This window comes from Hakea prostrata, chromosome 9, assembly GCF_041222555.1.
Source record: "Hakea prostrata isolate BN-2017 chromosome 9, UWA_Hpros_2, whole genome shotgun sequence".
Classification (NCBI taxonomy): domain Eukaryota; kingdom Viridiplantae; phylum Streptophyta; class Magnoliopsida; order Proteales; family Proteaceae; genus Hakea; species Hakea prostrata.
The window spans coordinates 37,915,182-37,969,904 of NC_142608.1; the positions used below are offsets into that span (position 1 = coordinate 37,915,182).

General features: G+C 40.2%; 1 protein-coding gene across 1 annotated transcript; it reads right to left on the bottom strand.

Annotated features, from left to right (window-relative positions):
- Window positions 1-10,218: 10,218 nt before the first annotated feature.
- Window positions 10,219-32,826, bottom strand: LOC149005198 (26S proteasome non-ATPase regulatory subunit 14 homolog). Its single transcript, XM_089168780.1, has 6 exons — window positions 32,652-32,826; window positions 32,189-32,366; window positions 30,219-30,300; window positions 11,353-11,529; window positions 11,086-11,253; window positions 10,219-10,826 (listed from the first exon to the last, which is right to left on the bottom strand). The coding sequence occupies exons 1-6, from the start codon at window positions 32,785-32,787 to the stop codon at window positions 10,635-10,637; spliced, it is 933 nt and encodes a 310-aa protein (XP_089024906.1). The 5' UTR covers window positions 32,788-32,826; the 3' UTR covers window positions 10,219-10,634.
- Between the last annotated feature and the right edge of the window lie 21,897 nt (window positions 32,827-54,723).

Below are 54,723 nucleotides of genomic sequence, written 5' to 3' on the forward strand. Positions count from 1 at the left end.
ACAAAGAGAATAGAAGGTGCAAGACTAAAATAAACTAAAGAGAAAATAAAGTGTCTAGACCTAAGAAGGAGGTAATAGTTATAGAAGAAGGAGAATAATTTACAAACAAGGAAATAATAATAATAATAATAATAATAATAATAATAATAATAATAATAATAATAATAATAATAATAATAATAATAATAATAAGAGTAAAATAGAAGAAGAAAAACAAATAAAGAAGGAGCAAAAATTCGTTAGAAATAAAGAGAGAGAGAGAGAGAGAGAGAGAGAGAGAGAGAGAGAGAGAGAGAGAGAATAAGTGGAGAATTAAATAAATAAAAAAATTAAACTTGATTTTAACGTGGAGAAAAAGTGGAAGAAGAAAGAGAAAGCAAATAAAAAAAATAAAAAAATTTTTTGTTAACAAAAATATAATGGGTTGGTTATTAAGGAAATAAGAAAGTAAATAAAATAGAAAGTGGGGAGAGAGAGAAAAAAAAAAACTAATTAGAGAAATAAATAAAATCTAACAAACTAAATTTTCTAAAAAAAATAGAAAATCCTAGTCTTTGACTACTTGTGGGCCCCATACATTCATTCTTACAATAAAGAAAAAAATAAAATAAAAATCCTAATCTAATTTTATAAGATATTCTGGAGTTGGCCCATAATTGCATCTCTAGCCCATCATGCTCCAAATCAGGCCCATTTCCACACTTGACAATTTGAACGGACCTCTTGACGTGTAAAATCACATGTTTAATACCCAAAACTCCAGATATTTGCTCAAGTCCTAAAATTTCATAAATCTGCAAAACATCATAAAACCCAAGGTAACTCCACTCTAAGTGTGTAAAATGCATGTTTTATGTCCTAAGATTTCACACATAAATGTGGTCATCAATGCTCAAGAAAGGAAATGTTATAGCAGATGCACTAGAACGCTTGGCCTCTGCAAAGTTCTCAAGGTTGGCTCTAGCAATATAAGTGAAAGAGGTGAGCACCTCGACTTATACAAAATTTTGAAACAATGGATGTGGATGAAAAACTCTTGGATGGACCCCAGAGTTTCATATTTTTGGAAATTATATACTGCTAGATGATAGAGAAAAGGCAAGGATATTAGGAAGAAAAGCAATGAAGTACACACTTGAGGATGGAAGGTTATACAAAAGAACAATCACTGGCCAGCTTTTGAAGCATTTAGGTCCGACTGACGTTCATAATGCCTCAATAGAAGTACATGAAGGGATTTGTGGAAGCCAGAGCATTAATATATAAAATGCTCAAACAAGGTTTCTATTGGTCTAAAATGCAGCAAGAAGTGATGGATTGTGTGAAGAATTGACACCACTATCAGATCCATGTCCTAGTTCAAAGGCAACCAACTAAAAATCTGACTTCAATCCTTAGTCTAATTCCCTTTGTCGTGTGGGGAATGGATATACTTGGACCTTTCCCACAATCATCTAGAGGTAGAAAATTTGTGGTTGTACCTATAGTCTACTTCATCAAGTGGTTGAAGCAAAGGCATTGGCCACCATAGCTAAAAAGCAAATGGAGAAGTTTTTTAGAGATAAAGTGATCTTCCATTTTGGGCTACCAAAAACTCTGCTAATGATAATGGGAGGAGGCAGTTTGATAATGATTCATTCAAGGAATTCTATGTGCAGCATCACATAGAATTCATAAATCCTTCTTAGCTTTCCCACTATGTAATGATCAATTTGAGATGATAAACAAAAGAATTCTAGATGAAATAAAAACAATACTCAAAGATGCTAAGTCCCTGTGGGTAGAGGAGTTATGCAGTGTACTATGGTCATATAGAACAATGGTATAGACTTCAACTAGATAAATTACCCCTTTCAAGTTGGCATATGATACAAAATCCCTAGTTATAGTTGAGGTGGTAGAAAGTTTGGCAAGATCAAAAGTATTTGACCAAGTGGAAAATGAAAAAGGCTTAAAAGAAAACTTAGACTTTTCATTAATGAGATAAAGGAAAAAGCGTTGTACAGGAATGAAGAATATCAACGCCGAACAACAACACACTTCAATGCTAGAGTAACGTCAAAGACACTCTGAGTTAGAGATCTAGTCCTTAGAAAGGTATAATCTAAGAAATGTAAGCAAGTTATCTCCCAATTAGGAATGGCCATATGTAATAACCAAGGTGGTCAGAATCAAAGAGATCCATAGTGGGACATGATCTCACAGAAGAAACAAGCTCTCTCATCGGCACTGGAAGCTGAGGAGCTCTTTTGGTTCCAAAAATCAAGAGGTAAATATATCAAGGACAGAGACAGAAATATCAGGTACTATCATTTATCCTCTAAAATCCATCGTCACTAGGGGAAGATTGAGAACATTGAGCAGTAAGTACCCCTTTTGAAATTGCTGATGCTTTCTCTTGTTATATGCAAAAGTTGTTCACTTCCTCAAAACCTCTGGATCCCCTTTTCATTGAATGCCTCTTCCCGAACATGTCTAACTGTGTAAACCTGGAAGGGATTTCGAGACCCCCAACTTTAGAGGAAATAAAAAGGTTTGTTTTCTCTATGGATCCCTATAAGGCACTATAAGGCACCAGGAATGGATGGCTTTAATGCTGTCTTTTATCAGAAACATTGGGATTTAATGAGCATAGATCTTTATGATTTCGTCCTTAATTGCTTCAATCACTCCATACTTCCCTTTGGGGTTAACCACACACTTCTTTGCTTTATTCATAAGAAGGAGAATGCAAGGTCGGCAGTGGATTTTAGACCTATCAGCCTATACAATGTTAGCTACAAAATTGTGGCGAAATTGCTGGCACGTAGACTAAAACCTCTCTTGAAAAATTTCATCTCCCCGTGTCAAGGAGCCTTTGTGGAAAATAGACAAATCTCGGATAACATTTTGTTAGCCCAAGAAGTTTTCCACTTCATGAGTAAGACCAGAGAAAAAACTAAATTTGTTGCTCTTAAGCTTGACATGTCAAAAGCTTATGATAGAGTGGAGTGGAATGTCTTATAATTTTTTTTTTCTATTCTTAGGCTTTGACCATAAATGGTGTCTGTTGATTGAGTCCTTAATCTCTACTGCTTCCTTCTCCATAAAGCACAATGGCAACCCGTACTTCGGTTCTCTTGGATCCTGAAGATTGCGTCAAGGATGCCCGCTGAGTCCATATCTCTTCCTTTTCATCATGGAAATTTTATCTAAATTGTTAAATGAATATAGAACTCTTAATCTTCTCAAGGGGATTAAGGTGGCTAGAAGCGCCCTAGAGATCTATCACCTTTCCTTTGCTGATGATACTTTCTTATTTTGTCGGGCAGAGAAGGAAGATATCTTGGCACTCAAAGCAGTGTTAGAAATCTTTTCGAACATCATGGGTCGAGAGATTAACTTTGAAAAAAGTGGGGCATTCTTTAGCGGAAATGTTCCACCAAGCGAGAAGAATGCAATCTTGTCAACATTGAGAATCAAAGAGATGAGTAAAGACTCAATGTACTTAGGCTCTCAGCTCATACATGGCCGATCCAAAGTGAAAAATCTACATTTTGTTACAAAAAAAATGAAAAAGAAAATGGCCATGTGGAAAACAGCGAGCTTATCCTTTGCTGGAAGAGGAGTACTGCTACAATCTGTCCTTCAGTCACAATCCTTATACCATATGCAATGCTTCGAATTCCCAACGACTTTGTGTAAAAAAATCGATTCTCTGTGCCAAAAATTTTGGCTGGGAAATCCAACAAAGGAAAGGCAGCTTATGTTAATCTCATGGGACCAATGCTGTCAACAGAAAGAAAATGGAGGATTAGGTTTCAAGAAGATGGAAGATTTTAATAAGGCTTTGTTACTAAAGCAAGGATGGAGAATGCTTAAAAATCCAGAAGCCCTGTGGATTAGAACGTTGAAGGCAAAATACTTTCCAAACACGACACCGTTTGATCCGAAGGTAATGAGAAGAAAGGGATCATGGATGTGGAATAGTATTTGCGGGATCTTACCCACATTGGAAAAAAATGGTTTGGCGAAAGGTAGGAAATGGAAGGAGTACAAGCTTTTGGTTCGACCCCTGCATAAAAGATCCAACAGCTTGAACATATTTACCACCTGATATGGAGCTCTGGCCTAGAAACTCAATTGTTGCACAAGCGGCAATGTCTCTCAATCACCCACACAGGGACTTTCTTCTACCTCAAACCCCTCAATTTTATAGCATTTCCAACATAAATTTGAATAATGAAAGTGATGATTGGACGTCTCTTATCCCCAGGAATGGAGAATTCTTTGTCAAACGAGCTGGAAAAGTACTTTCAGAACAAAGAGAGACATCCACATCTATTTCACTTAAAGCATGGTGGAATTTTTTTTGGAAACTACCTCTTCACCCAAAATTTAAATTGTTTTTTTGGCGTCTCATAAATGCAGGTTTACCAGTCAAAGAAATCCTTGCTCAATGGATGTCGTTGACCCCAACCTATGAGCTATGTGGAAAAAGTGTGGAAACTTTATGGCATGTCTTTATCTCTTGTGATTGGATGAAATGAATTTGGGCGGCAGGGCCCCTAGGACTGAGAATAGAAAGGTTGATACACATATCCATCAGGGATATTTGTAGCTCCTTTCTATTAGATCCTACACCCAACAACCCAACTAAAAAATGGATGGTGTCGGTCTTCATAATTACCTATTATTTGTCTGGAAAGAAAGAAGTAACTCAGTTTTCAATCGAACCACCCCAACCCCAAAATTGTGTTATACAACACCTCGGCTTGGATCCAAGATCTAAAGTTAAACACAACAGATACTGTGGAAATCGAGCCTAATGAAAAAAGTGAAATATGTGTTAAACCTAACATCTGCCTTTGTAAAACTATTACTAACATGAATCATATGTCAATTCTCATGTGTGCATGGGTACATAATGCAGTACTAAACAGCGGCGGATGGAGTGTGGGGCTACTCTGGGAAGGACAACTAAAGCATATTAGTACAGGAGGAATTGGGAAAGGGAATATGACTGACGTGCTACTACATGGAATACATGTTGGAATAGATCAAGCACAACAAAGAAACATACAAATCGATGAAATTTGGTGTGACAAAAAGAATGTGCGAGACCTACTTTCACCTTCGACCCACAATAGGTGGCCATTAACTTATGTCCCGCTTTTGGTAAATATATTATGTAATATGAAGAGAATTAACATTAAGGATTTTAGTCAGCCCACACTCCAATAGTGGCTTAAGTATGTTGCTTCGATATCTTCCGTAGAACATCAGAAGACATTAGTAGTATTAGATACATCTAAACTTTGTATCCGTTCACACTAAGTAATAGAAAGTTTTTTTTAGTATCAAAAAAGAAAGAAAGGTGATCAGCTCACTAATCTATAGATTCAAATATATGTTAGGAAAAGAGCTAAGTAGACCTTGGAAATGTAATACACTTGAAGAAATATTATCAATAAAGACGTCTATTCAATGTCATTTTTGAACAACCCATTCTTTGCTATCTTCAATCAAGTTTAAAGCCCAAGATCTCTAACTTGATTGTTGGTGGTCAATCATCAAGTGACGTGTGAAACCCAGCCCTAACCTAACCCTGACCTTGACCCGGAAACCCGGTTGTTTTTAGGTCCGAAGACCCGGAGTAAAGGAAGAAGCCAACTATGGGCCATCTCAGTAGAAGACATGGTGTTCGACTCTGAACCCATGGATGTTGATGATGGAGTTCCATACTTGGAAGTCTATGCAGATCTGGGAAGAAAGCTGCACCTGTCTGAAGATGAGATTAGTTGAAGGACTTGGAGTATTATCTGACTTGGTTTGAAGGCATTTCTACACACTAGGTATGTCACTTGATATGTGTGCAAAAGCCCATGAGGTTTGGGACTTGAGTTGGGCCTCCATTTCCCTATTTTGGCCTTGCTGACCTGATTGGTTGACTGGGCTAGTCGACCAAGCAGTCGACCAACTGTATGTTAAATCCGAGAAAATCCAATTTTAGGGTTTTTCACTCTCTATTTAAACCTACTTCGAGTTTCTTAGCTACGGCTGCCTCCTAAATACTTTGTGAACGTGGGAAGACCTTTCCAAAACTCTTTTTAGTGATTTCGAAGATTCCTTTCTCAGATATGAAGTCTCTCATCTCCAATCTGTCGTTCTAAGGTTAGTATCTCTTCTATATTATAATTTATTCTTTCTTCGATCTTATTCTTGATTGAGATCAGGAAGAAGATGCTGCATTCTTGCAACCATCTATTCCATGATCTCATTCTATTCTTTGAGATTTATGATCATCAACGTGATCTTAACCCTAACCCGGAATTTTTCTTGAAACCCTGACCCTTGTTTGATCTTTTTGGAAACCTTTGGTAACCTCCCATGTGAGGGTAACCACATGAGTTATATTTATGTTAATCTAAACTCTCTTTCAATGATTTTCTTTTTAGCAATTATTCCCTTTCATCTTGTAACCCTAGCCTTTTCATGAGAGCCATAAGATTGAAACCATAACTTCTTGGTTCAAATCAAGAACTCATCTTTTGACCTTGACTTGATGATTTTACCTTCCTGTATAGTTCTAATATGTTCTAGGAAGTTCCCCTTCGAATTTTAGATCAATCGGACTTCAAGCGAAGAAGTTATGACCGATTTAGTTTTTGCATTTTTGTACTGACTCGGTTGGTCGACTGGGTCAGTAGACCAAGCACTCGACCAATGATGTCGGTAGCTTCATTTTTCGTTCAGTTTGATTTGTTTGCTCTCTGATCTTTTAGGCATCTTTCCTAATGTTATATCTATGATTGTTAGGGGTTTATTTGCTAAGTTTGGAGTCTCTCTCTTTGATCTTTGGATTATCTTCGACGATAATCAAAGGTAATGATAGTTATTTCATAATAATATAGATCGCAAATTCTCTAGTTTCTACTTTAAGAAACTCTGAGTTTATTTACTGTTCTTGTATTTTATACTTCTGATGTACTATTGTAAGTACAGTAGTACTTCATTTATGTTTTCTTTTTTCATTATTCAAGCTTATACGAATTGCTTATTACTATATTGTTTAATGATTAGATCATGCTTTTATATTCTCTTTTATACGATGAAGTGTTGATTGTATATGACATGATTGATCTGAGAATGTGTTTGATTAAGTATGGTTTTGGATTGAGAGGTGTCCTTTTGACACTTCTGTCCTTGGACATTATTGGAAATAGTATGGAATGTTTCCGGGGTTGCCCATTGACACTTTCCCGAATCATTGATTGTCATACCTAGGATTGTCTAGGAGTGTTTGGTTAGGATGTCCCCATTATATCAGACCCGATTCGGAAGGGAATTGAGACCGAACGACCCGTGGTAGCAATGCGATTCACGGGCGCTCAAGACCGGTAACCAACCCGTGAGAGGACGGGAATCACATTGTGGGGGCCATTTATTGGAGGGTTGCATATGGATAGACTTGGGCTCATGGGTGCTCAAGACCGGTAACCAACCCATGAGAGGACATGGGAGCTTCCCATTTACCATATGTGGATAACCAATAGGGTTGATGAGTCCGTAGTCAGGGACTATTAGGACTCTAGTGTGAAGGATACCGGAAAGGATTGTCAAGGACGAGGAATGGACGTATCTGGAATTGACTTGATGTGACTGAGTAGATGACTTGCATTGGGCTAGGCTTAACCCTAACATGCGCCAATACTTAGACCAATGGTGATGTGAGAGAGCGGTGACTTAACCCCCAGCCATGGAATGTCCCGAGGGATAAAGGACTCACTACCAACCGGAGCTGAGTGATCTGAGACCTTCCCAAAGAAGTATGGTGCTATGACTTAAAGCATGTCTGCCAATAGAGATCAGCATACATAGAGTTTAGATGCATGCATACATTACCTGTTTCATACTGCATTGCATCTTGTTATGTTTTGCCGCATGTTATTTATGTTGTTATGAGTTAACTTGCCTTGCTGAGTTCATTCGAATTCATTCCTTTTTGTGCAATCTTTTTGTTAGATTATTCTACAGGTACTAACTACTATAAAGGATAGTACGATGAAGCGCAAACTGATGAAGCATGCTACACGTAAGGTGTTGGCAACAATGAAGATTACATTGATGATCCCACGAGCGATCACATTGCGTACTACGATTAGACGTAATGTAGAGCTGGAACATCTATAAATTAGATTGATGAAGTCCACTATTTTGAAGATGTCATCTATAAATTAGAAAACGCGTAGTTTACTTTGAACATTCTATTCTTGCTTTTCTTTAGAAACAGTTGTAATTCTTTTTAGACTTACGTACTATGTTCTGCTATAGCTGTGGAGTGAGTTTTCGCCTCACTCTACTTCTTTTTGATGTGATTACATCTGGTATCATTTCCGCACTCTGATTATATTGATTATTCATTTCCTGATTTGAATCTTTTGTTTATAATATTAAAACCTTGATTATTTCTTGTTTATGATTATGTTATTGTATATGTGAGATGATGATTTCCTCGATACTTGATCTTCAGGGCTGTGGATCACACTCCCGGGTATGCCAGTTAGGGTACCGGCTGGGGGATGTGACATGAAGTCTAACCAGATGACATCAAGCTACCAATAATATATTTGGTAACTACCATCGGGGGTTTTCAACTCAATCCCTTGACAAGTTGACCATGCTAAATTTCAACAATATTTGAAGGAATCTCCAACTCAATCTCACTTTGATCTAATCACCAAAAAAGGCTAGAAAACAATATAAAAGTCCTTTAAGTACCTAGCCCTGGTCAGACGAGGCTAAGAGAACAAAGGAACCGGATTAGTTAGGTGATCAACCTTCCATGATCAGATGTCTCTTTAACTACTTATCGATATCTCATCTAAGCACGCACCCTTGAGGGGATAGCCTATGAGGATGGGTCTCTTCTTGGTACTGTGCTCTTTATGAGTCCCTGGGGCTAGATTGGTTCTAGGATTGTTTCTACCAGCAGTTTTGAAACCTGGTATGCAGAGATGTGGTAGCTTTTGTTCAAAATTTCATTTGCTCTCACTCTCTAACCCCAAGATGAATCATACTCTAATTTGTCTTGTTCACAAAACTGATGTGACTTCATGTGTGTCTGAAGACTTCAGACCCATAAGCCTTTATAATATTGGATACGAAGTTGTAGATAAATATTAGTTCCGTATGAAAGTCTATTGACGACGACAGCTGCCACCTGTTAAGATAGATATGCATAAGGTGTTTAAAACATTGCCCATGAGTGGACACTTTTTCTTTTTTCTTTTTTGAAAAACCCACGAGTGGACATTGAAAACGAGGTAACGAGGTTTCTGAAGCTCTCAATCTCAGCTAAAGGATAACGCGATGGACATTTTAGTAGAAAAAAAAAACCTCGAGGTGTACTGTATCCAAAGAATTTTATGGGCCTAAAGATGCCTAACAAGCACCCAAAGATGCTCATGCCCATTAAGTGTATAAGAAACCTTTGTCTTTGTGGCTTATCAGCTACCACTCCTTACACAATCCAAACGAGTTTCTCAATCAAACGTAGCAACAGTATATTCATTATCCACCCCTTAATGCTTATTTTGGCTTCCAGGCTTCACTCCAGGAAAAAGGTTCTCATCGTTTATTTTATTTTTTATTTTTTTTAATCTTTTAATTCGTGGTTGCATGGGAGGATAGGATCAATATCAGAATCAATCTCAATCACTGGTATAGACCAATTCAATCCGAGACTAAAATCATTTCGAGCTTGGAAATATCCTTTGCGAAAAAAATATTGGCAATATGGACAAGGGGGATGGTGCACCCATGAAGTTTACAACAGGGCCTGGTTCCTCAACTCTCAAGCATAATTTATAACACAAACCTCCTCACAGTCCCATCATGCATTCAGAAGAGATCCACTTGTCAGTGTTCAAAGGTACTGGTTCTTTTTTTCAATACTGGAAATGCCGCATGGATCTTACCACTCAACTAACCTGCACTGGCTATAACCAAAACTCTTCAACCCAAAAAAATAAAAATACCATCAACCCGAGCTGAAGGTCAAGGTTGTTGGGTCTCTCTGCAAGCTCTACTAATCTTATGAGGTTTTGATTGGCTCAGAAGAGAAAGTCCCAACAAACACAAATCTTTCAAAACCACACTCAGCTACAGGCCAACAGTTGGGAACCCTAAGCTCAGTTAACCATCGGCTGTAAAACTTTGTTGATTCTGAGTGGCTTTTCTGAGCAGATAGATCCGTGAGGGTAGAAACAAAAATTAGGACCACATGGAATGCAATTTCAAGATCATCGCCCACTTTGTTCAAGAATATCAAGCTCATTCAACCAGAGGCAAACACAGACTTTGTGACTTTTCCCTTGTGAAAAACCAATACGACAGACAGATTTTAAAAAAAAGTAAAATATAGAACAAATATGGCAAATGGTATGTAACAGCTAAGAGAATACAATGTCAATTAGTCACCTAGTTTTGACACTTAGAATTGAGTTGCTTGGTTGATTGAACATTTTATCCCGTATGATTTGAACAATGATCCTCTTTAACTCTGGTGTATACTGGGATTATAGGACAACCAGCCACATAAGGCATGAATCCAAAAGGAATCACTGTGCCATCCACGAAACAAAACGGCTGTTTTAGAATACAACTGTGTCTAGCATGGTCCCTAAAGTTTGGACTATATTCGACGACATCAAGTTGGACACGTGCTCTTCCAAGTGCTTCTTAGCATCCTGTCGGCCCACATTTGCAATCGCAAGCTTTTCAGGTGGCAGCTCGTCCTCTTCCTGAACTGCCTTGTTATACTTGATGGCTAGGTTTAGCATCTCCTGATCATTTCCCAACACAACCAATCACATTAGTTGCCGATCAAGATAAAAATGACGATGTAGTTTCCAAGATGATACATTAAGACCACAATTTCTAAAAGAAGCGATGAACGAATAGCACAGGTAAGCTTGCAAGAAAAATAGTAGAACCTGGTAATTCCTAATAATTGCATTTAAGGGTGAAACATGAGCAGAAAAAGTGTGCGGGCAAGCGTGCAGAAAAGATAATTACAACTTCAGGGTACTAACTAGTGAGTACCTGCACAGTCTGTTCGTTGGTCTTGGAGTGCTCATCAAACCGCTGTAATGTCAAGCCATCAGTCCACTTCTTTTTGTGTAGGTTCAGTAACATTTGTTCTTCAAGTTCATTCTTCCTATAGTTGATAGCAATTGAGTAGTAATGGCGGTTCAACCCATGGATCAAGGCCTGATATTGTTATATAGGAAATGGTTAATTTGGGAAAGATAATAACATCAAGGAGAGAGCAGTTATGCTTTGTTGGTTTCTAACTAGTCTAACTCTCACCTGAATAGATGGCTTGTTTAGATGCCCAAGGTTAGAAGTTGTCTGTCGAGGTTCTTGGCCAAGCATCATCGTCTGTGGGTTGATCAAGCGGAAGGCATCAATTACCACCTTCCCTTTCACACTCTGAATCGGATCCACCACTACAGCAACAGCTCTTTGATTTAGAGCTTCAAAGCTCTGCAAGACACAAGCCAAGAACATGGTAGAGTCAGCAATGAAAAAACATGACGTTTGGATGAGGAGTTTTCAAAAACATCTAAAAAGATGATATCCAGTGACAAAGTTCAATATTCTTGAGAGTCCAGCAAGACTGGAAGCTTAGGTAAGGAAAACAATGATATTTCCTCTGTACAAATCCTGTATCAATCTTTTAAATATCTTCAAATTTTTAGATGATGTAATTAATTTACTAAAGTGAACTTTGTAAAATTGTAACTCAAGTTTTTCCTTCTCATGTATTTTAGAAGAAAATAGGAGTTGAAACAAAGAAACAACCACAAACGATGGCTAAGAGACACCTAAAACACTACCGCCACTATTTTTGTTACTCTGCTGAGTTGTCCACAACGAGATTAAAGAATATTTGTCCATAACATTAGGGGCTAAATGAAACAGAGAGGTGCTCCTGACGTGCTGTATTAGCAATGCATAAAATAATATATAAGCACTTCGAACTGATAGCTATAGGACCTGTGCTTCATGGAGAAATACCTGCAGCTGCCGAGTATCAGTATTGGGAAACATAATGGAAATCTGGTTTGAAGAGAAGTGTCAAAGAGACACCATAAAGAGACACTAGACACAATTTAATATGCATGGATATGCTTATGATACTCGGAAAACACGAGTTTTTAAGCATTATACCCCTAATCAATGATGTCCAACTAACCTCAGGTTGTCTTTGGTCTAGAAACACCTATGTGATTCATTTTCCTTTTTTGTTTTTAAAAGTATGAGCATCTACAGGATTCGAATCTTCATTGCAAAGTGGAACATCAAACCTTAAAAAGCAATGAAACAAGAAGATTTAATATAAAAAGACTTGTCATTACAAACATCACTGGCAAGCATAACTGATGCAGGTCCACCACCATTTCAGCACTGTGTTAACTTAAAACCAAGCTGAGTTGATTGAGCAGTGGTCCAACACTCGACCAGGAACAAATCAAAACACCAAACCAAGGACCGGCGCAACAAACCGAACTGAACCAACCCCATTTTGGGCCATTGTCTCCTACCTTCAGGTCTCACGCATGAGCTTCAACGGTGACGGAGACCCTGCCTGATCTGTGAATCAGAACCACCAAGGGCTGATGGTGGTGGCAAAGGACGACGCCACGACCCAGATCTCAGCGGTGCTGCGTCTCTTGTATGGATGCAACCTGGTGGGTCTATTCATGACGGTGATGATCAGTTGGCTGGAAGTTCAGTCCAATTTGATACATCTGGGAAAGATATTTTTGTTACTGAACTCAGAAATTGGGTCTTCCATGAAAGGAGAAACGACAAGGCAGTCAATATCAAGTTCATGCAAGTAAGGGAACCAACTGATATTCTTTTTCTGCATGATTGGCCTCAAGGAACCCCTGACTATGGAAACGGGAGGGAACTCGTTCAACACCACCTCTTTTTTGGGAAAGGGGATTAGGTATGCAGTTATTACCAGCAACAACCTGCAAAAACTATGCGTTCTGTTTGTGAAATTTCTGAAACTCTTTGGATTTGCTTTATCGGTGGGTTTGTTGGAGGTCAGAGGATCAACCATTCTGATTTACCTGCAGCAATCAGTAACCTGAGAAATCATGCTTAAGAACTCCCCAGGAAATACAGAGGGGGGAACTTGAAGTTAGACCAAGCTTCACACACAAGGGATGGCTGTTGGAAGGGCCGTTGACTTAACACAGTTCTGTTGTACTGATGATCTGTCGAGGAAACTCGAGGAAGGATGCATTACTCGTTGGACACCAGTTGTGTCTTAAGAAATGGGGGCCTGCGATTGGGTCCCCACAAATGTAGCGGAAATGGCTTGGTTGTGTGGCATGTAAAGACTAAATTTAAGATCTTACTTCACCTTGAGGACAAGGTGAAATTTAAGGGGGCAGGAATGTTGGGACCTAGGAGGTACCCATGTGGAGGAGAGAGTGGGGTTATCAACCAACTGCTAGTTGGTGGATTATAAAAGGGGAGAAATATATGAGAAGAGTCGGCGGTTATTATGTGTGAGGTTTTGTGCAGCCTCTGGCTGAGGGCACCATATGGTGTAGGAAGTGACTGGCAACATCAAAACTAGGTTATCTTTAAATTCTTTCTGTAATTCACATCAGTACTGGTCTAGATAAGCAGGTCCCTATCAAATGTTAGGACCCTGGGGTAGCCATCTGGAGAGGGGAGAGAGAGTGTGTGTGTGATGCAAATCCAATTCTAGGGTTAGAGTTTCTAGGGAAGATTCCCTAGAATTTAGGATTGTCCAGAATTCTCCAGCAAATACTTCCAATAATCTTATGGGATCCTATGGGTAGATGGAACTTGAAAGGAAAATCAAGAAACACAATTGGGTTGAAGAGGGGATTTTATGATGGATATGGTTTGAAAGGAAAATTAGGGAATGATCAATATGGGATGGATCTTTCAGGAACCCCTCTTGAGTTTTTCTTCTTTTTTCTTTCTTCTACCTTCTTCTACCTTCTTTTTCTTCTCTTCTGTTCTGCCGCCAGAACAGAGAAACGAGAGAGAGAGGGAGGGTTTTTGGGGACATGCAGGGGCTGGGGATTTGGGGAAAGGGCCTAAGGGAATCACAGGAGGGTGGAGGGTTGTTAAGGGTCTGAATTAGCAAGGGGAAGGGGCTATAAGGACGAGAGGGCTAGGGATGGGCAGTTCTACCTTGTGCAGAACAGGGAAGGGGACAGGTCACAGGAGTGACTTGCGTCAGCCTTGGGAGGGAAGGGAAAGGGGTAGGGGCTGCTGTGGATGCAGCAAAATGCATGGGAAGGGGCTGTGACAGGGTGGGGGTATTTTCCAGGAGTTGCACAAGAGAGAAAAGGGAAAGGAAAGGGTACAATGGCCTAAGGGTGCAGGGGATGGGGCTGGGACTTGTGTATAGTTACTTGGAAGTTGTTGTGAATGGAGATGGCTGCTGTTGAAGAGGACTGGGTGGTGGAATTATTGACAGAGGTGTTGATCCTTGAACAAAATCCTAAGTTGCTCAACCATGGCCCTCTCAACAAGGAACCATGATCCTCTTAATTTTACTCAATAATCAGACTTTAAAAATTACAAAGCCTTTACAGCCTATTAAAAGAACCAGACTCCAAGTGGGATTCCTTTATAGATTAGGATCCACCACATAATCTTGACCCTTGAGATAAAATCTAAATATTTAACGGTCCCTAGCAGACACATGCTGAAAATAAAAGATGAACTTAAAACTCTATCTAAGGAAGTTCATTTGAAAAAGAACTCCTAGAATACTCAACTACTAACTCAACAACTAACCCAAGTTAAGAACCATAAACCAAATTGGACCTAGAACTATACCTGGAACAAATTTCAGCAATAAAATGGGGCTGAAAATGCCCAAAATACTCCTCCTAGGTGGTTCAGTCAGCCTATAGAGAGTTTTTGGAGCTATCAAGTGGGCCCCACTTAGGGTTTCAGCCAAGGGTAAGACTTGTGGTCACATCACAGAGAGTGGGATATCAACCAAGTGCTGGTTGGTGGATCATGAAAGGGGGGAAATATGGGAGAAGAGGCATCAGTTATTTAGTGTAAGGTTTTGGGCAGCCACTGGCTGAGGGCACTGTATGGTGTAGGGGGGTGACGGGCACCATCAAAATCAGGTTATATTTGGGTTCTTGCTGTAATTCACATCAGTATTAGTCTAGATAGGTGGGTTCCTATCAGATCGGTATTGAGTTGTAAAGGGAATTCTAAACCTAAGTGGATTCCCTAGTTAGGGTCCCAAGTCTAATTAGTGAGTTAGAATCCAGGTTTGTTAATTAGAGTCCAAGTTGAGTCCAAATGAGTTTTAAGTTGTAAGGCTATAGATAACCCCTCTTATTATGAATAGAATCAGTCTGGAATTATTGAATAAAATCAGTGGCTTGGGCCATGGGAAGAAACCTACAGTCTCTGTTGAAGAGAGATTCTTGTGCAAATTCAGCATATTCCAGCAGCTTTCTCAACTCCCAGCAAGCCTCCACCCCTCACAGCAGCAGCCATCTCCTTGACAAGTAAAGCACCTCCCCCTTCATTGCAGCCCAATCCCATCCCCTTCCCCCACCTCTGCAGCTCCTCCCCAGACATCTTTCACTCCTGCAACAGCAGCCCCTCCCACCCCTCTTCTTCTTTCCCCTCGCGGCAGCAAAAGATCCCTCACCCCCAACCTACTCAATTCTTGTGGCAAGATTGAAACAGAAGAGAAAATGGGAAAGAAAGAAAAGGAAGGAGAAAGAACGAAAGAGAAAGAATCCAGAACCTTGAATAATTCTTCAAGATCCCATCAAGAATCCCTCCTCCCCCCTCCCCCCGGGGGGCAAGATACCTACCCCTTTTCTTTCGTAAACACAGGCCTTTCCCACCTTTTCCATACCCATTCCATTATTCCTTGCCCATTCCTCAAATTCTTCTTTTCAATTTAGGTTTGGCAAAACCCTGATCTTTTCCCATCCCACATCATTTAGATTCATTAAAACCCTAACCTTACCCAACGTCTTAAACCTAATTTCCCTTCCCCATATCCTACCCAGGGTATGATTTGGTATCTCACCAAACCCATATTAACCCTTACCCTTCCCTAGCTACATACCAAAGACCCCAGTCATTTCCATCCCATCCTAGGGTACCCTTGGGTATTCCAGAACCCTATTTGGTTCCAAATCCCTTCCCATTTTAATTTGTTGAAATCCTAAATCTTTCTCTAAACCTTCCACACCCAAGTTAAACAATATATTTCTTATCTTTCTTCATCCAAAACAACCCAATAGGTTATCTAGTAATTTTGAGCCATCTCAAAGTAAACCCAAGCCCTCCTGTTGGATACCCACAGGTTTCCTAGCCTCTCAAAAAACACCCAAAGCATTCAACAAACAAATCCTAATCATTTGATAACCCATCTATTTTCTGGTTGTAGTTAAAGAAGGTCCTGGAAGGTCTAACCCACACCCTGGGTTACATCATAGCGATAAGATGAGCAAACATGGTCTACAGATAGCCAACAATATTGAGTTCTTAAGCAAAGCTATGCAGTGGGGTTTATGAAATTTTAACTCTAATTCACAACTAAATCCTCATTTCTTCTAGCATCACATTGTTTAGATTTCAATTATTTGGTTTTTTTTTTTTCTTAAAAAATCCATTGCCATCAAACAATAAGTTCTGTTAAATGCACCAAAAGCATCATCATATAATTGATTATCTGAAATTGAAGAAAAAGAAGGGGAGCAATCAAGCACGATGAAGACTGTGAATTGCAGTAAACCAGAGGGATTGAGAGGAAGAAAGAAGAAAAAGAGGAGCAGAAAATTGGGAAAAGAGAGAAGGCAATACAACTGAGAGGAGCCTCAATAATTATTGAGAGGAACTCCATCAAACAGCTTCATTAATTTATAAGGAAACACTGCTAATTACAACTGATTATAACTTTGTGAAGGAGGAATCCAATTTAGATTCAAAGAAACCAAAAATCCCAAAATCCAACCTCAAGATTTAGAACATGATGCTATTGTGGCCTACTTTTCTTTCCCAAAATGCCCTCCAACACTCACCCTCAAGCTGTAGAATAAACATCAAACATTCCCAGCTTGTTAATATAATCAACCCTCATACTTCCTAGCATGGTGGGAGATCTTGCTCTTGAGCGAGATCTCGCCACTCCAAAATAGAGAGATCTCGGTCGAGATCTACCAAAATTTTGGCGTAATCTCGATTACCCATCTCGGTGGGTTTTTGGGCCCCGATTGGGTTGAAATTTGGTATTTAGTCTATTTAAGGCCTTTTGAACACATTGATGGCCTTAGAATTGTGAGAAAATAACCCTAAGTATGTCTTCTAAGTCAACCCTATGTGTAAAACCGAAATGTAGAGATATCAAGTAATTCATGTTATCAACTATAAAGTATTAAATACATTACACATCAAACTATCAAAGAACTTAAATGTCTTCAAAATTTTACAACCATAAGAAGCTTTAGACTTTTAGTAAGTCATAAATCATAATCCATAAGTTTACAATCACAAGAGTATGTGAGTAATAAGATTACAAGACTACAAGACAACAAGAGTATCACTCAGAATTCTGCATCAACTGATTCTGAATGGTGGCCACATAGGACTCCCAAGTCAACTCATCACTATAGTATGTCACATATAGGTTTAAATGTCACATTAAATTGGTTTCCATGAAAGTTAGATCAAAGCTTGTGGATCAACATATATTTAAACTAGACTCACACACCCATTGTAGAATATTCTATTTGAAAAAATTCAAATGAAAATCTTACCTTTGTTGAAGATCTAGTTGAAATAGGCTTGAATGATGATAATTTGATGTTGTAGATGTCTTGAAGATGTTTAGAAGTTGAATCCCCAACAAATTTCGGAAAAAAATCAAGTTTCTGGCAAATTTTGATGGTTGCAGCGAGAGAGAGGCGAGATCTTGCCGAGATATGGTGAGATCTTGGTTCACCATATCTCGGCGAGATATGGTGAGATCTTGGCGAGATGTGGCGAGATCTCCCATCTCGCAGATCTCGTCTCGCTATTTGAAAATAGCGAGATATCTCGCGAGATCTCCCACCATGCTTCCTAGAGCTTGGTAAACAAGTCTACTAATTGTTCTCCTATACAAGCATGGCTGGAATATATCATGCTCTATTATAGTTCCTCACGAGCAAGTCACATGGAGCATGCATGATCTAGTAGAGAGCAAGGGGAGTATGAGTATTGACACCAAGTGGTACTGGTAGTTACCATCAGTCTAGGCTGTGCTCAAAGTACGCATACACTGATCACAGCACTAGTTTTGATTATAGGGGCTACACTTTGTATGGTGGACATCACTTTCTTCAGGACCCCAGCCCTGGAGAGTTTATGATGTAACCACAGATCTAGAGTTAACAGTAATTTCCCTAGAATGTGGCTGCCCAGCAGTTTCCAGCAAAGATGTGGTAGGTATTCTGGGGTTTCTTCAACTGTCTGGGTCTGCTGAATATGAAACTCAGATCTGAACTTTGTTGAAAGATGAAATTCAGATTTTATATCCAAGTCCTAGAGCAATTGGGATTAGATTAGGGTTTGGGGCAGTGGCCTTTTAGGGTTTTGGGTAAGGTTGGAAGAAGGGTTAGGTTGCTGGTTCTGTCTCACAGAACTGATTTTTATCATTGTCCTCTCAACTAGAATGGATTAATTAATTAGAAACTAACAAAATCAGATTTCAGGAAAATTAAAAATTCTCCAGAATTACAAGGTTAAAGAAGACTTGCAGAAATTTTCAGACTAGGGCAAAGTAGGCTGAATGGGTCAATTGGCTAAGGGGTTATGTCCTAGGGTTGGGCGCGATTCAAGTTCAGGGAGAAAGGAGTGAAGTGGGGCTGAGGAAGTGGGTTTTACCAAAGGATGGTGCTGCTGTTTTTGTAGAAGAAAGGGAAGAAGGGCAATGGGGAAGGGTTAATTGCAATAGGGATTGGGTTGTTCTAGGGCAAGACAAGAAGGGAGAGGCTAGGGATGCTACGGTGGTAGGGGGGAGAGTTTCTAGGGTTTGCACAAGGAAGGGGATAGGGGTAGGGAGATTTATGGACAGAAGAGAGGGGCTGGGTTTTATAGAAGAAGGGGCTATACTTATTTGGAAGTGGGAATGCTTGCTGGATCGTTTGCTTGGATGCTTGAAACTCTCTCTTGAATGCTGCTGGATTGAAGAAGACAAGAAAACTTGAAGGCTTTTAACACCCACCAAGGTCCACCCACACATAAGACCCTGACTCACACACTCAATAATCTTTATTCATCCAAAACTGAGAAATAACATTACAAAGAAGCTATTTATAGCCTAACAGAACAGACTCTAACTCAACTTAGGAGATCCTTGTCAGACAAGGATTCCTTTACAACTCCAATTGGACTCGTTAACACTTATTTAATGGAACCAAATTACTAAGCGATCTCAGCCCTTGGATCTGAGATCTCACACTTCACATTTTGTCATCTAATTAAGCACATGCTAATTAAACAACTTAAGACTAAACAACCAACTCAACATCAGACTGAACACTTTCAAACACAACTTCAACTCACAATAGATAACTCTAAACAAATCCAAATTAGACTCTGACTGACTCAAAAAAATCTGAAATAAATCCTAAATTGAATGCAGGAGTAAATTGAGGGCTAAAATGCTTAAAATACCTCTCCTATAGGGTTTGGCCAGTTCATGGGGGCTTCTTGGATCCATCTTGGATGGACCATTTGGGGTTTCAGATAGGGGGTCCCTATGTCCACATCAGTTTAATTATGGGATGAAGGTGGGTTGTTGAATGACCTCCTCAGGAACCCCCATACCCACTTGTTTAACAGCCACCAGATTTTGGCTTTCAGCCACATAGCATTGAAGGTTACCCCAGGTTGTTTCCCTCCACTTTTCATATTATGACACATATTTGAGGTGTAGATATATAAAAGAGGTATTATAGCAGCTTATTGATTTGGGAAGCCTACGTGCGCTATACTTAGAGCAGGATTGGGACTTGGGAGCACATTGAGTGATACTCACTAGTCAGTTATTAACCAGGTTTGAACTTTTGATATAATACTCTCTTTGTCACTTTAATAGTTTGATTAACATGCTACAGCTTTACAAGTATTTTAATTGTTTCAATTTTACTTTAGCATTGAATATGATGGTCTTTTATTAGATTTATAGGTTGCTAAGCATGGAGACGATGATTTTGCTTGGCAACATGGAGTCTTCATTGATCTAAGCAGATAGAGGATAACATGTAACTACTGCGGTAAAGTCCTCAACAAAGGTAAATTGAGATTCAAGAGACACTTGGTTGGATATGCAAAAGTGCCTTGCTACCCCTTCTCATATGAAGGATGCTATTCTTGACAACTTGATGGAGTTGCTGAATGATGCAGAGGACTTGGAGGATCTGGGGTCGGTGGGGACGCTGGTTAGGGGTTGTATGACAACGTTTCTGTCCCGTTTCCCTATTTTAGGTAAGAAATAGTTTTCCTGTTTCCAAGCATTTTCACTATTTCTCACTGCTTTTGGGTGTTAAAATCATGTATATGGGGAGAAAAAAATGAAAGAAGGAAAAAACTTTTGAACTTTTAGGGTTTCAAGATAGGAGGTTATGTTTTGATGTCAAAAATGACAAGAATGCCCTTCTGATTTTTCAAGATTAGCAAATATATTGTTTTTTTCGGTGAGTTTCTCAAAGTGACCTCAAAACTGTGCCTAAGCACCAGTACATTTCAAAAACAGGTAAAAAAAAAAAAGAAAAAAGAAAGAAACCTCACAAGAAACAAAGCAGATTACACATACATGATTTGGTTGTTTGTATTCCAAAAATGCCAAAAAGAACACAAGAACCCAGAAAGAAGACACTACCATACAACCCCTTATTTACTCACATAATCAGTCTCTCTTGATTTCATTTCACCCTTGTTCTCATGATGCATGGACCCTATTGTCATGATACAGTAATGTCCTAGTGAGTACTAATATGGATGGAATTGTGAACAATTTAACATGTTTGATGTATGTTATCACTTTAAACCTTCATGTTTTCACTTATATGAGTTAATGGTTAAGGTATTTCTTCTTTTATAAGAACGCAAGTTCATTCCTTCAGCATTTCAATTTCAAAGTTAGGGTCAAGTTGGAACTCATTCGTACACTTGTTTTCTTGTAAATCTAAGCCCAGACTAACCACCATGTTTAGAAGGCCTAAAATGGCTAAATACCAAGTTTCTCCCCAACCTGACCCTAAAACCAACCGAGAAGGGCCTCGAGATCACATGAGTTGGCTTGCTATTTTATTTACCTGATCTCTGATCTCGGCCGACACGCGCGAGATTTCGCTTTTTAGTTGGTCAACATCAGGCTTGAGATTGAGCTTTTGAACCATGATTTGGGTAATGTAATGCATTATTACTACAACATAAAATATGCATCACAACATGGTAAATAGAATCTTTATAAAGGTATAATGCGCATAGAAGTCAATAAATGCTATTTGGATCATGTAATTCAGACAGCGCACTACCTTACACATTCATCAATCAATTCACATAACTTTACACTATATAGCCCATCCATAATTGTATAAAAATTTGACATGCAACTATATTCTTAAATCACAAAACAAATCTGACTTTATTCTTTTTCTATCATATACATCGCATTAGAGTTCAATGAAATACAGTCTGAATGTTAAAATGAATAAGCCAAGGTCTCAAAATATCATTGGGTACATAAACTACTGATGCAGTGTTAATAAAAGAAGACACGTGTCAATGTAATGATTATACTAATAGTTTTCAGAGCGTGCATAAATCAAAACCAAAAGGTTTTTACTTTTTATGTTCCTCATTGGAACAGTTCTGATGGAGGTTTATTTTGTTTGGACCTTGCTTCTTCAAGCGATCCTATCTATTGAAAGGCCTCAGCTTTAACATTAAAGCTTGGGGTGAAAGGGTAAAAAAAACCTCCATTAGATCCCTTCCAACAAGGAACTTGAAAAGAAAAACCTCCATTAGAACTATTCAAACAAGGAACATATAAAAGTTAAAACATTTTGGGTTCGATTAAACAACTCAATTCACAAAACATAAGTATAATCATTAAATTTACTTGCATTTTCTCTTATAAACACTATATCAGAAGTCTTGTGTGCCTTGTAACAAAATATATAGCTTAGAAAGACAAAGCAGTAGAGATGATTAAGAGAATAGTGGAGAAGAAGAGAACGAGGAGAGGGGAAGAGAGTTCGCATTAACCTCTCTTGCTACTCATGCTTTATTAATAGTCAAAAAGCCAATCTCAGTCTAGGAATCCTTTCCTCAACTGAGTCATATATCAAGGAAAGTAGATTACACTTAGAAAATAGAAACTACTTAAAAAGTATCCAGATTATAGAGGTCTTCAAATATCCTCAAATATGGTTACAAGATCTTCAAATATTATTATCCTAAAATAGACTTGCTTGACACCCAAGAAACAAGAAGTAAAGTAAACAAATTGAAAAAAAATAAACTAAAGAATGGAAGAACTATGAGCATGTGCATGACTCATGTGCATCCCCCATGGCGTACACAAAGATCATACCCTTTACAATCACGCATATGCTTATAGGTCGTTATTTGATTCTTTTTATTTCAATTGGTTTCCTTTCTTTCTTGTTGCTTGGATGTCAAGCAAGTCTATTTTAGAATAGTAATATTTGAAGATCTTGTAACTATACTTGAGGATATTTGAAGACCTCTCTAATTTGGAATCCTTTTAACTAGTTTCTATATCTACATTCCATTTTGACGTAATTCAGTATAGGAAAGTATTACTAGATTGAGACCAGATTTTTTTATTATTAATAAAACATGAGTAAAGACAAGATGTTAATGGAACCCTCTCTTCATTCTCTTCTTCTTCTTCTTCTTCTCCACTCCTCTTCATTGTCTCTACCGCTCTAACTTTCTAAACTTTAGATTTAATTATATGGTATCATAGCATCAATCTGAGTCCTGGGTTACTAATTTTCTCCTGCTAAGATCCATCATCAACTTCTGTTTTTTCTAAAAAGGGCAGTTGGTGCTGCCTGCTAATTGTTGTTTATTGATCTGACCATTATGAGATAAAGGATTAACCCTTTCTTTTTTAATAAGTATGATATAATTAAGTACAGCTTTTTGTCTACCTTTTGCCAACCTATTTGGTTGACAATAACCCATACTGCCTTTTACCAACTTACTTGGTCCATGGTAATCATACTACCTTTACCACCTACTTACATAATAACCTATATTTGACTTGCAGAGAACTTTGTTTGAGGCTCTACTTCAGACTTTGGTTGAGCAGAATCACTACCTACTACCTAGTACTTGCCTTCTTGTGAAGTGCTTATGTACAGACATTGAAGCTGCACCTATATCTGCTTATGCAAACATTAGAGCTGCACTTTTATCCACTTGAGTGAATATTGGAGCTGCACTATTTATCATATCTTGTGGAGATTCCTGCCTACTACCTGCCTCTTGTGATGTAGCCATTGGAGGTGCTATAGTTATGAGACAATTGCTACTTATTAGGCATCATTTGGGTAGTGCTCTGATATTACTGCTGTTGTTATGCCTGTGAATGTGCCTCATGTTCATTACCACCCATTGTTCTCATTGTTGAATGGTTCATTTGACATTAAATCATTTAAGCTACTATTGGTTATCTCCTAAGTGAAGTGCTCTTAGTGTTTTACCGCCATCTATTATGCTACCTGTGCTCAAGATTATTAAAGCTTTTAATATATGTTCCAGTTAATCCAAAGCAGGAGCCTTTGATATGTGTACTCTAGCTTGAGGGCGAGCGTTAACAAAAGGCATGATCCGCATATACCATGGGATATCAACATGCTCACAGTTCCACTCTTATTTAGTTTCTTTTTATTTCAGCTTGTTTACTTTCCTTATTGTTTAGGTGTCACGCAAGTTTATTTTAGGATAGTAATATTTGAAGATTTTGTAACCAAATTTCAAGAAATTTGAAGATTCTCTAGTCTAGAAATTGTTGAAGTAGTTTCTATTTTATGAGTGTAATATCTACTTTCCTTTCTGATGTAACAAAGTTTGGAAAAGTATTCCAAGACTGAGATTGGATCTTTCGCTATCAAATAAAGCATGAGTAGGGAGGAGAGGTTAATAAGAAATTTCCCCCTCCTCCTCATTCTCTTCTTCTTCTCTCCAAATATCTTCAAATATTACTATGCTAATATACACTTACTCAACACCCAAGTAAAGATAAAAATAAAAATAAAAAAAAAAAGAAAGAAAAACAATAAAGAAGGGAGGAACAATGAGTATGTGCACCTCCACAATACACAAGGATCATGCCCCTTTACAACAATATTCGCCAACATACCTAATGATGTTTCAGAACCTTAGATGAGTCGTCTTAACATTTAAATTGTATTTTATAAGACCTTAATGTTGTATATGTGACACATTGTGGAATAAAGTGAGATTTGTTCCATGATTTAAAAAACATGTACACATATCAGACTTTTATACAAGCTATGCATGATTATATAATCAAAAAGTTACTGATGTGGTCATCTTCTCCCAGAAGAAGCAATCCCCAATCTCTGCACCTTAAGTTGGAAAAAAATTTCCCAAATTCTACAGAAATGACCCTAGCAGAATCAGTCAACCACACCAAGATCACTAGGGACTTGTCCTTGAATATCAGAGGTGAGGCGGCCAAGCTGTTTATGCTGTATAATGGGCCAGAGGCTGCAAGACCAAGAAGAAAGCGACGCTTCAGAAGTTATACCTGCCTGAAATCCAGCATAGAGGTAAGCTATTTCCTCCAGGAAGCCTGTAGTGGGATGGATTTCAGAAGCGTTGTGTGAACAACAATCATGGGAAAGTTGCCGTTGCAGTTCCGCCCTTCGAAGACGTCTCTATTGACGGGAGGGATCTTTGTCACCATCGGAGCGGAGGCAACCGTCTTCACTATTGCTACTGGCCGCTGGTGGAGCTGGTTCATAAACAGAAAAAAACCCTCCGTTTCGCCTGGTTTTCCTGCGTGAGGGCTGGAGGTAGAAGGCGATGGTTCCCAATTGGTCGGTTCAGTCGGACCGCTTCATTGGTAAGTCCTTGGTTCGAACTGGTCTTGGGATTGGATTTTGGTTTGTTCGAGTAATTTGGGCCCCAAGTAATAATTGAGAGAAAGTGGGTTTTGGGGTAACAAAATGGGCCAGGGCTATGGTAGATGTTTTAAATGGGTGCGGTCCAAATACTTAAAACCATGGATTGAAAAGGATGGGCTGGGCATCAGGTAAAAGGAATGGGTTGGGTTTAAAGTTAATAGAATGGGTTGGGCCCATAGTGCTACTTTTGAATCGGTTAAGCCTAACCATTTAAAACCATGGGTTAAGAAAAACGGGTTGGAAATTGGGTTAATGAAATAGGATAGGCTTGGGGTTAATAGAGTGGGATAGGCCCAAGGGGGTTTCTTAGGGAACCGAACAGCCCAATCCTTTATTTTGGTTCACCTATGCCCAAGGTCTGAGATTGTGCATACTTGAGTTGGGCCCAAATAAAACCCTTAACCATTTGGGTGTGAACCAACCCTATGAACCGGTTTAGGATAAACCAATCGAACCCTCAAACTCTTGTGCTGTCTTCTCCATTTCCTGCAAATAGAAACCCGCCTATTCCATTCCCTTTTTTCCGCCGATTGTGTTCCTCCTTCCACCACTCGAGCTGTGGAAAATCCCAGTGAATACGCCTTAGATTTCACCAGCAAATCTAATCGAATAACAGAATCTCGCAGCCAAGTCACACAAGGCTTCCGTCGTTGTTGTGTCGGGAAACTGATGACCCCTTCGACCACTGCTTCCTCTAGCAGCCAAAAAGGTTTTGTCGCAGCTCGAGTCACCCCTCCAATCCCATCGACTTCATCTTCTTCCTCTGTATTATGCCTGACCTCAGCATTTCTTCTAAGAACTCAATATTTAGTCTCTGCAAAATCGTGCATCAGTAATCTTCTCTCCTTAAAATCTGTTGTGATATTTCCTCCATTTAAAGCTTCATTCTACCCAATGCCTGCTCTGACTTAACTGCACCAAATCCTACGACCAGTTCTTTTATTTCTTCAACCTCTTATGGTATTAGAAGTTTAGTGTTGCGCCCAATTGTTTTCCAATCACCAAAGTCTAATTGCAAAGCATCCTTGAAGCTCATCCAATAAAATTCTGTCTAGTTCTTGTGATAGATCCAGTCTAGCGCCTCTCCTTCCAAATGTTGGATTGCCACGCTCAACCACTGCTCCTCCTCGATCTAGTTTTCCCAGCAAAATAGAAGAACCTCTAGCCATTCTTACACTTCTATGTCACTAGAAAATGAAGACAATGCCATGTTGCCTCCCTGGGATCGTCACTACTCTGATACCAATTTGATAAGAACCCTTCTATTCACCATGAAATTCAATATAAAACAAAAGAAATCAACAAGGATAAAACTGGTTTTAATGGTGCTAGTCACTCCCAACACCTCACGGTGCCCCTCAGCCTACAACCTCCTAAACTTACTCACATCACATTTCCTGCCATGTCCTCTCAATTCTCTCCTATTTATTATCCCCCCAAGTAACCCTAACATTCTCTCTCCTCCAAATGGCACCATCCTAGTGCCCTAACAGCTGCCTTGCTAGTTCTTGTCGCTTTGATACCACTAACGCAACCCTGAAATTTAGGGTCAGATTTTCAGGATCTTCTAAAATAGGCCAACCACCAAATTAGGGTTTGGGGATAAACTAGGGCTTCAGCTAGGGTCTAGGGTGGTTGTAGATCTGCTGGTTCTGCAAGTCTGAACTACTGTTGCTGCTAAATTAGAAGTTTATAAGCTAATTAGAAGAAAGGGGCAGGGGTTTGAAGGTTTTAGGGTTTTATGAACATTCAGAAAATTCTGCACTTCTCTTGAAGAAGATTAAGCACAGAAAATTCCAGGTTAAGGTTAAATAGATTGGAGGAGACAATTGACTTAGGGTTTCTACTGTAGGGCTAGGTGCGACTCTAGGAAAGGTGATTTGGGGTGTAAAGGGGCAAAGAAGGAAGGGTTTATGAAGGTGGATGGCTGCTGCTATCGCAGAAACTGAGAGGGCTTGCGGATGCTAGGTAAGGGAGTAGAAGCTGCAATGCCAGTAGGGGAAGGGGTGAACTGCGATGGGGTTAAGGCTGTCTTTAAGGGCTAGGATTGGGTGGGGTTGTGAAGGCTGCAAATACAGAGAGAGGATTAGGATTTGGGGATGGGGTTTCTCACTTGTGATTAAAGACTTACAAAAATTCTATGTTGAATGCTTGAATTAGTGAATGAAGCTTTGGAGGTTGAAGAATAGCTCCACAAACCCAATTACTTCTATAGTAGCCACAATCCCATGCCTTCTGAAGTCAATTTCTCAAACTCAAATTTATTCAATAATCAAGACTGCCAATTACAAGAGAGATTCAAGCTACTTATAGCCACCCAACTCTAAATAGACTCAAACTCTTTCCTAATTTAAAACAACTCAAAATATAACTCTTTTAAAGGAAATAACTTGGCTCTTAGCAAACTAACACTTCCATAATTGGACTCTAAAACCAACTCAAACTCCCTAAGATAAGGTTGATTTTAAATTAGGAATCTTATTCTAACTGACTAACAATTATTAATAATCAATGACCAACAATAGATCAACATATAAAACTCTAAATTAGAAAATAAAACTAACATATATAGATTACCACCCAAGGCCCAACATATATAGATAACCACCCAAGGCTGATTTCAACTAACATAAGCTCACTTCTGTGTTTTATCTGCATCATAGTTGAACCAAATCAGAGCAGAATAACATCACACACTGTAGGTCCACCCAAATGGCATTAGATACAAGTTCCACCTCAAACCATCTACGAGAGAAAGATAAGATGGGTACAATGGTTTCAACATCTAAAAGACAGCATAATCATAGACAACCAACCCCTTTAGCCATTCCTACCTCCCCCCCCCCTTTTCTTAAGGCCTTGATTCAATCCTTTACAAAGAGGTCAGTTTTGCCAGAATCTGATTCATTTGTCTAAATTCTTTGTAAACCTACTGAGCAAAAAGTTAAACAACACAACTCTGAACCCTACTTCAAAGTCTCGCCAAACTTCGCCAAAATTTCATGAAATCTCGGCCATCTCAACATTGGCCAGACGAAACATGGCCTAGACAAGATTCAATTAGTAGACTGAATCTCAATGAAAACTCACTGAAATTTCGGTATCTTGCAAAAATCTCAAAAATTTCAGTGAGACTTCGCCGTGGTCTTGGAAATTTTGGGTGAAATTTCATCGAAATCTCAAAAATTCTGGTAGGTTGTATAATACAAATTGTAATTTATAATTTACAAATTTTAATTGAGATCTGACTACTTCTCAATATTTGTTCTAGCATCTTAATGGAAGTTTCAATGTTTTCTCGTATATTCATGTTTAAATTTGTGAAAATACCAAATCTAGTTTTGTTCGCATACAAGCAAGCATGCATGAATCAGGAAGACTAGCTTATGTTAGGTTTTAATAAAAAATGACACTGTCATTGTATTTATTGGCCTCAAATTAGATTGTACAAAAATAACCCTAAAAATCACCTAAAACCATTGAAACACTCAACCGAAATATCGTACATCACTGTACCATGTTTCATAGAGATTTCAGCAAATCTCGATATCTTGGTTGTTGACAAGACACCGAGATGAGACAAGATTTTGAACCATAGAAGAAAATCCGACCGAGATTGTCGAAATTTCAGTCGAAATGTCTGCATTTTTAAAAAACGAAACAAAATTCCAATTATTTCGGAAAAGTGTCAAATTTCGACCGAAATTTCGGAGATTTCGACCATTTCGGAAGTTTTCACCGAAATTTCAATCATTTCAACATGTTTTTCCTTAGTTTTTGTTGATTTCTATCCCATTTCCACCTAATTTCCACAACTCTTTTGCCTTCAAACACCTCTTTTGCTCATTTTTTACCTCCAAACATCTCCTAAGCCACAACAGCTACAAAGAAAACTCCGGCAACAATAGAATGTGAAGCATGAGTCATGCCCAACAATTTCAAACTTCCCCTTTTTTATTTTTGTTTTGTTCATGCCTTAAATGATCTTGTATTGCCTTGAAATTAAAATATGTTTAGCCTAGGATTATGATCTATGATTGTGTTTTGTTAAACTTATATTTTTATTATTTGCTGCCATTTTTTCATTTTTAATTTTAATAATTATTTTCTAAAATTATGTATTTTTATTTTATGTATATATGATATATAGGCTTCAACTTAATATGTGTGAGACACCATCACTTGATCTAGTCGGTCATTTTATTTGTTGACCTGTTGTATATGTAACTATTCTATCAAACAATTCATGTATGCTAATAATTCTATGCCTGTATGCAATACAGTTTGCACTTGTCAGAACCAGTCATTTGTTAATATACTTGGAATGATAAATTTTCAATGTTTTTTTTTTTTTTTGGCAAAATACTACCCATTGTGTTTATTATGCTTGAAATAGGTAATATGCTAGAATCCAAATCATTTTGAGTCCATATGAGGCCCGAAATTGAAGTTCCAATTTCCAGAAAAAATGTCCAGTTTCGACCGAAACATCGAAATTTTGGCCTTTTGCAAGGTTGAAATTCCTGTTTTGGTCGAATTTTCTTCCTTGTTTTGAACATTGCCCCGAAGTCTGAACAGAGTCCAACTTTTTAGAATGCAGCAACAACAACTCAGTCTTATCCTAACTTAATGGTGTCAATATATGTATCCTACCAAAACAAGGAAGCGGGAAGGCTACAACAAAAAAGAAGGGGGGGGAGGAGGGATTGAAAAATGGGAAAAGAGTAAATAAATGAATAAAAATGACAAAAGAAAGATGAAAAATAAAAGAGGTATTCCAGATGGCTGATGAAAGTAAAGAGTATAAACACAAAGCCCAAAAAGTCAAGAGATCCTCAGCTAAATGGGGTCTACTACATGGGTCCCCATTCAACTTCCAAGAGTACTCCATAGGAGACGAATAAAATATTATTACATTAGATAAACAAAGCAACTTGCACAATTGAACTATACCTGCTGGGTGTTTATGTCTACCCCAGAAAGCCAGCAGCCAAAACCAGGATGTGAATGATACCAGCCTACAACCATCTCTGGTCTGCAACATATTGCAACAAAAAAGGAAGAAAAAATTGAACAATCATAATTAGATTACCCAAGGCGACATTAATCAGAAAATAGCAAACCTTTTTCAATTACAAGAAAAGGAATATCACAATGACACATAAATAAAATCAACATTATCAAAATGACATCTGTTGAAGTATACACAGGAACAATGAGCTATTTTACTGTTCCCGTGAATAGTAACATCAGCACAAACATATAGTACAAAAATGAAGTCACAATCAGGCATTTGTTCCTCATAGACGATTAACTCCAAAATCCTAAACCATTTTTATCTGACAATAATTTGAGCGCAACAGGTTGCAATAAAAAAGAAGAAAAATTGAACAATCATAATCAGATTACCCAATGCAACATTAATAAGAAAAGAGCAAACTTTTTTCAATTATATGGAAAGAAAAGGAATATCACAAAAGTAATACATAAATAAAATCAACATTATCAAAATGGCATCAGTACAAACATATAGTACAAAAATGAAGTCACAATGACGCATTTGTTCCTCATAGACGATTAACTCCAAAATCCTAAAACATTTTTATCTGACAATAATTTGCGCACTTCAATATTTACACTGAAAGATATGGGGAAATTAAATAGTCTCACTGTGCTTAATTAAGGCTTATCATCTGGTGCAGATGCAACATCCATCCAAAGGGCAAGAAAAGGGCCTGACACTCCTTAGCTACAAGGCTATTGGCCGGACCACCCAGCCCAGCCAGAAAGGAATTTATTGCTGGATCTCAGCGAAGTAGAGATAATCACTATTTGATATCTTTTCAATTACTAGAATACCAGTAGTAATTTGAACACAATATTTAGCAAAATTAAGAGTTGGTCCCTATTTCAAGTAGGAATCTAGTTTTCACTTATTTCTTTGTTGTCTACTGGTTAATTAAGGTTTTCTTAATTCAAAATGGAAGCACAAGTTGCTTATCCAAGGAAAAGTAGATGTCTAACAGATCCCCAAAAAAGATGTCTCTACCAGACACTAAGTAATTGGAGATTATTAGTTTAAAAAATAGAGCTTTAGTTTTCTCAATATGTGAATTTGCAGTATATTGGACGGATTTCCAGCAGTTATAGGGTGGCTCCAGATCAAATCTCTGTCTGACCAGCACAGACCAGAAATGCATCTCCACACTACTGAGTTTTATAGCAATCCTAGTTCAACTACTTAGTACTATTAGTGTCTACAGCCTAATTCTACACTATCATCACTTGGTCATTAATTGAAATCTGCAGCACAAGTGTAACACTTCTGAATAATTTAGGAAAAGAATAAAAATAACAACAAAAAAAGTTTTAATTGAGCCAAAGGGAAGCTGACAAGAAATTCTCACATGCACCATTTTCAGTCAGAAATGGCAATCCCATTTGCAATATTATCCATAAAACCATGAAAGAAAGATTCTGGTGAAGTGTTAAAAGAATACATAAGAAGAGAAAAGGGGTCACAATTACTCAAGATTTTCACTCAGTTCTCAGTTCACATAATCAGTTATTAGACATATTCCTGACAAGGTAAAGACAGGGAGTCAAAATTATTCAAGATTTTCCCTCAGCTCTCAGGTCACATATTAACTCTACGACATCTTCAAAATCTGCAGTTCAAGAAATATCACCAAATTTAACAGAGGAGGATTATAACAGAAAACCATGATTCTGTTTAAGAAGATTGATTGCCAATTCTGCGTTAGTAAACTCTCTTTCGGGATGTTCAGAATATATATATCAAGAGATCTAACATAAGACCAGAGGCATGCATTTGGAATATAAAAAGCAAACAATATGTATTCATGTCTTCCTTTTACACATTGGTTTCCAAGAAAAAACATTCAAAGGCCGTCAGCACTGACCTGCCAGTTTGCTTCAGCATATCGAGCATGTTGGTTTGGAAGACATGATCAACCGCTTCAACACTAACACCAGTACCACTCTGCGGCATCGCAAAAACATCCACAACACGAACAGTGTACTCGTCGACAAACTCACCAAGCATCAATCCCATGACTTCCATCGGAACTCCGGCTCTTCCTGCAACCATCAACACAACTCCTCAGGATCTCACAGTGAAACTCAACCACCCAGAATCACATTTAAAGAAAAAAATCCAATCCAATACAAAATCCACGCCATGAAACTCACACGGACATAGTGAAAACGATAAAACAACTAGTATAGGCGGAAAAAACAAAAATTCACTCCAAATTCCTAAATCATATACTGGAAACTCAAAAAAAAAAAACCGCACAGATTTAACTCCAAGTACTGAAAAACTGAAAAAGAAGAGAGGGAGAAAGAGAGGATAAATATACATACCGTGCTTGAGCATCTTGAGGAGGGCAAGAGAGGAAATGTAAACCTGCTCAGAGGAGTCGAGAAGAGGAGCATCAGGAGGAGGATGCCCCATTCCACTCGCACCAGAGAAAATCCTCTGCAATCTCTCTAGACTCATTTCTCTTCTCAGCTCGTCTCTTCTGTCACAAAAAAATGAGAAATGAAAGAGAAGAGCGTTAGAATCTCGGCCTTATTAATGGTTTTATTGTGTCAGTTGATTGCTTCACAAGGTATCTAACCGTATCGAGTGCCCTTGTGTTCGGACCGTTAGATCAGTATCTTACATAAGAAGGATAGTAAATGCATAGTTACAAATTTACCCTTCTATCGTTCGTTTTAGAACTACAAAGGTCTTGAAACCACGTGGTTTATTTGTCAATTGGATGATCGGGTATGTATTTTGGTTTTTTTATTTGGAGACAATCGTTTTTTGTTTATTCGCCAAAGGAAGACAATGGTTTTAATATTTGTTTGTTTTGAAAATTTTGTTTTATTATTATTATTTTGTTGGTAACCAAGCCTTTCATTTCATAAAAGAGAGAAACAAGAATTGGAGCTGATCAAATCTCAAACAACCAATTATAGGAACATGGCCAATAACTCGTGTCTGAAACCAACTGGACCTTTCAAGCTAGGTGATCCACAACTACATTGGATCCTCTAGAAATATTCTTGAAATTGAAGTCCAAAAACTTAGTGGAAAGAAGTCTTATATCTTCTACAATGGGCAAGTTGTTTACAATCCGACTCCACCTCAAACCCATTCGCCACAGCTTCAAGATCCAGTTTTTAGAGATGTTGCTTCTCCTTCTAGGGCTGAGGTGGATTGCTTCGGTTTGAACATAACAACTAATGGTTTCCCAAGTGCATCTCGTATGATGATTCCCTGATCCTGTCTTTGGCATCCAAGATACATCAACATTAAGTTTGACAGAAGGATGAACTGGACATCTCCAATAGCAGCTGGTTGAGTCGTTGCCTCATGCGTGTGTGGCTTCTTAACATCCGAGCTATTAAAGGCATCCCAAAATTCTGCATAGGCAGATTTGGCAGCCAAGACAAGTTCCTCTGGAATCTATTTCTTTTCCCCAACCACCCTTGAGTTTCTTGCTTTCCATAAGAACCAGAGAATAAAGGAAATGAGACTTTTTAATTTGTTTCCTAGTGTGAAGCTAGATAACTCACTTGATCCCAACTTTTCAACCAATCTGCCTTGCTAGTAGGTTGTCCATGTGCTCTCCATGATATTAAGCATCCAAACCATACCTTGGCAAATGTACAATGAAGCAAATAGTGAGTGATTGATTCCTCTTCCATTTCGCATTCCCCACACGTTGCATCCACCTTAATTCCTCTTTTGATCAATTCTTTAGAAACAACAACACTTTTATTACAAGCTTTCCAAATAAAATTCCATCTTAGGCAATGTTTTGCACTTCCACACCTCTTTCCAGTTAGTTGAATTCAGACTCTTCCGTGAATGAGATTTTGATGAAGATGGTGCATTTCTATCTTCAATTTCCTTCAAATTTTGAAGTAGTCTATAAGCTGATTTTACAAAGAATCTACCTTCTCTAGTACCACCCCACACTTGAACATCATGTGAAGGGAACAAACAAAGGGGAATGTTGAGTATTGCTGCAGCTTTGATTGGGGAGAACCATTTCCTTACTTCATCTTCTTTCTAGGTCCGCTCAGATGCATTAATCAAATCAATCACAACTTCAATATGACAATCTTCGGGTTTAGATGTGATGACTCAAAAGCCTTCTAACTCCAGAATCCATCTATGCTTCAATACCTTAATTGATGTCCCAACTCCAATTTTCTACAATAAACCTTTCTTAAGCACCTTCCTCTCTTCAAGAATGCTTCTTCATGCCCAAGAAGGTTTATTCCACACTTTAGCTTTCAATAAGGAAGAGTGGGGGGTGATATGGAGAAAATATAACCGAACCTGGTTCAATCTTGGTTCAACCCTCGACCCCGGTCGGGACGAAAGGAATCGACTCGCTTCCAAGTGAGCCGGGTCCAGGAGATAGCTTGCTGAGGAAGAAAACTAACTCAGTCACCAGCACGCCCTAATCCAATACGATCGGAATAGGCTAATCGACAAAGAGATGGGTAGCAGCATTTGGCGGCTGTCACTTATCGCTATTATATGGATAACTACCATAACGATTGTATTATCAAAGGAGTCATCTACTAGTCCAACCTTGTCACATCCCGCCCAAATACACCCAGCCTATACCCTAGCTGGGTTACCCGAGGGAGTGATCCACAGCCCAAAAGATCAAGTTTAGGAACGATCATATCCATTTTGCACAATAACATAATCAAAAGCAAGAACAAATCATAATGTTCAAGTAATTTATTATAACAGTCAAGAAAGGATCTCAGAAGGATCACTATAGAATATCAGAGTGCGGAATAACAAGATACCAAATCAAAAGACAACTGTAGAGTATAGCGGAAATATACCCTACAAACACATGCGGAAGGTAGATTGAAATCTAAGTAAAGCTCTAAGCTAATACAAGTAAAGTAAAAGATAAGTCTAGAAGGAACAAAAGAAATCTAATCCACATCTTCAGTCAACTCTTCTTCTCCTTCAGTCTTCATCTTCTTCACCTTGCGCTTCCTTATATGGACCGTCAAAGAAATCCGAACCTGTAGAGAAGTCTAACAACAGATTGTACAAAAAGGAATGAGTTTCGAAAGAAACTCAGTAAGGCAAGTTAATCCATAACAACATAAATAACATGTGGCAGAACATAACAAGATGCAATGCAATATGAAACAGATAATGTATGTATGCAACTAAACTCTATGTATGCTGGTCTCTATGGTAGATGGTCTCTATGGTAGAAATGCTTTAAGTCATAGCACCGTACTTCTTTGGGTAGGTCAGTCACTCCCCCTCAGCCATCCTAGCATCTTGGGTCTGCAGGGTAATTGGGTAAAGTCCTCAACAAACCATGGTAGGGGATTTAGTCAACACACTCTCTCACAACCATTTGGCATAAGTACCGGCGCATGTTAGGGAAAAGCCTAGCCCAATGCAAGTCATCTAGTCAGTTATATCAACTCAGTTCCAGATACGTCCATTCCTCGTCCCTAACGATCCTTTCCGGTATCCTTCGCACTAGAGTCAGTGTATCCTATGGCACCGACCAACTCGGACTACGGACTCATTAACCCTATCGGTTATCCACATATGGTAAACGGGAAGCTCTCATGTCCTCTCACGGGTTGGTTACCGGTCTTGAGCGCCCATGAGCCCAAGTCTACCCATATGCAACCCTCTAATAAATGGCCCCCACAATATGATTCCCGTCCTCTCACGGGTTGGTTACCGGTCTTGAGCGCCTGTGAATCACATTGCTACCACCGTTCAGTCTCAATACCCTTCCGATTCGGGTCTGATATAACAGGGGTATATCCTAGCCAAACACTTCTAGACATCCCTAGGTATGACAACCAATGATTCGGGAAAGCGTCGATGGGCATCTTCGGAGAACATCCCATACTATTCCCTCCGATGTCCAAGGACAGAAGCGTCAAAAGGACACTCCCCAATCCCAAACCAAACTTAAGCAAACACATTCTCAGATTAGTCATGACATACACAACCAACAGTTCATCATATACGAGAGAATGTAAAAGCAAAATCAGATTAAGCAATAATAAGTAATTCATATAACATGAATAATGAAAGAGATGATATAAACAAGTGCTACTGTTCTCACAGTAGGAGATCAGAATTAAAATACAACAATAGTAGGTAATCTCCTAGTTTCATAAGGTAGAAACCAGAGAACAAGTAATCTATGTAGTTAAGGAAATAACTGTCCTTACCTTGATTATCGCCGAAGATAATCCAAAGATCAAAGAGAGAGGCTCCAAACTTAGCAAATAAACCCCTAACAATCATAGATACAACATTAGGAAAGATGCCTAAAAGATCAGAGAGCAAACGAATCAAATCGGGCGAAAATTGAAGCTACTGACTCCTTTGGTCGAGTGCTGGGTAGATTGGCCCAGTCGACCAAGCAGTCGACCAAGCGAGTCAGTACAGAAAAGTGAAAACTGTTTTGGTCATAACTTCTTCGTTTGAAGTTGGATTGATCTGAAATTCGAAGGGGAACTTCCTAGGATGTATTAGAATCATATGGGAAGATAAAATCATCAAGTCATGGTCAAAATATGGGTTCTTGATTTGACCCAAGAAACTAGGGTTTCAACCTTATGGTTCCCATAAAAAGGTTATGATCACGGAAAGAGAGGGAATGATTGTTATCAAGAAATTAACAAGAAATCATAGGAAATCTAATTTAGGTTAATAGAAACATTGCCCATGAGGTTTCCCTCGCATGGGAGGTTACCAAGATTTTCCAGAAGGATCATACAAGGGTTAGGGTTTAAAGGAATTTATTTGGCTAGGGTTAAGATCATGATGATGATCATAGATCTCAAAGAAACGAAGGAGATCACGAAGGGATGGTTGCAAGGATGAATCATCTTCTTCCTGATCTCAATCAAGAACAAGAACGAAGAAAGAATAATTAGAAATTCAGAAGAGATACTAACCTTGAATTGTCAGATCAGAGATGAGAGGCTTCAGATCTGCAGAGGAATCGTTCGAATCACCAGAGAGAGTTTCGGAGAGGTCTTCTCACGTTCAAAAAGTGTTTAGGAGGCTGCCGTAACTAAGAAACTCGAAGTAGGGTTTAAATAGAAGTGAAAAACCCTAAAATTGCATTTTCTCGGATTTGGCAAACCTTGGGTCGAGTGCTGGGTCGAGTGGCCCACTCGACCAAGGAGTCAACCCAAGGAGACAGCAAGGTTCAAATAGGGATTCAGAGGGCTATATAGGGTCAAATTGAGTGAGGTTTTCTTCTACGAATTAATAAAGAAGTATAGTTTCCAGAATTACCTTAAGATCAAGCATGGGAGTTCATTAGGTCCACCAACTAAGCTCACTTTCTTCGATGCGCAAGCAGGATTTTCCAGACATAGTTCAGCAACTTCGGACAGGGATTTGGAAGGTTATATGGGGTCAAATTGAATGGGGTTTTCTCCTACAAGTCCATCAAGAAGTCTAGTTTCGGGAAATATATTCGGATTGAGCACAGGAGTTCATTAGGTATTTCAACTAATTCACCCCTCTTCGGTGCGCAGATTCAAAACTAACACTTACAATGCTCTCAAGTGAGGGGCATCATCGACAATGTCCATGGGCTTGGGCTCCGACACCAAATCATCAACCAAAAGGGTCTACAAGTCTCTTATTCCCCCACTTCGGGTCTTCGGACCTACAAACATAACAAATTCCGGGCCGGGTTAAGGTTAGGATAAGGCCGGACATTATAGATCTACCCTAAGGGAAAGGTCTGGCATGACTTCCTAAGGCTTTCAAAGATAATAACACTGAAATCAAGGTCCAATTTTAAGGTGTAACATTTAAACTAACCTTCTTTACCCAAAACAGATAGGGTGTCCTAGCTAGGTTTGGGCCGGGTTTCACATTCTCCCCCTCTTAAAATAATTCCGTCCTCGAAATTGGGAGAGAACTTGGTTGAAAAAAGGCAGGGGTACTTTCCTATTATCTTGGCTTCCTTCTCCAAAAGTCCACGAAAAACAAATAACAATAAATGTAAGGAACCAAGGAATATATCTGACATGCTTTGAAATCAAATCGAAAGTATGATCATGGCTAAGATTAATATGAAGATCATAAAGCTTTAAGAATGAAAGGAGATTGTAGAAGAGATGGTTGCAAGGATCAATATGTTGCAAGGATGCAACATCATCTTCATAATCTCAATCTCAAAGAATAAATCATAGCAAGAGTAGATCAATACAACACAAGAGAGATTACTATTCTTTGATTGAAGAACAGGAGATGAAAAGCTTGAAGTCTTGAAAGAATTAGAAGGAATAACAAATCATGAAGAACATACTTGATTTCTCTTCGAAATCATCATGTGGAGAATTCACAAGGTTATAGAGTGTATGGAGATCCATTCTAGAATAGAAGGGATAGAAGGATCAGTCATGGGAATGATTTATGATCATCCTCCTATCAAAGGGAATGTAAGGCACAAGAAGAAATCATGGAGAGAATAGATCAGCTTTGGGGTAAGCTTCTACCAAACGAAACTCGGCAATTCGTATAGCAGATGTGAAACCCAGCCCTAACCTTGACCCGGAAACCTTGTTATTTGTAGGTCCGATGACCCGAAGTAAAGTAAGAAGTCAGCTTTGGGCCATCCCAGTAGAGGACTTGGTGTCTGGCTTTGAATCCATGAAGGTTGATGATGAGGTTCTATTTATGGAAACAGAATCCTGATGAAGATCTAATTAGTTGATGGACTTGGAGTGCTCTCTATCTTGGTTTGAAGGCATTTCCACCCCCTGGAAAAGACCCTCGTCTTTTGTCCAAACCCCCTTTTGTTTTTTTTTCTCCCCGCCCCCCCCCCCTCTTTTTTTTTGCCTTCCCCCTTCCTTGGTTGGTTCGTGTTGGGGGCGGGCCGGACCGGGAGTCCCCACTCGACCAATGGGTGCTGTCTTTGGCAATTAGGTTGATTCTTGCTCTATTTAAGTCTAACCTCGAGTCCACTTCGTATTTGCTGCCTCCAAACCCTCTCGGGAACGAACCAAAGACCTCTCGCAAGTCATCTCTCTTGCATCCTTGGAGTTTTCTTGGCGGATCTTCGTCGGAACTCTTCTTTTTGCATCAAAAGGTATGTCTACTCTCTCTTCTTCTCCTCCATCTTTGTTTTTCTTTCCTTTTTGAGTTGAGACAAGAGAAGAGATGCTGCATCCTCTGTTGCAAACATCTCTCGAACATGTTCTCATGATCATCCTAAGGATTTAAGGCTAGAACAATGATCTTAACCATGATCATTGCAAGCTTTTGAAGGATTCATGATCAAACCATGATTTAATCTCTCGTTAATTTCCTAATCTGAATTCTCGATCTCTTTGGATCTTCTTTCATTGATCATGTTAGTGGTTAATAGTTGTGTTTTCTTTCCATGATCCATAATCCATAGAATTCTAGTTGTTCTCTTCTACCTTACTATGTGTTCTTCATGTTGCATGATAGTACATATATGGTAGGTTTTATTTCCTTATTTAGATTTATGCTTCTAAGCCTTATTCCATGAAGACCTATGCATGTTTTCATGTTTTCATTACCGAAAGCAATGATCCATCCTCCTATTGTTCTTGTCTTTGTTTTCTATTTCAAAATTCATCAAGATCCATGTTTGATTTATTTATGGTAACTTTTTGTTTCCTAATTTGGATCTTGATACCTTGATTTGATTAGTGTTTTGAGGTCCCCTATATGCTAGAATACTACTGATGTAGTCTACCCCTTGATTAGTACCCTTTTGAACCACCAAATTCGGATTTCATATCTCAAAACTCGATTTTATAAGTTATCGTCTCGCATTGGTCGATCGATTGGTCGACTGGACCACTCGACCAATCCACTCGACCAATGAGTACAAGCAACTCCGAATTGGTCTGCTTTGGATGTTTTGATATCTTTTCTGTTAGGGATCTTTCCTAATATGTTGTATATACTTGTTTAGGACCTTCTTCTCAAGTTTGCCAAGATCTTACTTGATTTCTTAGGATTCTTTGATGAGTTATAAAAGGTAAGGATGGTTATTTCCTTAATTACATAGATAGCATGAATCTAGTTTCTATATTTGAATATCATTGATATGTTTCCTAAATTAGATTCTTACAATGATATACAACTGTTGCATAACTTTGATTACAGTAGCATTACTTATTCATATTGAATTGATTCATGTATGATTTACTTACCAATGTTATACAAGTGATTGTAAATATTGATTTCTTTCCATATATGGAGTTACTATATATGTGATGATATGAATTGATGCATGTGTATGCTTACGTATGGTTTGGAAAGGAGAGGTGTCCTTTTGACACTTCTGTCCTTGGACTACTACGGGAATATTATGGGATATTTCCGGAGATGCCCTCTCGGACACCTTCCTAAACCGTTGGATGACATACATAGGATTGTCTAGTAGTGTTTGGCTAGGATGTCCTGTTATGTCAGACCCTAATCGGAGGGGTATTGAGACCGAACGACCCGTGGTAGCAATGGGGATTCATGGGCGCTTAAGACCGGTAACCAATCCGTGAGAGGACAGGAATCACATTGTGGGGGCCATTTATTGGTAGGGTTGCATATGGTTAGACTTGGGCTCACGGGCGCTTAAGACCGGTAACCAACCCGTGAGAGGACGTGAGAGCTTCCCGTTTACCATATGTGGATGATCAATAGGGTTGGTGAGTCCGTAGTGAGTTGGACTATGAGGACTCTAGTGTGAAGGATACCGGAAAGGATCGTCGGGGACGAGGAATGGAAGTATCCGGATCCGACTTGATGTAACCAAGTAGAAGACTTGCATTTGGCTAGGTTTTACCCCGACATGCGCCAAGATTTATACCAAATGGTTGTGAGAGAGTGTGTTGACTTAACCCCCCGCCAAGGTTTGTCCCGAGGGATGAAGGACCCATTACCAATCGGTCGCCCTGAGATATCTTAAATGGTTGGAGGGAATCCAAGATATCTTAAATGGTTGAGGATGTGAGTGGACTTTCCTAAAGAAGTACGGTGCTATGACTTAAAGCATGTCCGCCAATAGAGACCAAAGCATACATAGAGTTAGAATCATTCATTCATTGTTTGTCTCATATCATATTGCATTTATGATTGTTCTCGAATCCCGCCATTTATGTTATTATGGATTTTAATCGCTTTTACCGAGTTTCTTTGAAACTCATTCCTTTATTGTACAATGTTGTTAGACTATCCTGCAGGTACTGAGTACTATGACGGTTCCTATGAGGAAGCGCAAGGCGAAGAGACATATCTCCAGGAAGGTGATTGCGGTTACCACAATTACTCGAAGATCCCACGGGTGGTTATGCTCCGTACGATGCTTAGTCCGACCATTGAGTGGAAGCGTCCTTGTGCTATTTATGAGATCTACACCTACAAGGATGTCGTCTACAAAGTGGAGAATAATTTAGTTACCCAATGTACTTGCTACCGGGATTAGCTTTTATCTAGTTTATTCTTTCGAGCTACTTTTCCGCTGGATGTAAAGTGGGATTTTTGCTTCACTTTACTTATCTGTTTGACACTCTGATTATATCTATTATTCTAATTCATTTATGATTCATTCTTTCTTTATTGAATCTATGATTTATCTTCCGCACTCTTGTTATGATTGTTTATGATTATGTTATTGTTTATGTGGGAGGTTGATCACTCGATACCTGATCTTCGGGCTGTGGATCACACTCTCGGGTATGCCGATAGGGTACCGGGCCGGGAGGGCGGACGGATTGGTATCGGGAGCCCAAGGTTCGAGGAGATCCTAACCACAAAAGACAACAATCGAACATTCCCCGAGTCATTGATCCGAAATGACTCTTCTACTCTTAGAAGTGAATAATAGAACACCGAATTAGAAACTTGAACTTTGAGGCATAACAGTAACATTTCGAATAACATACCATAATTATACTTGAACAAATGTCACTAATGCAAGGAAAAGAAAAGTGCATAACATACAATAATTAAAGAGAAACAAAATGAACTTCATTAATTTCAAAAGTTTTTACAATGATTACATCTGAAATGCATAAATGGAAAATCCTAAGGTACAGCTCTATCTAGGTGATCTACTCGATCTCTATATGCTCGAACTCCTCTCGCTAGCCGAGTCACCCGATGCTCTATCCTCGTCCCGTCGAGACTCCATCCTCTCGTACATCTGCTCCTCGTCCGACCTCCATCCTCTCTAGCATGGAAGTCATCGATCTCATATGTGCACCAAGATCCGAAGTCTCCGGAACCGCATGTGAAGGGCCGCCCGCCTCGAAGTGTGATGAAGGAAACTCGTGATGCACGTGCTCAGCCCGCGCATATCTCAGATCATCTCCGGCCTGATCATCACTATCGAGACCGATATCCTCTCCTCCATCCTCCGATCCCCGATCCTCATCCTCCGATTCATCATCATCCTCACCCTCCGGACCAGGAGATCTCTCTAACCGATGTAGTCTCATCCGTCGAATGGTCCGAGTCCCAATGGGGTATCCCCGTGATCTAGTGTCCATCGGAGTATCCTCGAAACTCACCCCGAAATGCCCGAAGATCAAAGTCGAAGCCTCCCATAGCAAAGGTTCCGCATGCTAGGCCGCAGAACCAAGTCCAAAGCATGACCCGCCGAATGATGTAGGAGAGATCGATCTCGAAGCCCATGTAGATGCGGTAAATGACCAAGGCCTCCATCACCGTGACCCGATGGTGATGTCCGGCTTCGGCATGATGTTTCGGCCGACTATGCGACCGATAATACGTGCAGAACCCGTCATCCGTCCGCTAGTCCACGGTGTGAAGCATCGGCGGCTATCCCATAGCGTAGAGCATATCTCGCGAAGCTCGTACGGCATCGTATGGCCGTCCAGATCCGCTCCTCGCAGGTATCCACACACACCGCCGTGGATAGTAAGGGACCCGCAAGATCTCGGCCGTTGTCCGGGTAGAGAAGCGAATCCGAGTCCGAAGGACCCCGCTCCCGAGGACAAGTCCGAGTGGATGTCCCCGGCCCCGAGCCTCCTCTCGTGTAAGTAAGGTTGCCGAAGAACAACCTCACTAGCTCCGGCATACCGGCAAATCCTCGGTGAAGAGGTGAGTCCACCGTAAAGTGTCGAACCTCTCGCCGGATCCTAAAGGCTCCGAGCTGGCGTAAGTGAAGTAGACGCCCATCTCGATGTTACAATAGCTGAAGTAGGCCTCGCATGCAAACTCGGCCCGAGGTGTGTCAAACAGGTCCGGCCTCCTAACCTCCTCTCCGGGGCTCGAAAGGAACCCGACCTCCCGCCCCCTAAGAGCACCTACGATGCGACCTCGACCTCTACCTCCTCCTCGTCCTCCCCTCTCGCATGATGTATCCGTGGAAGAGACAAGAGACATTTCCAATTAGTGCTATTTCAAGATTTGAGCCAAAAGGGTATTTTCGTAATTTTTCGGAAAATTTCAAATTTGGGGGAAATTTGATTTGAACATACTAGCATGTGCACAATACTTGGAATTTCATGTCTATGAAGTTGTTTTGATGAAAATCGATCGAAAACTTGGATTAAAGCGAAAAATTCAGCAAGAAGAAATTTGGGGATTTTGCAATTTAGGTCAAAATTGGATTTTTGAAAAGTTGAAATTGGTTAAATCAAATTGTATGGACCTATCTACAATGTCATCTTGAGCATGTAGCATTTGATCTCGTGCGAAAATTTCAAGCGGTTTGAGAGAAAACGAAATTTTTCTAAAGATATCGATTTCTGTATAAAACTTTACGTAGATGAGCACCAAATGTGTTAAAACTTGTTGTCTATGCATGTCATTGTGTTTAAAACCTAGGGAATATGTTTCTAAGCATTCCTAAGCATGATTTCTAGCATTGGATACAAGTAAAGCATGGTTTTATTGAAATGCAAGCATGAGAAGATGAAAATGGAAGAAAGAATGAGAGATTTACCTTGTTTGTGAAGATGGTGTGTTGTGGTGTTGTTGTTGAAGCACTAAATCACCTCAAGAACACTTGTGGGAACTCTTGGATATTTTCCCTAGAGCTCTCTCACCTTTGGAAGAAGTTAGAATGAGGTTGGAATGTGGAAATGAGGCTTATAATGCGAATTTTCAGATTCTGCCTTCATTGGTCGACCGATTGGTCGACCGGGTCACTCGACCAACCACTCGACCAATGGTCACAAAGTTGACCTCATTTGCTGTTGAATTTTTGGAAAATGTGATTTTTGCCTTATGGAATATTGTTTGATGACTATATGGATATATTTGAGCATGATTTAAGTTTTCAAATCATTTGGACTTGTGGTTTATGTTGAATCTTCAAATTCGGTATTTTGATGTTCTCGGTTTTGCGTAATGGTTACTCCGAGAAGTGGGCGTGGTGAATCCAAAGTGGTCATGGAGGTGGTGAAATACCTCAGTGGAGGTGGTGAAGTACCTCATGGAGGTGGTGAGATACCAAATGCCGATCGTGGTACTCATGAGATCCCCCGGTGCCCCGAATGTTGGAAGTTTCGTAGATATTGCCAATATTATGGGCAATATGATGCAAAGCAAGAAGCACCAACTCAACCAGATGTTGGTGGGTTTCATGACTCGCATAATGAGACCCGGGCTGGTGCTAATGTGAATCCTCATGCCGCAGCTCCCGAATGCGGGAGGTTTAGCTGAACTCCTCATACTCGCCCGATGGAGAGTTTTCTCAAGATGCAAGTACCCACTTTTACCGGAGTTACCAAGGACCCCTTGTTTCCTAACAAGTGGCTTCGTGAGTTGGAGAAGGCTTTCCGGCATCCGCAATGCTCGGAAGCTCGAAGATTTTGTTTGCCGAGCGTGGTTGCAACAAGAAGCCGATGCATGGTGGATTTCCACTGGTCCTGCGTTTTGGAAGGTTTGCATGCAGGAGTTGTAACTTGGGGAGTTATTCAAAGAGGCTTTTTGTATGAACTACTTTCCCGAGGCGGTGAAGGATGCAAAGGAAGCCGAGTTTATGATTCTCGACTCAAGGAACTTTGTCCGTGTTGGAGTACCAACAGAAGTTCGAGGAGCTTCATTTCTTTGCTCCAGATTCTTTGAAGGAAGACCTCGCCAAAGCAAAGAAGTTCTTCAAAGGACTCGCGCCCGCCATTAAAGCTTATCTCACAGCCCAGCCTATAGTGAGCTATGCTCAAGTGGTGCGTAACTCGAAGAAGTTGGAAGAAACAGAGAAGGAAAGTGCTCGTGTGCAAAAGCCTTGGCAGCTCAAGGAATTCTGGTTTGGTGGATCGCAATGACCGTCGTTATGTGAGACCCACACCCTACCCCACTCCTACCTTCGTGCTAAGAGTGTAGGTCGTAACACGGGTTTTCAAAGCAGCCCGGCCGCTTTAAACAAAGATGGCGGAAACCGACCACCAAAGCAAATGCAAGTGCAAGTGCAAGTGCGAGTGCAAGGCCTTTTGTTCGAAGCCCTCTCGTTGCAGCCACCCCCGTTGGATCCAAAGAATCCCGTTTGCTTCTACCGCAAGCAAGCTGGTCATTTTGCTCGTGCTCGTCCGGCGGCCCGCCCAAAGCAGCTCCGCCCCAAGTGGTGAAGAGTGCTCCCCGCCTCCTCCCCTCCGGTAGAGTTTTCAGTATTTCCAAGATCGAGCAGATCCAAGCCATGATGTGATTACAGTGTACATTGTTAGTCGCTTCTATTTCTCGCATTTGTCTTATTTGATACGGGTGCATCTCATTCGCTCATGTCATCTCGCATTCATCAAGAAGACTAACCTAATCCCCGAGAAGTTGTCTAGTTGTTTATTGATTAGTACACCCACTGGTCCTGTTGTGAAACTAGATAAGGGGTTATCTAAATGTCCCGTGTTGATTGGTGAGAAGAACTTGGAAGCCAATTTTGTGATTCTTGACATGAAGGACTTCGATGTTATTTTGGGAATTGATTGGTTGACAGCCCACAAAGCCGTGTTCCTTTGTTCCTCAAAGAAGATTCAGGCCCATATTTGTGGAAGTCCGGTCTTTGAATTTCAAGGTGAAAAGAGAAGGGTTTGTAAGAAGGTGCCGTCTCGTGACCGATGCAAGTCTATGCCCTAGTGGATGATGCTTCATCCGAAGGCAAGGGTATAGTGGAGAAAAGAGTCGACTGAAGTCGAGTTGTCTCTGCGACTTTGTTGATGTCTTCCCCGATGATCTATCGGGAGTGCCTCCGGACGAGAGATGTCGAATTCTCTATTGATCTCGTCCCCCGGTGCCGCTCCCGTATCTAAAGCTCCGTATAGGATGGCTCCTACCGAGTTGAAAGAGTTGCAAAATCAGTTGAATGAGCTCATTGATAGAGGTTTCGTGCAGCCTAGTGTGTCACCTTGGGGAGCTCCGGTCTTGTTCGTCAAGAAGAAAGACGGTAGTATGCGCTTGTGCATCGACTACCGTGAGTTGAATAAGTTGACTATCAAGAATAGATATCCGCTGCCCGTAATCGATGATCTCTTCGATCGCCTGAAGGGTGCAGTTGTGTTCTCGAAGATTGACTTAAGGTCCGGATATCACCAATTGAAAGTGAAGTCTAGTGATATCTTCAAGACAGCTTTCCGAACGCGGTATGGTCACTATGAGTTTAGAGTCATGCCCTTCGGATTGACCAATGCTCCCGCGGTGTTCATGGACCTCATGAACCGAGTATTTCATGATGTGCTTGATAAGTTTGTGATTGTTTTCATTGATGACATCTTGATCTATTCGAAGAGCGAAGAAGAGCATGCGAGTCATCTAAGTTTCACTTTGCAAAGGTTGCGGGAAAAGAAGTTGTTTGCTAAGTTTAGCAAGTGTGATTTCTCGGCTTAAGAGAGTGGTTTTCCTTGGTCATGTAGTTTCAGCCGAAGGTATTCGTGTCGATCCCGAAAAGGTCCAAGCCGTGGGCTGATTGGGAGAGACCGAAGTCGCAGAACGGAAATAAGAAGTTTTCTTGGATTGGCGGGTTACTACCGAAGGTTTATTGAGAACTTTTCTCGGTTGGCTGCTCCTATGACTAAGTTGACCAAGGAAAGAAGAGAAGTTTGTTTGGTCCGACGCCTGTGAGAAGAATTTCCAAGAGTTGAAAGATAGATTGACAAGTGCCCCGGTTTTGACTATACCCGATAGTTCCGGTGGTATGACAGCTTTATACCGATGCGCCAAAGATTGGTTTGGGTTGTGTACTCGATGCAACATGGCAAGGTCGTAGCCTATGCTTCTCGGCAATTGAAGGATTATGAGCGGAATTACCCCACTCACGATCTAGAACTTGCCGCCGTTGTCTTTGCTTTGAAGATTTGGAGACATTATCTTTACGGTGAGAAGATTGCCATTTTCACGGATCATAAGAGTTTGAAATATTTCTTTACCCAAAAGGAGTTGAACATGAGACAAAGGAGATGGTTGGAACTCGTCTCCGATTATGATTGTGATATTCAAGATCATCCCGGGAAAGCAAATGTTGTTGCCGATGCTCTTAGTAGGAAGAACCAGAAGAAGACTTTGGATTTGAATGCTTTGAGTTTACCATTGTGGTCTTCTATTGAGAGTTTTGGTTTGGAAATCGTCCCCGAGAATTCTGATTTTATTCTTTCGCCATGACGGCAAGATCTGGTCTTAGAGATAAGATTGTTGCTCACAGAGTTCGATCAAGAGTTTTTGACCAAAGTTGAGAAGATTTCTTCGAATCCCGAGTCGGACCCCGACTTTGGTATATCCATGGATGGTGCTTTGTTGTTTAGAGGAAGACCGTGTGTGCCGCAAACGATGAAGTTAAGAAAGAAATATTGAAGGAAGCACACCAGCCACTTCTTTATCAGACACCCGGAAGCACCAAGATGTACAAGGACTTGAAGGAACATTTTTGGTGGATTGGTCTAAAGGCGGATGTTGACGATTTTGTTGCCAAGTGTGAGACTTGCCAACGTGTGAAAGCCGCTCGACAACCTCCATCCTGGATTACTTCAACCCCTTCCTATTCCTAGTTGGAAGTGGGAAGATATCTCCATGGACTTTGTGACTAGCTTGCCTCGGACAAGTAAAGGCAATGACACCGTGTGGGTGATTGTTGATAGGTTGACCAAATCAGCCCATTTCATTCCTATGAAGATCACTCATACTGGATAAGCTAGCCAGGCTTTATGTGGATAATGTGGTTCGTCCGCATGGTGTGCCTTTGAGTATTGTCTCGGATCGTGATCCTAGGTTCACCTCAAGGTTTTGGAACAGTTTGCGTAAGGCCTTGGGAACCCAATTGAACTTGAGTACAGCTCATCATCCACAAGCCGATGGACAATCCTGAGCGGACAATTCAGACATTGGAAGACATGCTCAGATCTTGTGTGGTGGATATGGGTGGAAATTGGGATGAACACCTAGCTTTGGTTGAGTTTGCCTATAACAACAGCTTATCAAGCAACAATAGGCATGGCTCCATTCAAGGCTTTGTATGGTAGTACTTGTAGGACACCTTTGTACTGGATCGAGACAGTGAAAGAAAAGTCTTAGGTCCCGAGATGATTGAAGCTACAAGTGCTATGGTAGATATGATAAGAGAAAGGATTAAGTCCGCCCAACGAGACAGTAAATCTTATGCCGATAAGAGAAGGACCGATTTGGAATTTCAAGTTGGAGAGAAAGTCTTCTCAAGGTCTCACCAATGAAGGGTGTGATGAGATTCAATGTTAAGGGAAAGCTTAGCCCTCGTTACATTGGACCTTTCGAGATTTTGGAAAAGGTTGGACCCGTTGCGTATCGATTAGCATTACCTCCGTCTCTTGCTGGTGTGCACAATGTGTTCCATATTTCGATGCTCCGAAAATACATAGAGAATCCGGAACACATTTTGCAGCAAGCACCCGAAGGACTTAGTGCTGATTTGACCTATGATGAAGAACCGGCCGAAATCCCGGATAGGAAGGACAAGCAGCTGCGGAATCGCGCCATTCCTTTGGTGAAGATTCGGTGGAAGAACCATACCCCCGAAGAAGCTTCTTGGGAGAAGGAAGAAGACATGAAGGAGAAGTTTCCTTACCTCTTTGGAAGCACAGTACGCTTTCAATTTCGGGGACGAAATTTCTTTAAGGGGGGAGAATGTGAAACCCAGCCCTAACCTTGACCCGGAAACCTTGTTATTTGTAGGTCCGATGACCCGAAGTAAAGTAAGAAGTCAGCTTTGGGCCATCCCAAAGAGAGGACTTGGTGTCCGGCTTTGAATCCATGAAGGTTGATGATGAGGTTCTATTTATGGAAACAGAATCCCGATGAAGATCTAATTAGTTGATGGACTTGGAGTGCTCTCTATCTTGGTTTGAAGGCATTTCTACCTACTAGGTAAGTCACTTGACTTGTGTGCAAAACCCCTTTAGGTTTGGATTTGATCCGGGCCTTCAATTCCCCGTTTTGGCCTTGCCGTCCGCATTGGTCGACCGATTGGTCGATCGGGGCCGCCGACCAATCCACTCGACCAATGGGTGCCGTCTTTGGCAATTAGGTTGATTCTTGCTCTATTTAAGTCTAACCTCGAGTCCACTTCGTATTTGCTGCCTCCAAACCCTCCGGAACGAACCAAAGACCTCTCGCAAGTCATCTCTCTTGCATCCTTGGAGTTTTCTTGGCGGATCTTCGTCGGAACTCTTCTTTTTGCATCAAAAGGTATGTCTACTCTCTCTTCTTCTCCTCCATCTTTGTTTTTCTTTCCTTTTTGAGTTGAGACAGTAGAAGAGATGCTGCATCCTCTCGTTGCAAACATCTCTCGAACATGTTCTCATGATCATCCTAAGGATTTAAGGCTAGAACAATGATCTTAACCATGATCATTGCAAGCTTTTGAAGGATTCATGATCAAACCATGATTTAATCTCTCGTTAATTTCCTAATCTGAATTCTCGATCTCTTTGGATCTTCTTTCATTGATCATGTTAGTGGTTAATGGTTGTGTTTTCTTTCCATGATCCATAATCCATAGAATTCTAGTTGTTCTCTTCTACCTTACTATGTGTTCTTCATGATGCATGATAGTTACATATATGGTAGGTTTTATTTCCTTATTTAGATTTATGCTTCTAAGCCTTATTCCATGAAGACCTATGCATGTTTTCATGTTTTCATTACCAAAAGCAATGATCCATCCTCCTATTGTTCTTGTCTTTGTTTTCTATTTCAAAATTCATCAAGATCCATGTTTGATTTATTTATGGTAACTTTTTGTTTCCTAATTTGGATCTTGATACCTTGATTTGATTAGTGTTTTGAGGTCCCCTATATGCTAGAATACTACCGATGTAGTCTACCCCTTGATTAGTACCCTTTTGAACCACCAAATTCGGATTTCATATCTCAAAACTCGATTTTATAAGTTATCGTCTCGCATTGGTCGACCGATTGGTCGATCGGACCACTCGACCAATCCACTCGACCAATGAGTACAAAGCAACTCGGAATTGGTCTGCTTTCGGATGTTTTGATATCTTTTCTGATAGGGATCTTTCCTAATATGTTGTATATACTTGTTTAGGACCTTCTTCTCAAGTTTGCCAAGATCTTACTTGATTTCTTAGGATTCTTTGCGAGTTATAAAAGGTAAGGATGGTTATTTCCTTAATTACATAGATAGCATGAATCTAGTTTCTATATTTGAATATCATTAATATGTTTCCTAAATTAGATTCTTACAATGATATACAACTGTTGCATAACTTTGATTACAGTAGCATTACTTATTCATATTGAATTGATTCATGTATGATTTACTTACCAATGTTATACAAGTGATTGTAAATATTGATTTCTTTCCATATATGGAGTTACCATATATGTGATGATATGAATTGATGCATGTGTATGCTTACGTATGGTTTGGAAAGGAGAGGTGTCCTTTTGACACTTCGTCCTTGGACTACTACGGGAATATTATGGGATATTTCCGGAGATGCCCTCTCGGACACCTTCCTAAACCGTTGGATGACATATATAGGATTGTCTAGTAGTGTTTGGCTAGGATGTCCTGTTATGTCGACCCTAATCGGAGGGGTATTGAGACCGAACGACCCGTGGTAGCAATGGGGATTCATGGGCGCTCAAGACCGGTAACCAACCCGTGAGAGGACAGGAATCACATTGTGGGGGCCATTTATTGGTAGGGTTGCATATGGTTAGACTTGGGCTCACGGGCGCTTAAGACCGGTAACCAACCCGTGAGAGGACGTGAGAGCTTCCCGCTTACCATATGTGGATGATCAATAGGGTTGGTGAGTCCGTAGTCGTGGACTAGGAGGACTCTAGTGTGAAGGATACCGGAAAGGATCGTCGTGGACGAGGAATGGAAGTATCCGGATCTGACTTGATGTAACCAAGTAGAAGACTTGCATTTGGCTAGGTTTTACCCCGACATGCGCCAAGATTTATACCAAATGGTTGTGAGAGAGTGTGTTGACTTAACCCCCCGCCAAGGTTTGTCCCGAGGGATGAAGGACCCATTACCAATCGGTCGCCCGAGATATCTTAAATGGTTGGAGGGAATCCAAGATATCTTAAATGGTTGAGGATGTGAGTGGACTTTCCTAAAGAAGTACGGTGCTATGACTTAAAGCATGTCTGCCAATAGAGACCAGCATACATAGAGTTAGAATCATTCATTCATTGTTTGTCTCATATCATATTGCATTTATGATTGTTCTCGGGAATCCCGCCATTTATGTTATTATGGATTTTAATCGCTTTACCGAGTTTCTTTGAAACTCATTCCTTTATTGTACAATGTTGTTAGACTATCCCGCAGTACCGAGTACTATGACGGTTCCTATGAGGAAGCGCAAGGCGAAGAGACATATCTCCAGGAAGGTGATTGCGGTTACCACAATTACTCAAGATCCCACGGGTGGTTATGCTCCGTACGATGCTTAGTCCGACCATTGAGTGGAAGCGTCCTTGTGCTATTTATGAGATCTACACCTACAAGGATGTCGCCTACAAAGTGGAGAATAATTTAGTTACCCAATGTACTTGCTACCGGGATTAGCTTTTATCTAGTTTATTCTTTCGAGCTACTGTTCCGCTGGATGTAAAGTGGGATTTTTGCTTCACTTTACTTATCTGTTTGACACTCTGATTATATCTATTATTCTAATTCATTTATGATTCATTCTTTCTTTATTGAATCTATGGTTTATCTTCCGCACTCTTGTTATGATTGTTTATGATTATGTTATTGTTTATGTGGGAGGTTGATCACTCGATACTTGATCTTCGGGCTGTGGATCACACTCCCGGGGGGGCGGAGGGGGCGCGCGGGGGGGGGGGGAGACAAAAAAAAAAAAAAAAAAAAAAAAAAGGTATGCATGCATTTGGTACAATAGCAAGGTTAGGAATAGGTGGGATCTCACAAACCTAGTAGGGATCTATCACTCAACGGATCTATCCGTTAAGGTCTGACGACTATCCGAAGAAGGCTCAAATACATCCAATGAAGGAGATTCGAATGTACACTCTATATAAGACATCATCTACTCACAAGGTAGAAGGACACATACAATCTGAATCGTATTCTCGTTAATCATTCCTTAGCTCTGTGCTCCAGCAGAGTTGTTTGTAATTTCATCAACTGACTTAGCCTTCGGAGGTGGACTCCCGATCCTAGCGGTCGGGCCACATTTGACGTTTGTTTTTGCAGGTCATTTGCCGGGGATCTAAGGGCTGAGTAGATTTTGGACGCATCATTTGGCGCCGCCTATAGGAAACGCTTCGTAAAGCCATGGTGACCAAATCATCGGCAGCAGCCGCGTTCGCGGCCCAATGAGATGTCAAGCGTCCAAATTCCCGGAGCAAATAATCCAGATATCCCAAAGGGAAGTCGACCCCTTGAAGTGCGGGAAGATGGCGGACAAGGAGGTAATAATCCACCGGATCCACTCAAAGATCAATTGGATCAACTAAAACTTCAGTTATTGGAGCCGAGTCGACGCTCCGGACGCTAACCAAACAAGTGGTGGCACCGCAAGCACCCGATCACCGTGATGCGGGAAGGCGTGCATTACAACGGGAGCAAAGACTCGATTGATGAGCGTAATGTTGGTCAAAATTTCCAGAAGGCGACCGATGGCGAGAAAGAGAACCTAGAGAACCGGAGAACTCCCTAGGCGAGACGATTGGTTCGACGAACCGCAAGGAAGTACAACCGATTCAAATACGAGGTTGGGTGCGGGAGTACGAACTCACTCACCAACTATCGACGTGGCGCTTGGGAGAATGATCGTGTCATCGGAGATCGGCCAAGCACATATTGGTCAAGAATTGGCCAATATCAATAAAAAACTCGACAATTGGCTTAGAGGGGAGAGTAACCGATGATATTTATTCGGTCATTCGAAAAACTCCGTTTGCCGGTCCCATAGTCGGATATCGGCTCCTCACAATAATCGGTTTGCCGACTTTTTCCACGCTTCGATGGTTCGGGAGATCCCACCGCTCACATCGATATTATCAAGACACTATGGTCGCTATGGTAATTTTGATGAAATCCTCCGCAGTGGTTTTCGATTCATCCTTGATCGGAGCAGCATAGAAATGGTTTTCGAATCTCCCGTCGGGAAAGATCGTGGATTTTGAAGAATTGGCACCCAACCCATAGAACGATTCCAAAGCGGTAATCCGATTAAAAAGACCGAGGAGACCTTGTTCACTATCGACAAGGGAAAAGTGAATCAATTCGAGAATACCCGAAAAGATTTAACAAGGTCACAATGGAGATAGAGAATCTAGATGAGCAAGTGGCTAAAACCGTTTTGTTCACTGGACTCACTAACCGACGACTCTTGGAGTTATTACTTCAAGATATGCCTACCACTTATGCTGAACTGGTGCAAAGGTGTCAGAAGCAGGCAAAGGTGACGGAGATCCTAGACGCACGCCAGGGGGATAATAAAGCCTCTACAAAAGAACAGAAGGCCCCCCGAAAACAAGCAAAGGCTGGAAAACAAGAGTGTTCGTGATCGAGCGGAAAGCCTCACCAAGCATGGCGGCAAAGATCTCTCAGTAAAGTGAGTATACTCCATTAAATACTCCTCGGGCTGATATTTTAAATATTATCAAGAAACATAATATCTTGAAATGGCCTCCAAAGCTTCCCACCAAGCCTGGGGAGCAGGATCGAGAAAGGTATTGCCATTTCCACAAGGATTACGGTCATTATACCAATGATTGCAGACATCTAAAGGCAGATATCGAAAGATTGATATCTCAAGGGCACTTGTCCAATTTTGTCGAGGAAGACGAGGCGGAACCGCGAGACACAAAAAAAACAAAAGGGACCGCTCGGTTAGCCCGTGCAGCAACCGATCTGAGGCTCCTAAATCTAAGAAGGGTAAGGAGGTGATTGATGCCACTGGTCACCCATACTAACAATATTTGGAG

Coding starts and splice junctions, on each gene's coding strand:
- LOC149005198 (XM_089168780.1), bottom strand. CDS start 32,787: ATGAGTCTAGAGAGATTGCAGAGGATTTTCTCTGGTGCGAGTGGAATG. Junction 11,530..30,218: donor TAGACATAAACACCCAGCAG/GTATAGTTCAAT, acceptor TGTGTCTTGCAG/AGCTTTGAAGCTCTAAATCA. Junction 11,254..11,352: donor TAAACAAGCCATCTATTCAG/GTGAGAGTTAGA, acceptor TAACAATATCAG/GCCTTGATCCATGGGTTGAA.